Source organism: Sarcophilus harrisii, chromosome 1 (genome assembly GCF_902635505.1).
Source record: "Sarcophilus harrisii chromosome 1, mSarHar1.11, whole genome shotgun sequence".
NCBI classification, from domain to species: Eukaryota; Metazoa; Chordata; class Mammalia; order Dasyuromorphia; family Dasyuridae; genus Sarcophilus; species Sarcophilus harrisii.
This window is the reverse complement of record NC_045426.1, coordinates 3811470-3879877: the sequence shown is the minus strand read 5'-3', so window position 1 is coordinate 3879877 and position 68408 is coordinate 3811470. Positions and strand designations below refer to the sequence as shown.

Genomic DNA, 68408 nt, shown 5'->3' with positions numbered 1-68408 from the left:
CTCCTGGTTTCAGGCCACGAAATCAGAAGAAAATAAAAGAACTGAGAATTGTAGAAAGAGAGGCTTGATGGAGAGAATTTAATGGAGAAGCCAGATGCATCCCTGTAGGAAGGACCCACTAGGATGGGGGATTCCACCAGCCAGAGATTCCGAGGGATCACTCGAGTTGTCGGGATCAGGCAGTTCCTCAATCTGTCTTTCTCTCCTGCTTATCAGCTTGTCCAGAAACCAACTGTCGGATCACCCAGCCATCGTCGTCTACACCATGCTCGGGAACGACGTGTGCAACGGGTGAGTGGCTGACGAGGGTCCGGCCATCCTGGTTGGTCTCTCTTGCACCTGACCCTGCGCCAGGCTTTCTAGCCAATGCCTGGGAAACAACGTTCACTTTTAAGCTCAGAGCCACCGTGGAGATGGATCTTGGCGCCCGGCCCTGTGTTTTACAGATGAGGGAACGCAGCTTGCCCTTGATTCCAGGCTAATGATGGCCAAGCCAAGATGGCCATAAGGTGGGGAAAACCTCAGGGGTTCCGGCCTCGCCCGGCACCAACACTGTGCCGGAAATAACCTCAAGGCCTTTCCTGGGCCCGGGTCCTCTCCGGAGCTGGCCCGGACACCTTGTTCTCACGATGGGGGATGTTCAGCCCCAGGTGATTCACGGAGTCGGGGACTGGCCCCCAACGTGCTCTCAGAGCCCGGGTGTCTCTCACCATCAGGAAGAGCAACACGGAGTCCAAGATGAGCACCCCGGAGGCCCTGCGAGCTCACGTCCTGGACACGCTGGCCTTCCTGAATTCCCGCCTCCCCCAGGGCAGCCACGTGGTCCTCTATGGCCTGGTGGACGGGCGCTTCCTCTGGGACACCCTGCACGCCCGCCTCCATCCTCTGGGTATGTCCAGGACTGGGCCAGACTCTGTGGCCTGGAGCCCACGCTTTCCACGGGCATGGGGACGGCCACCGCCTTGTTGTCTGTGCAAACCGAGTGCTAAGCGGGCTGGGGGACGGGACCGCCAATGGGGGGAGCCGCAGCAGTGCAAGATCTCCAGGACCTTGGCCCAGAGCCCAAGGGCTTAGGCAGGGCCCACTGAGGCGGGCTTGGGGGAGGGGGGGGGGAGAGGGGCTGGATTTCTCGGTCCTGGTTTAAGATGAGGGCCCCCCTGCAGTCCCGTGCCGGTCCTGGGCTCCTACTGCCTCCTCCAGTTTGAGGGATTCTGGAGGCCCCGAGGCAGCTCCCAGAAGCCTCCAGCCAGTTCTGAGGCTGTTAAGAGTCCTTGTACCCCCCGGGCTAGCCCGGTGCTGACCCACTGTGGTGCCTCATTAATGTCTGCGGACTAAGTCCACAAGGAACTGCAAGGGCAGCTCCCCAGGGGGCCTCAGCTGCTTTTCCTCCTGGAAGTTTGCCCCCGGGGCTGAGTGGTCTTCCCTTGACCCTTCAGCCCCTTCTTTCCCTTGGCCAAATTCCCAGCAGCGCTCAGGAGTCCCCTCTGCTTCTTTAGGCAGTTGGGAAAAAAAGTGCCTACTGTGTACCAGGAACCCAACTGAGCTCTGGGTATACAGAAAGAGGGGGAGGGGACAGGAGAGAGTCCTGCCTTCAAGGAGCTCCCGGTTTCTGTGGGTGGGGAGGGGGAGGGCCAAACAGTGACGGACAAACAGCTGGACTTTGCCCTTTGATCTGAGGCTCTCTGAGGCCTCCTGGCTCTGAGGCCAGGATAACTTGGCCAGTGGACAGCGCCCCTCCCCCAGGAGGGGCACCAGCCCGTGGGGCTTGGAGCAGGGAGGCTGGGCCACAGCAGAGACCCGACCCTCCCACCTCGGCCGCTTCCCCGCTGTCTGGAAGCAAGAACTGCCCTTCTCAGCTCCTGCTCCAGGCTGGGAGCTCCCCAGGCCAAGAGCCACTGCAAGCCCTGCCTGCTCTAGCCATCGGGCCGCCCGGCCCAGGGGGAGGGAAGTCAGAAGGAAGGCCGGCCGGGCGGCCATCAGACCCACGCCCTGGGCCTCTGGGCAGAGGGAGAGACCCGCTCATGCAGGAGGGGTCGGGCCGGGGCCCAGGAGCCGAGCTTTGCCCCAAGGGAAGAGCAGCCGCTGGGCCCCTGCGCTTTGGCTCCCTGCCCCTGCTCAGCCTTTGTCCCGAGGACCCGACTCCCCCTGAAGCGGACGGTCTCTGTCTTCCAGGCCAGCTGAACAGAGACGTCACCTACCGGCAGCTCTACGCCTTCCTCAGCTGCCTCCAGGTGAGCACCCGGTGGGCTCCACACCGGGAGTTCCCAGGCCGGCCTCTTCCCATCTGACCAGTGTCCAACGTTGTCCATCCGCAGGTGAACCCCTGCCGGGGCTGGATGACCGCCAACAAGACTCTGCGAACTCTGACCTCTCAAGTAGGAGGCCGGCCTCCCAGGGTCCTGGGGGAACCTTCTCCAAGGGGGCGGGAGCCGGGCTCAAACTTAGGGTAGAAGCCGAGCAGTGGGATGGAGGAAGGAGTGTGTCTGTGTACACACACGTATTGGGAGGAAGGGAGGGAGGGAGGGAGGGAATAAGGGAGGAAGGGAGGGAGGGAGGGAGGGAGGAGGGGAGGGAGAAAGGGAAGGAGGGAGGGAGGAAGGAGGGGAGGGAGAGGGGAGGGAGGGAGGGAGGGAGGGAGGGAGGGAAGGAGAGAGGGAGGGGGGAGGGTAAACTCAGCTTGGCTTTGTAGACTTGGTCTCTGCCAAGTGCAGGGATGGGGGGGAAGGGAAGCGGGGGGCACTTTGGAAATCCCAAATTAAAATCGGGAGCTTGCCCGAGCTCCTTCGGTCCCCTCCCTTGCAGAGAGCCGCGCAACTTTCCAGTGTTCTGGAAGAAATCGCAGCCAGTGCGAAATTCACCAACCTGAGCCTCCTGTACCTGGATTACCCTTTAAGAGAAAGTGAGTGCCCTTGTTCGGGGGTGGGGGGGGGGGATGAGGTGGGCAGCCGCTGGTCTGGGCCCCGGGCTCCCGGTCTGCTTGTGGGGCCCATTTAAAAACCTGGCCACCCAGACTCTGTGCTTGAGGGGAAGCGCTCCTGCAGGGGAGCTGGGCCCGAGTCCTGCCTCTGGGCCCTCAGTTTGCTCATCTGCAGAAGGGAGGGCCTGCAGGGAGCCCCCCGGACCTCTCCCTTGGGCCCGGTCAGACCAGGAGGAGCGCCCGGCACACAGATCCCCAGGAGCAGAGGCGAGGGAGGGGAGAGGATTTGAACTCAAAGCTTTACCAAATGAGTGCTGAAAATGGATTTTACTTGTAATTGGAAGGAAGTAAAATATGATTTAAGAAAAGGAGAGAGTGACAGGGAGGAAGGGAGGCCGCAGTGCCGGTGACTTTCCCAGGGGTCAGCAACAAAGGGCAGAAGGGAACAGTAGAGAATGGGACGGAAGGGCCAGGAGAGGGTTTGGGGCCGGAGAGACGCGGCACGTTTGTAGGAGGCAAGGAAGAAGCATCGGACTTCAGGGAGAGGAGGGGGGCTGAGGGGTCTGCGGGGGAGGCAGGATGGGGAGGGGAGGCCGCCTCCTCCAGCACAGTGATGTCATTTTGGGTCCTGTTCAAGAACAAAGGACAACAACCAAGACTGGCAGATGGATAGAGGTGTGTGTGTGTGTGGGGGGGGAGAGAGAGAGAGAGAGAGAGAGAGAGAGAGAGAAAGAGACAGAGAGACAGAGACAGAGACAGAGAGAGAGAAAGACAGGAAGGAAGGAAGGAAGGAAGGAAGGAAGGAAGGAAGGAAGGAAGGAAGGAAGGAAGGAAGGAAGGAAGGAAGGAAGGAAGGAAGGAAGGAAGGAAGGAAGGAAGAAGGAAGAAAAGAAAGAAAGAAAGAAAGAAAGAAAGAAAGAAAGAAAGAAAGAAAGAAAGAAAGAAAGAAAGAAAGAAAGAAAGAAAGAAAGAGAAAGAAAAGAAGCAGGAGGAAGGAAGGGAGGAAGAGAGGGAGGAAGTCAATCGAGTGCTCACAAACGGCAGAGAGGCAAAAATAATCTCAAAACAGGAAGTGCTTTGGAAAGCACAAAATCACTAAGCAGCAGATTCACCTCTAACTTTTAGATGCTTTTTCTAAGGACCAGACTTTGCTATAAGCATATTCATTATCATCCCACAATTGTGAAGGGCAGAGGGAGGCCCGGGCACTCTCTATCCCTGAGGCAGCGGGAGTCAGGCCAGGAGCAGGAACAGTTCTCGGGGCCACAGGCCGGGGAGCCGAGAGCTCGGCCTGGGGAACCGGCCCGGGGAACCGGCCCAGAGGGAAGAGCCCGGGACCAGCCTGGGAAGTCCTCAGAAACCCCCTCACAACCTAGGGTTTGGCAAAAAGCTCAGTTCCAGTGCATAATCACCTGGTCGTGTGCCCGCAGTATCTGAGGAATGGCAGAGGAGAGGGGAGAGCCCTGGCAGCTGATCGAGCCTTCGGACGGCTTCCACCCCAGCCAGGTGAGGGCTGGGCAGGCCCGGGGGCGGGGGGCGGGGCGTGTCACATGGAGGCCTTGAAGGACACTCCAAGGTCGGGGGGTCACATGGAGGCCTTGAAGGACACCCCAAGGAGCTGAGGGAGCCACTGCAGCCAGAGGGGCTTGTGCTGCCCACCCACAGGAGGCTCTCCTGAGAGGTGCCAGGGTGGGGCAGGGATGGAGGTCCTCCACCTGTCCCCCACCCTCCATCCTGACAGCAAAGGGCCTCTGGGAACACAGCCAACAAAAGGCTCAGAGAAGGCTCCTCCCTCGGCCCAGAGCCCGGCTCCTCCCTCCCTGACCCCAAGCTGGGCTCTCAGGGCACAGACACTGCCCATTGTTCCTGGCACCATCCAGACTCCAGCCCCAGCACAGAGAGGGATTAATGTATTGGTTAAGCTGGTCCTCCCTGTGTGTGCTTTTTTCCCATGACCACCCGGGCCTTGCCCCCAGCTAGGAAGGATCCGTAACTTGGATATCTCAGTGTTTTAGCGCTTCCAGGTCAGGGAGAGCACCGATGGTGCCTTGCTTTATCCTTGCCCCAAGTTTGTGTGGGAGGAAACTGAGACCGGTCGGGGGGAATGACCCCCAGCCGCTGAGGGCAGACTTGGGCTCCTGGGTGTGGGCCCGGCCGCTCTCCCCCAGCGGTCCCTGTTCTGGGTGATCAGTGTCTGGGAGAGGAGACTTCGCCTGTGTCCCAGGGGCCCCAACTGCCCCCGGGGAGAACCTCGCCCGCAGACAATGGCTCAGGGAGACCCCGGAGACAGAGCCTGCTCACAGTCGGCTGGGGCACTGAGCTCAGCCCTGAAGGAATCTCCCCAGGGTGAAGGAACCAGGGCAGACAAGGGCGAGGGAGGTTTATGGTGAATGCACAAAAGGCAGGGCAGGGGAGACCAGGGGCCTGTGGGGGAGGGGGACTGGTAGAGCCTCCCTCCTCAACTGCAGGGGTGGGGGAGGGACCAGGTGATGAGTGGGGGGGCAGAGGGACCCAGAAGTCGAGAGGTCCCAAAGGCAGCTGGGAGCAGGTGCCTGGGAGCTGACTTTAGCTCTGGGAGGCTGAGGGGGGCAAGCTGATCATGGGGAGGTTGAATCATTGGGGAGGGGGCAGCACAGTGAGTGCAGGCAGGCGGATGGATGGACAGAGATGGACAGGTCACAGACACAGAGACATGCGATGATAAGGGATATGGATGAGAGATGACAGAGACATAGATAATAGGCATCAACAAGCAGCTAGATGAGAGCCAGAGCCCCAGTAGGCAGGCCCGGCCCGCGGCCCGGTGTCGTCGGCAGGGCCCCGCCACTTACCAAAGAGACAGGCCAGCGCCCGGGCTGGGAGAGACCAAAATCCCTTTTTATGGAGTCCGAGGCTCGTGTCAGGGTTGCAAGGAAAGCCAAAGTCCCGGGGCTGGAGGTTCATCGGTGCCCAGCCCAGTGGCCCATCGGTGTCCGGCCTAGATACCTGTCGGTGCCCGGCCTGGATGCCCAGTGGTGCCCGGCCCAGAGGCCCGTCGGTGCCCGGCCCAGGTCTCCGGTTGGAGCTTGAGGGTCTGACATCCCCGGGAGATGAGTGGGCACTTTTGGACCGAGGTTTCTAATTGAGTGACAACCCTTAACTTGTCTGGGGAGAAGCGCTTTCCCAAGAGGGCCTGAGACCCCAAGATCCAAAGGGGGTTTTGTGGACAATTTAAAGGGAACCCGGTTTGTCCCCCCTTCGGAAAGCGGGAGCAGCGGGGCTGGGGAAAGGGGCTCTCCGGGAAGCTCGGCCGAGGTCCTAGGGAAAGGGAGCCCCCTCTCCTGGTGCAGGTGGGCGCTCTCGGGGTCCCTCGGGCCCTTGGAGAGCAAGCCCCCGGTGCAGGGTCCCTCAGCCAGGCCGTGCCCAAGGGCTGAGGATGGGGACCAGTGAAAGGCCGAGGATTCGGGCTCGGAGGTTATTTTAGTCGGAGCCACATTTGCATGCAGAGTCATGCTCAGCTTCAGTGCGTCAGGCCTGCGGCTCTCAGCCGCTCCTCCCCGGGGAGCACCTGTCTGAAGGTTTTACATCAGGAGCGGGAGCCCCGCCTGGGCCCGCGGCAGCCGCCAGAGCTGGGTGAGGGAGGCGGGGAGCACTGGGGGCCCAGAGCCCAAGGTCCCTGAGAAGAGCCAGCTAGAATCCTGGCGGCCAGGGGTGGGCAGGCCGGTGTGGGAGGCCCCTTGGCTGACAGAGTGAGAAGCCCGCAGGGAGCGGGGGGCTGGCCCCATCAGGGACATCTAAGGTCAAAAGTCAGCGTCAGGAGGGTCAAAGACTTCTAAAAAGGGGCCACTGGGGCAGCTGGTGGTGCAGTGGGTAGAACCCACCCCAATCAGGGGACCACTCAAACCACCCCCAGACACTTCACACTAACTGGCCCTTGGACCCCTGGGCAAGTACAAACGTGCCCGGGAAAAAAAATAATAAAAGGGAGTCAGTCAGCAGAGCCTGTCAGCACAAAGCAGAGACAGCCCAGGCAGGAAATGCTGCTTCTGTCATTCTGGGGAAAGGGTTTAGACAGTGAGGGTCCAGATCTCAGAAGGTGACCAACGGCAGAGCATCGGGCCTGACACCGGCAGATGAGAACCCGGGGGCCTCCCCGGCCTCTGCCTGCCGGCCCCCCTCGCCCAAGGCCCAAGGAAGGAGCTCTCGCCCTCACCGGCTGGTCCTGGGGCTGAGGGAAATCGCCGGAACCTCCACCCCTCATGTCCTTCCAGAGCAGCCCAGCGCCAGCCCCTCGGCAGGAAGCAGCGGACTCCTGAGACACCCTGGGCTTCTTGTAAAAGTGCCCGGCGCTTCCAGGAGCCCCTACGTTGATGACGTAAAACATGGCGGCCACACACACTCACACACACAGTCACACTCACACACAGTCACACACACAACACACACTCACTCACACAGTCACACTCACACACAGTCACACACACACACACTCACAGTCACACTCTCACACAGTCACACACTCACACACACAGTCACACTCACAATCACACACACTCACTCAGTCACACACAGTCACACTCACAGTCACACACAGTCACACACAGTCACAGTCACACTCACAGTCACACTCACAGTCACACAGTCACAGTCACACTCAGTCACACTCACAGTCACACACACACACAGTCACACTCACACACAGTCACACAGTCACACTCACACACACAGTCACACAGTCACACACACAGTCACAGTCACAGTCTCACACAGTCACACACTCACACACACAGTCACACTCAGTCACACACACACACCACCCCCTCCCACATCCACACACACAGTCCACACCCACATGCACACACTCCCACAGTCACACAGTCACACTCACAGTCACACACAGTCACACTCAGTCACACACACAGTCACACACAGTCACAGTCACACTCACAGTCACACTCACACAGTCACACTCACAGTCACAGTCACACTCACAGTCACACTCACAGTCACACAGTCACAGTCACACTCAGTCACATTCAGTCACACTCACAGTCAGTCACACCTTACCAGTCACAAACCCCACCGTCACACACACACACACACCCCACACACACAGTCACACTCACACACACACACCACACACACACTCATTAGGGGCCGCCTCCCGGGCCCGGAAAGGGAGGGGGTTCCTTGCACTTGTCCCCGGGGGCACAACTCGGGGCTTCAGAGCCAAGTTTCAGGGACAAATGGGGGCAGAAGGGGAGACTCCCCCTTTCCGGGGTCCTCAGGCCCGGTGTGGGGGGTCACGGCGGCGACTCCAGGAAATGTTCGGGGCATTGGGACCCGAGGAGGGCGGCCCACCCCCCGCACCACGCGGGGCCCGCCCTCCCAAGGGGCCGCCCCGCAGCTCCGTTCTTCTGGGCGTGCCCAGGGGCGCCCCGGGCCCGGGAAGGGGAGAAACCCCCGCCGGACAGCAGCTGTTCGGGGATGGGGAGGCCTGAGGCCGGGCCTGGCGCCGCCCCCCGCCCCCGGGCCCCCCCACGTTTTTGGGGCCCCGGCCCCGGCCCACGGGGAGCGCCCCAGGGCCCGGGAAGCCCCGCCCTCCCCCCTCCGCCAGGTGCCCCGTGAGCCTCTGCGCGGCCGGCAGTGATGGCCCCTTCCGGGCTTCGGCTTCTTCTCCCTCAGGAGTCCCGGGCAGGGATTCGCTTCTGTCTGTCCCCGTCCCCGGCCCAGCCCAAGGCGCCGGAGCCGGAGCCGGGAGAACCGAGCTCAGACGGGGTCCCCCGAGGCCTGTTCGCCTCAGCTTCCTCCGCTGCAAAGCGGGGGCAGCAACAGCGCGCCCCGGGCTGTGGGGACCAGTGAGGGCCCGGAGGGCCGCCCCGGGCAGGAGGGCGGGGACCTTTGGCCCTCCCGAGGGCCTCGGGGAATGTAAGCGAAGCGAATTAACCCCCCCCCCCACCCCCACCCCCCCACCCCCCGCGTCATTTTCCTTTGGAAAACAAGAGAAAAACCCCCTGCAGACTAAGGGGAGCGGGGCCCATGCGCCCGCCGGGTCGCCCCCGACGGACCCACAGCCGGGCCCGGCCGGGCTTCGGAAACGGGCGCTGGCCTTGGCGGGGCGGGGGAAGGACCCCGCGAGGGCCCCAGGGCCGGGCCAGCCCCTGAGGGGCCCCCTCCCGGCCTCGCCCAGAACTCCCGCGGCGCGCTCCCCTCCTCAGCACAGTGAGCGAGCCCGGGCTTCCTCTGCCCCCCGGAGCGCGGCGTGGGAGAAAGCCCGGGGGCGGCTTCGGCGGGGTCCGCCCCGCCGGGAGGGCCGGGTGGGGCTGGGACAGATCCGGGGCAGTCTGGCCCCTCCCGCTGGGCGGTCCTCCCCCAGGGGCCGCCTCGTGCCCGGAGCGCGGCCCCGCCCCCTCAGCCGCCCTTGTTCCTCCCACCGAGCCCTAGAGCCCGCCCCCGACCCTCAGGGTTCTCTCCTCCCGGAAATAGCTCGGCCTCGGGCTTGGAGGTTTCAGGCTCAGGCTCCCTGTGGTCTCATTCATTGAGGGAGTGAGGACCGAGGCTTTACATCCCAGGGTTCCCGCCACACACCAGCCCGGGCCGGAGCCCGGGAATACCCGACACCCATTGTCCAAACAGCCGAAAATCAGAGAAAGGAGAGGAGGGAACGTGGGATAGTGCAGAGTCCCCAAAGGGGGCTCCAAGAGAGGACAGGACAGGGCAGGGAGGAAGAAAAAGGACGAAAAAGAGAGGAGAGAGAGAGAGACCGAGAGAAAAAAAGAGACGGAGAGAAGAAAGAAGAGAGAGATGAGACAGAAAAAAAAAGACGAGAATGAGACAGAGAGAAAAAGAGATGGAGAGAGAGACAGAGAAAAAGAGACGGAGAGAGAGACAGAGAGAAAGAGATGGAGAGAGAGACAGAGACAGAGAGAGAAAAAGAGATGGAGAGAGACAGAGAGAAAAGACGGAAAGAGACAGAAAGAAAAAGAGATGGAGAGAAAGAGATGGAGAGAGAGACGGAGAGAAAGAGATGGAGAGAGAGACAGAGAGAAAAATAGATGGAGAGAGAGACAGAGAGAAAGAGAGGAGAGAGAGACAGAGAAAAAGAGACGGAGAGAGAGATAGAGAGAAAGAGACGGAGAGAGAGACAGAGACAGAGAGAAAAAGAGATGGAGAGAGACAGAGAGAAAAGACGAGAAAGAGACAGAAAGAAAAAGAGATGGAGAGAAAGAGATGGAGAGAGAGACAGAGAGAAAGAGATGGAGAGAGAGACAGAGAGAAAGAGACGGAGAGAGAGATAGAAAGAGACGGAGAGAGAGACAGAGACAGAGAGAGAAAAAGAAATGGAGAGAGACAGAGAGAAAAGAGACGGAGAGAGAGAAGAGAAAAGTGGAGAGACAGAGACAGAGAGAGAAAAAGAGATGGAGAGAGACAGAGAGAAAAGACGAGAAAGAGACAGAAAGAAAAAGAGATGGAGAGAAAGAGAAAAGAAAGACGAGAAAGAGACAGAGAGAAAGAGATGGAGAGAGACAGAGAGAAAAGAAAGACGAGAAAGAGACAGAGAGAGACAAAGAGACAGAGACAGAGAGAGAAAAAGAGATGGAGAGAGAGACAGAGAAAAAGAGATGGAGAGAGAGAGAGAAAAGAAAGAAGAGAGAGACTCAGAGAGAGAAAGAGACAAAGGAAGAGAGGAAAGAGAGGAGGGAAGGAAGGGAGGGGGAGAGAGAAAGTATTTTCGGTATTGGTATCCATATGTGTGTTCTAGATCTCATCCAAAGCTAGGTTTCCCTAGGTCTCTAGTGCAGAAATCTGGGGGTGAGGCTATGTTGGAGACTGCTGGCTCCTCTCCTGGCTTTTCCTGAGACAGCCCATAAGGGGCCAACTTCCCTCAAAGCTGGAAGCCGGGAGCACCCAGAGCATCCTCAGAGAACAGAGGCTCCGAGCTAAATCAGAGATTCTCGAGCTCTAAGTTTTGAAGACCTGAAGATTTCTGAGCTTCCCTGCTCTCTTCAACTGCCCCCCGAGCTTCTTGCAGGTGCCCCGGCACAACCTGCCCCAAGGAGAACGGTTCCATGTCATTAAGCTCTGGGACTTTACTGTCCGTGCCGTGCACACCATAAATTTCTGACTGTAACCGACTGCTAGCATCGTATCTCACTCCGTTTGTCTTACTGATATTATCTTGAAATAAGACTTAAGGTTCTTAACCACATTGTTGCTGAGAACATTATTGAGCATCTGTTGTTATTATTAAATTGATAGTAAATTTATCGTCTGCAACAATGATTTCGGAGTAATTCGGGTCTTGTATTTTCGACTTGTATTTTAACTAACATAAAGTGAGAAATCTAAGAACACGTCAAAGACCCGATGAAATGTCAAGAGGACGTTAGACACATACTGGATCCCTTGCTGTCTTGGGGAGGTATGAGAAGAAGGGGAGAAATTTGGAATTTAAAATCTCATAAAAAATTAATATGTTTTACTTTACATTGATTGGGGAAAAAATACTTGTTTGGGGTTTTTTTAAAGGAAGCTACTCTCTGAAGATATTGGGTGAATATGGGACATTTTCCAGCATGGGGAGTGTTGTATAAACTGTTGCAGTAAAGCGAGGAACAATAGGGTAAAGACAAATAACTGAAAGATTTAAAACACTAACCCGTGCAGTTATCGGTCATCCTTCTGGGGGGCTCCTGAGGAAATATGCTGCTCACTCCCTTACAAAGAGGACATGGACCCCGAGGGCAGAGACAGAAATCGCACAGGGTGTGGTGAAAGCAGAGTCCCCCATTGCCTAAGGTGAGGGAGAGTGGGGACATCTAGGCTGTGAGCTTGGGGGATAAAAAGAAGGGCCCCCTCGACAGTGATAGGGAAGTTGGGTTACAGGAGAGTTGTTCTGGAGTCCATCAGGCATCCAGCTCGAGGACCCCAAAGGCTGGGGAAGATACAAGATGGGAGCTCCACAGGGATGTTGGGGGTACGTGACCAGAGCAGGGGAGCCGGTGAGATCATCGGGGGCAGAACGTGCTGTGACCCAGGCCCGGCCAAGAAGTGTCAGACAGGACTGTCGGAGCAGAGCCACGGGGCCTAGGGAGAGCAGGGGGGCAGTGGGGACAAGAACCCAGAAAAGGCCATTCGGTTCAACAAGCAAGAGACTTGCTTTGGGGAGCGCTCCGGTTGAAGGAGGAAGTTGAAGACATTGTTAATAGAAAGAAGCGGAAGCCCCCGTGGTGGGCACCTTTCTCATTTCTCCCTCTGTCCCCCCCCAAAAGATGGTCCCTGGAGGACAGCTCAAAGGGATGGATGCCAGCTTTTGAGGATGGCAGTTGGGGAGCAGGAGTAAAGAGGAAGAAAACAAAATCTGGGATGACAGATGGCAGCCAGGGGCACCACAGTGCACAGAGTCAGGGAGACTCGTTTTCATGAGTTCAAATCCAGCCTCAGACACTTACTGTGGGACCCCCGGCAAGTCACTTCACCCTGTGTGCCTCAGTTTCCTCACCTGCAAAATGACCTGGAGAAGGAAACGGCCAACCGCTCTGGGATCTTTGCCCCCAAACCCCAAATAAGGTCCCCAAAATGAAGGTCAGACACTTGAAAACGAGATCGTCTGTACAAGGAGAAGGGCCACCTGTGCAGGTGAAGATCGTGGCCGAAGGCTCTCGCAGACCTGAGAAAATGGCTGTCGCAGTGACACAAGCCAAGTTCTGACTGACGGGGTGGAGGAAGGGGGGAAGGAGAGGGAGGGACAAGGTTAGGAAGGCCGCCAGGGACAGCGAGTCCATTCTGTTGTCATTGTTCCATGTGTCTGATTCCTCGGGGTCCCATTTGGGATTTCTGGCGAAGATCCTGGAGCGCTTGCCATTTCCTTCCCAGTCATTGGGGGTGGGGGTGAGGGGGGGGTGAGGCGGCCTTGCCCGGCTATAGTCTACTTGATTCAGCCGAACTTGCATCAGCTGGGGAGCATTTCTTTTCTTGCAGCCCCCTCTGGAGGTCGTAATCAGAGCAAAGACAGAGGATGGTGGGAGGGATCAGGGATGAGGTTTGGCAGAGCAAGACCTTCCGAGGGTTGTTGCTCACGGTCCCACTCTGGCTCCTCCTGTAGCTGCAGCAGGCTTCAGCCTGAGCCCTTTGGGACATGACCTTTCTTGTGTCCTCCCCTCTGCCTTGTGACCCCTCACCCTGTTCTTCACCTTGACCGCTCACTTTCCAAGCCCCTCCTTCTCCTTCCTCATCGTGACCCTTTGCTCTCCTCAGCTCATCGGTCCTTCCCCCACTTAATCTATTGAAGATCTTGCCCTGCCAAAGGCTGAGCCTTCCTGGCTTCTGGGTGAGAGCCGGCCCGGCCCGGGCCCACTGCAGGAACCTTCGCCCTGCTGCTGTCCGGGACTGGCCTCTGTAAGCAAACTCCCCATGTAGCCTGATAGAACCCATCGATAGCCAAGCCGGGGGAGCCCCTTTCTTTGGTGTCTCAGCGTGCCGTGGAGGGTCCCCACAATCGGCACAAGGAAGGCAGGACGATTCGGCCCCCTCCCACCACCCCCGCCAGCCCAGATTGGAGCAGATTCATTTGGAAGTGGCCCAAGTGGGAATTTGGTTCATGCAAGTTTTTCCTGCTTTCTCCATTAGTAGTGAGGTTTGCTTTTTCCTTGGGGGTGGGGGTTAAGGGGGGACTGGAGAGGAGAGCGCCGATCTGTAAATAAAACAACTTTTTTTTTAGTTGAAAAGTTACGATCCAATAAAGGAATTTCATAGTTCATGACCCCCTAGTGGAACCCTTGGGCTAATGGCAAGACCCAGAGGAAAGCCGGGAAGAAATGGGAACTGAGGGAATGTCCGTCAGCTGGGGAAGGGCTGGAGAAGTTAGGGGAGCGGAATGTAACGGGAACAGCAGCACTCCGGGAGAAACGACGATTCCAGAAACGCCTGGACTGGCATAACTGACGCCGAGCGAAGTGAGCAGAGCAGAATTGCCCACAGCAACAGCAAGGTCACGCACCGACTGACCCCGAGGGCCACGGCTCTCGACTACGGGCCCATTCAGGACACTTCCCACAGGCTCCCGCCAGCACTCGCCCTCCACATCCAGAGACAACTACAGAGAATGAAGGAGGGTCAGAACGCCCTTTCACCTTTTTTGGCTTTTCCTTCCTTGTACTTGTTCCCGTGGGATCTGATTTTTTCCCACACAACTAAAATGGAGATGTCTAAAATGATTGTACACGTACAGCTTGTCTCAGATTGTGCAGATTGGGGGAGGGGAGAGCCACGTCCGCCTGTGTTACCACAGGCACTCTTCCAGGGGGTCCAGGTCAATGATGCTCCAGGATCACACAGGAAGGACTTGACCATGAGCCTTCTAAGATCTGCTGCCCCCAAATGCCCACTGGCTGAGGGGTGTCCACGGATCTGTCCCCACAGGCGATGTAAGCAGGGAAGGGCACCAGCCTTGGTTCTGTGCCCATGGGCCACAATGGCGTGTCCAGTACGCTCAGGCTCACGAAGCACATGACCACGAGGACGGACTGTCAGGAGGACTTTTGTTCAGGCTGAGGCCCCAGGCTCAGAGAGGGCCTGCAGGTAAAGGGAGAGCAGTGCTGGCTCCCCACCCGGCCACACAGCCCCACTCGCTATGCATTATGGGTGCCATGAAGAATAACCAATTCAACCAGATTATTTACAAGCATTTATTTGGGTAAATACATAAAATATATTTTAAGATATATATATATTTGAGAAAAAAGATTTCCAAAGAAATACTATCATAGAACAAGAAAACAATGGCGGCAATTAGTGTTTTTAAGTGGGAACCAACAGCTTTAAGATTCAGAAGAGATCCCAAGTCTACCCAAGATGGCGCCCAGCAGAACGCCCGCTTCCCAGCATCTCCAGGATCTTTTCCGGCCCCAGACAAACGGTTCTGAGCGGGCAGACGCCGCCATTGGAGGCTGGGAGGAGGTAAACCTTTGGCAAGGCAAGCATTAGTCCAGAGCAGCTTCATCAAAGTGACTTACTTTACACCACTCCCTGCCCGGAGTGTCACCCAGGGCAGTGGGGGCTGGAGCCGTGCAGAGCCCAGGCCGAGAGGCCCCGTGCAGCCGGCCCCGCAGGGTGTGAGGGACGGAAAGCCCACACTCGGCCCCTGCAGCCTCCCAGTGCTTCCACACTGTCCCTGTGGGAGGGTAGCTGCACAGAGCCGCAGGAGGAGTCCGGAAAAAGCTCTGAATCCCTTAAAATCTTGGCGTGACCCTGAGCACAAGCTTCCACTGCAGGAGGAGGCTGAGCAGGGGCCTCCGGAAGCCTCCGTGCTCATCTGCCCTCCCCCCACTCGGAAAAGGGGACAATCAAACACGGAGACTTTAAAACAAGACTTGGGACTGACCAGAAGAGGGAGGCTGGGAAGGGGGCAGCGTGCCCCGTGCCAGGCCCGCCCCGCTGCTGGGGCGGCCAGAAGAGGGTTAGTAGTGAAGGGGCTGCATGCACAGAGCTCCAGCCCATGCCGGGCCCACCCCCTGCAGGGCTCAGGCCTTGCCCACGGGCTTGTAGCAGGCGTCGGGCTGCCAGAGGCGGATGTCCACAAGGACCTGGTTCAGCTTCCGCATCCACAGGTCTCGTTCCTCTTTGTGTCAGCTGACAGCCAGTTCCTGAGGGGAGAACCCAGAGCCTGTCAGTAGGCCTTTGCCCCCTGACCCGGGACAGGGTGTCCTTCCACACTCACCATTCTGCTTCCCCGACTCCCCCCAACCCGGGCCCCACAAGGCTGCTCCCATTACACCAACCTGAGCAAGGCCCACAGTAAGTGCCCCACAGCAGACACCCCGCAGCAGGTGCACAGTAGGTGCCTCCACAGCAGGTGCCCCTGCAGCAGGCGCACAGAAGTTGCTCCCACTGGCCAGGGCTGTCTGGGCGCCACTTACTTGGTGACACAGAGCGTGTCTCTGCACTGGCTGACCAGAGTCTCCTTGTCATCTTCTGGCGGGTCGCACGGGTGATTAATCTAATGTGGCGCTGGCACAGAACTCCCGTTGGCCGGCTCTATCTGGCGGCTGGTACAATTGGCCAAGTTTATCCTCCCTAGAGGGGTCTTAAAAACAAAAACCCGTTTTAAATCCCCCAGAATGCCGCTGGGCACATTTATTTCCTTAAACCACTGATGATGAAGTTCTAAAAAACCGAGAACTGGCGCCATCTCGTGACCGTTCTCTGGCCAGAGAGTGCCCATGAGGGCCTAACACAGGCCTGTGCCCCTCCTGAGCTCCAAGTGGAGCAGTGGGCGCCCGCTGCTGCCCAGGGAGAGGGGGGGCCACTCTGAGAATGCAGAGGCCCAAGCCAGAATGTGATGGGGGGTGGGGGTGGGGCGTCGGGCTCGGCCCCTCAGTGACGCCCCCACGGGGCTCCCAAGCTGGGTCCCCTGAGCCACCCTGTGCGAGAGCCAGGAGGGGGAGGGGCGGCCTCGGCCCAAGACGCCAGGCTCCCTGAGGAGTTTCGAGCATCTCCAGAAGGGGGCGCTGCGCGCTGAAGCAGGTTGGGGCCCCTGTGTGTGAGGAAGCTCCGGGTCCCCCACCCCACGCCTGCCCCTCCCCCCCCCCCAGCCTCCGTTACCTTTCGTTTCTCGTCGTCCGGGTAGGTCCAGTAGGAGATGCAGTTTCCGGCAAGAACGCACCAGCGTCGGTGCCAGGCTCCGAAGCCGCTCACGTCCTCAAAGATGGTCTGGGAAAATGGGGCGGCTCAGGGAGCGGGCGCAAAGGAGCATGGGAGCAGGGAGCGGGGAGACCCGACCGAGTCTGCGCTTGGGCCGGGCAGGGGCCGTCCCCGGGTCTGGGGGGCGTCCCCGGGTCTGGGGGTTGGGGCCTGTCCCCGGGTCTGGGGGGGCTGTCCCCGGGTCTGGGAGGCGTCCCCGGGTCTGGGGCTGTCCCCGGGTCTGGGGGTCTGGGAGGCGTCCCGGGTCGGGGGGGTCCCCGGGTCTGGGGCGTCCCCGGGTCTGAGGGGCCGTCCCCGGGCGGGGAGGCCGTCCCCGGTCCGGGGCCGCCCCGGGTCGGGGGGTCCCCGGGTCTGGGGCCGTCCCCGGGGTCTGAGGGGCGTCCCCGGGGCGGGGGAGGCGTCCCCGGGTCTGGGGCCGTCCCCGGGTCGGGCCGTCCCCGGGCCTGGGGTCCCCGGGTCTGAGGGGCGTCCCCGGGCCGGGGGGAGGTCCCGGGTCTGGGGCCGTCCCGGGTCGGGGGCTGTCCCGGGGTCTGGGGGGCCGCCCCGGGAAGCAGTACCTAGGTGCAGCCCGGGATGTCCAGGACACACGCCCGGGCACACCCGGGACACCCACGTGCACACATGGACACGCACACGTGGGACGCACATGTGTATAGGGGGCGGGGCCGGCCTGGGAGGCTCCCCTTTAAAAGGACTCCGCACATTGAAGGTCAGGAGGGAGGTGACTCTAAAGCGTGGGCGGGGCCGCCAAGCCACGCCCCCTTGCTAACGGTGCAGATCTCTCCCCCCAAACCAACTGGAAACCGGCTTTAAATGCTTAACTGGGGCCCAGTCTGAAAATGGGATTTCAAAGCACGTCTGGCGCCACCTGCTGGACCCCCGAGTAACCACAAATAGAGGAGAGCTTTCTGGGAGCCCGGGTCCCTCCCCCCCAGGGGCGCCCCGCCCCCTGCTCCCTCCCGAAGTCCCTCAGGGCCAGCCTGGCTTCCTATTTGGGGAGCCCCCGTGGGGCGGGAGGATGACCCCGGGGCCCCGCCCACCCCGCCTCCGGCCGCTTTCCTTAACAGCCGCATCCGAGCCCTTCCCACTTTCTAGAAGGTCCCACTCACCAGAAAGCCCTTCTCCTCCACGAAAGAGTTCACCTGGCACTTGATGTTTAAGTAAATGTGACCCTCCAGAGGGCACAAGAAGGGCACCTGTGGGAAGAAAGGCCGCTCTAGGAAGCCGCCCGCCGGGCCGAGAGCGCGGGGGGCGGGCGGCCTCGGGGGACCCCCAACTTCCCGGTGGGGTCAGTGCGGCCGAGACGGCACAAGGGGCGTCTGGAGGAGAGGGGCCGGCGGCAAGCTCTGCCCAGGTACCCGGTAACAAGCGATCGCCGATCTCCCTGAAGAAAAGCACCGACGCCCGACGGGGAACGCCGGCTCCCGATGGGAACGCGGCCCGAGAGCCAGGCCGCGGGGGCCGCCAGACAGAAGGGAGTCCCCAGGGTGCCCCTCCAGGCAGGGCGGCCGCCCGAGGACCCGGCCCCAACCGCCGGCTGCGCTCTGCCCGGGGAGCGCCTCCCCTCCAGGACGGCCGCTCTCGGGCCCCCAGAAACAAGCGGGCAACGGCCGCGTCCCAGACCTCAGAGGCGGCGCCTCCAGGCCCCATCAACCATCATCGCAGCCGCGCCCCCCCAGGATCAAACCGACCCCCCCGATACAGACCCGGCAAAACCGCAGGGGCCCCGCCTGTGGGAGGCTCCCCACCCCTGGCTGGCCCCCCAGGGCCAGCGCCCTGTGCGCCCCCCCCACCCTCCCTTCCTCTGTGCCGACCTTGGCCGTTTCTCCCTCTCCTGCAGCCCGTCTCCGCCAGGGAGAGCCACTGCCCACCCCCCCCCCCCCCCCCCCCCCCCCCCCCCTTCCTGGAGGCGGGTCCCCTGCCCCCCATGGACAGGTACTGGGGCCACACAGAGTGCAGGAAAGGATCCCAGAACAGACTGAGACATCTGGACTGCCCCACTAACACATCCCGGCACCACTGCTTTTATCCTGCCTGGGGGCCAGGAATGGGCCCCCATCACTGCCGGCAGGACTGGGGTCCCTCTCCTCAGCAGGAGCCCCGAGGGGGGCCCTGGGCCTCCCCCCCCATCTGTAACAACATTCGGTCAGGGGGGTCTCACTAGGAAACGCAAAAGGCCACGCGTGCCAGCTGCCGGCCACCGCGCCGCTCCTGCTTTTTGAGGTCTGACTCTGCGACCCTCGGGGGCCTTCTTGGCAAACAGCCAGGCACTGAGCCGTTAACAGCCCCTGCGAGTCTGGCAGCTAGGGGGCGCTGCCCTGGACCGTGAGACAGCCTGGCGGCCCAGATGCAAATCCAGCCTCAGGCTCACTTACTTTGGGACCCTGGGCAAGTCACTGCCCGAGTTTCCTCCTCCATAAAATGAGGAAACGGCAAAGGCCGCCACTAATGTCAGAAAGACCCCAAAGCGGGTCAGAGTCAGACACGGCTGAAACAGCCGAACAACTGCGAGTCAGGGAGCCGGACGCCGGCCATCTCCACGCCCTCCACCGAGCGGCCCCAAATGCCCACCGCGCCCGCGCCCACGGCGCCTTCCCCGGGCCCACACACCCAGGGGCCCAATCGGCGCGTGCACGCGAGAGGGTGTCCGTGGGTGTCCCAAAGACGTCACGGCAGGCCCTCGTAAGAGACCAAACTCTGGAAAAGTCAATTCTTCTCTCGCTCGGGAACTTTCAATGACTGCAGATTTGGGGGTTTGCCAGAAGGAGACAGAGGCCGCCCGGCAGGAGGACAGAAAGCCCGACGCCCAAGCATGCAGGAGGAAAAGCTGACAGCTGGAAGGAACCTCTTCCCCAAGTCCAGAGAGAGGGATGGTCAGAAGGTTAGGAATCAGCTTCTTAATTTTTAAGAGTAACAGGTTAGTACCATGTGCATGCAGCCGAGAGTTAGGTTGGGGCCCTTTCTTTGCGCTTATTAGTTTTAAGCAAATTAAATATAGCAACCTTGTGCTGGAACATATAACCCAGGAGCTCGCGCTCTTTTACATCATAATTTATCTAAAATGTGAAAATAAAAGAAAAGAAATACCAGGATCACTGCTATTTGTTAAAGTAACTGAGTTAACTGCATTGTTAAAAGGCTTCATCTCTGAGGTCTTCAACATTAGGGAAAGCCTTTATTAAAAATTGTGAAAGGAAAATTTTCTATTTTAATGTCAACCTGCCAAGGCCGCAACCGGCAGAAGGCTCCCTCGCCCGCCCCGTCCCCGGGGAGACTCGATATTACGATGCGCTTGGCGTAGCTCCGTCACGGCTGGAGCCGCGGGAGCTCGGGCCTCGATAACTCGGCGAGCGACCCCAAGCGCAGCTAAGAGCTCGGACACAGCGGTCCCTCCAGTCAGAAAACACGACGTTAAAACTCCGACGACTTCATCCCCAACATGAGCTCCGTGAGCGAGTGGCCTGAATTACCCCTCGGGATGCCCTCGCCCAGTGACAGATGGGAAGGCGGAACCCGAGGAGCTCGCTCAGGAGACTCGAGGGCTTCATTCGCACACTCTTCTGTCAGACATTTCAAAGGATCAAACTCAAACCCGACTCACAGGCTGACACAGAGCCCAGCTAAGACGTGACACTTTTCCACCGCAGACGGTTAAGGCGGCCTTGTTTGGAAGCGGTGAAAAATCCCTAAAACTCCTTTGGATTGGCCTTTAGGAGCAGCAGAAGTGACCTCAGCCCAACTTTTCCCACCCAGCATCAGATTACCTTGTCCAGGGCAAATTTGGTGTTCCCTACGGAGGCCAGGGAAAGGGTGTGAGAGCCCACGAGGACGAAGTTGCTGGTGCGCACGGCATGGAGGCCCCCCGGACTCGCCATCACTATGGAGAGGAGACACCAGTCGGCGTGGGAAGCGAGCACGGGAGGAGCCGGGAGGGACCCCCAACCTCCCCCTCCCCTGGCCCCTCGCTTGCTGCATTCTCAAGGTCCATCCTTTCTTAGCCCCACCCGGCCAACTCACCCGAAGAGTGGAGACTGCTTTTCTAGAAAAGAAACAAGGAAACATTGATGATTTCCTTTCTTTGGCAAATCAAAAGGAGTGTGTCAAGAGGCCGGGTGACGAGACCTGTGGAGGCTGCTCCAGGCACGAGCACCACAGGAAACCTCCTTTTCATTCCAGGTTTGAGACCCCCCAGGCTAAGCCCGTCATGCCCAGAGCCTCTGCCCCCATTCCCAAAGAGGACGAAATTGGGGCTACTTACGGTGGTGATGGATGTCAGGAGCCGCTTCGGAGTGATGGCCTAGGAGGGAAGCAAGCTGCAGCTCAGGCGCATGGAGGCGCCTCTGGGCATGGGGGAGGGCACGTGCCTTAAGGGTTCAAGCCCCCAATCCTCCTCCCCCGAGAGCTCCCGCACAAGGCCCCGACCTCACCCCACTGCCAGGAGCAGAGGTCACAGGGTCCCTTGTCCATGCAGAGCCTGGACTTGGGTCTCCACCTTTGACCTTTGGCTTCCTTGTCACACTGACCCAAGCAACCCAGTGGGGTCCCAACCCGGAACATGACATCCCAGACAAGCAGGTTCTCTGGGGGATCTGGCTCGCCACCCCCTCCTCTCCCCCCTTCCCCCCCGTTCCAGCCCAGCGTGAGGGGTGTGTTTGCGTCTGTCCGTGCACATGTGTGTGAGTCAGGGGGTGAGGGAATGGGTATGTACGCTGGGGTCCGTATATGCTGGGAGATGTGAGGAGCTGGCTGGGTGTGAATGGGGGTCTCCATGGAGGTGACCTGGCTTTGAAAAGGGCACCCTAGACCTACACCTCTGCCGATCCTTTCTCACCATGGGTTCCTTACCTTGGCCTTCGATGCCTTTCTCTTCTTCTCAGACCCCAGGAAAGCTTTCCTTTGCACCTGTACAAAAACACTACCATGAATGTAGGCCCTGGGGGAGCCCCGGGGCGAGCGAGAGGGAGGCCGAGGCCGGCACCAGGGGACCCCCCACTGACCCCAGGCCCGGCAGGAGCGGCCTCTCGGCTTCCAGCATGGGGGAGCAGGGAGGTCCAGGAGGCGGAACCCGACAACACTCACCAAACTGTAAACTTCGATGTTGATCTCAAAGTCGTTGGACACGTCCTGCCTGGAAGAAGGCGAGTGTCAGCGCCCGGTTCCTTCAGCCGGCCGGGAAAGCCGAGGGCAAGGAAGCCGGCGCCCCCACCCACCCCCTGTGCCGCTCCTGCGGGCCCCCAAGGGCTTGCCGGTGTGTGCAGGCCCGGGAGCCCCAGATCTCTGGGAGGAGGCACCTGGCCAAAGAACGGCCTGGCTCGTGCTGCCCGCCCCCTGGGCCGGGAGCCAGAGGGATCAGAAAAAGTGACCCCCCCACCACCTTCACAGGAGGGTGCTGTGACCTGAAGGAAAGAGGGAGTGGCAGAACTCCATGGCTGGAGCCAGAGGGCTGACCCTGGAGATCACAAAGGGACCTCATGTGGTGAGAGCCAGAGAAAGGCTGTAAGGAGCAGGGTGGGGGGCTGCAGGGGAGGGGCTGCAGGGGCCTCCCGCCGCTCCTCCTGCTTTCAGGGAGGACCAATGACATTGGGGCAATGTCCTGACTCACAAGCGACCGGGATGGAGGCATGGCTGGACTCTGGGCTCTCCCCCAGGGCCAGGACAAAGGTGGGACAGCAGGGGGTGGCCCAGCACCTTCCAGGGCCCAAGCGCCGCACGGCACCTTTGTGGCCATCAGACCAAGAAGGTCCTGCCCAGGGCGGCCCCCACTCCCGGCAGGTTTGGGGGCCTCCTCCTGCTGGGGCTGACTGGGTAGGGGAGGGTCGTGGACAGAGCCAGACTAGAGCTTGAGGAGGACAGACACAGGAGAATTCTCTGCTTTTGGGCTAGGGCCTCAGCCCCGCCAGGAGTCCCTGCCCCCCTCCCCTTCCCCGGGGGCCAGAACCAGGCCCTGGCACTTACAGAGTGAATGTGGTGGTGAAGGTCAGTGCGTCCCCCGTGAGGGAGTCTGCAGTGCTCGCCAGAGGCGTCGCGACCATGTTCTCGGCTCCAGCCTTCAGCATAATTAAGTAGTAATTCGTAGCTTCTGTGGGAAGCCAGAAATGAGAGCCCGGCTCCCAAGGCCCCGGGCGGCCCCCGGGCACCCTCCCTTCGGCCCCTCGGCCTCCAGCTGCCAAGCGGGTCCAGTGAAGGCCGGGGGACACACAGGGTTAAACGCTAGTTTTCCACAAAGAGGGCGACGCCTCCCCAGCAAATGACCTGCTTCAGTCATTGACCAAAGGGTAGTGAGCCCCCCGAGGCAAAGGGCCAGCCTCACAAGGATCTTCCCAACTCGCTGAGAACCACACTGAGCTGTGGGCCCAAACGGGACCCAACGGCCAATGGCCCCCTGGCCCCAGCTCGGAGGAGGCCTGGCCCCTCAGGCCCCCTGGGGACCCGGACTCAAGTCCAGGGAGAGGTGAGCCGGGCCGCCCGTTACCCCCAATGGGCAGCTTTGGGGCGAGCCCTTCACCTGCCCAGGTACTTCCCGCAGCCCAGACCCTCCGGGAGGACAGCCATTGAAACCTCCCCCTGAGCTGGGTCACACACAAAGTGCCAGAGGCGGCCGGGCCGGAACTGGAGCCTCTGGCGGCGACTCACCCGGATTGGGCGGCCCTGGGCCTGGCCCCTCCCCATTTATTCAACTTTGCCAGGGGGCCCCCTCTTCTCCTGTGAGACCAGGTTATGTCCCCAACTGTCCGTTTCTTGCCCCCGGGGCAGCTCCTCCCTCGGCGGCATTGGGCCTGGCACCCCGGCTCAGGAGCACCAGGCAGGCTTGGCCCCAGCACTACCCTTGAAAGGCCCAACTTACCCATCCTCCAGATGGGAACAATTCAGAGTGGCCAGAGAGAAGAGACGCTTCTGCTTCTGGTGGCATCTTGGGGCCTGCCTGTGCTTGCTGCACCTGCCCGCCTGTGCCCACCGTGCCTGAGAGCCCACTTGTGCCCACCTGTGTCCCCCCCATGCCCGCCACCCCCCTCCGCCCATGCCCACCCCAACCACGCTCCTGCCTACTTGCGATCAGGAGCAGTCTCTCGCTTCCCGCCTTTCCAGACCCCCCTGCCCCCATCCAGCTTCAGACCCTGGCCTGATAATCACCTCCTCTGCAATTGATCCGTTGTTCACTCCCAAATCAATCAGGGAGGGACTCCCTTACACCAACTTTCCCCTAACAAAACTTCCACCCCCCCTCCCCAAACATGGGTCCCATGCAACACACCAAACACCTCCCTCCCCCCTCCCCTCTCCTCAACTACCCCCAAGGCAAACCCCCCCTCCCGCGTACCCCAAAAATCCCTCCTACAGGGCTACTCCCCTCCCTCTCTAGGACATGACCCGTCCCCGGGGCATTCCTCCCACCCCCCCCCCTAAATTCCCCCTCCTCCTCCTCCCCAGAAAAAACCGCCTAAAACTTCTGCTTATTTCACCGGGACGGGGTTTCTTCTCTCTTCCAACAGGGACCCCTCTGCAACCCACCTCTTTATCAGGGTTCATCTCTTAACCTCTAAACGTAGGGTTCCGCTTTGGGAAAAACAAAATCACACCCCCCTCTCAACAAGGTGGGAATCCCACCCGGGCCCAAACCCCCTCTTGGCCCCAGACCCGGGGCAGGGACAAGGGCCAAATGGGCGGGCAGGCCGGGGGAAGGAAGGGCCGGGGAAAAAGGGGGAAACCGGAAACAAAAAATGGGGAAAAAAGGGGACCAAACACGGGCCAAAGGGGGAATGGCGGGACCAAAACCCAAACGGGAAGGAAAAGGGACCGGGCCCCCGGAAAGGGCCGAAAACCCCAAGCAAAACCCCAACTACACCCCTTCCCACCCCCCCCCCCAGGGCCCCCCCCCCCCATTAGCCCCCACTTCCCCGGGGAATCTCGCCCTCCCTTGGGAGCATCTCCAAGCCTTTCTGCCTCAAACTCCCCGCAAGGGTCCTCTAAACTTCCCCCTGGTTTCCCCCCTCCCCCGCCTTTTCACCCCAAACGGGCGGAACAAATACCGAAAAAGCGGGGACACAAGAACCCCCCTGACTGGACCCCCGGGTACTCAACCCCTACCCCCAACCCCATGCAGGGGCCATGGGAAAAAGGAAAACCCGCTCCCAATTCCCCCTCCCCCTCTCCCCCTTTCAAACCCTCAGGGTATGCTTTGAGAAAGGGAGCTGACCCCCCTCCCCCTCCCTCACCCACTCCCCCATTGCCCGCCACGCGAGGGACATGGGAAATTTCAGGGCGCCGGGCTCCGGCTTCCTGCCCTCCCGCCAGGCCCATTCTCCCTCCCAGGGGCCCGCTAAATTTTAAATACCTGGGGCTGTTGAGAATCTCCTCATCGTCCCCATTCCCGGGGCCGGCGCCTCCCGGCCTCCCAAAAGAAAGCACGGCTGGCGGGGCCGGGCAGGGGCGGGTGGGGAGCCAGGCAGGGGTGGGGGCTCCTTCTTCCAGGGGACCCAGCTTCTGGACATGCCCCGGGCCGGGACCCCCTCTTCTCCTTTGGGCAGCTGCTGGGCTGGGCTGCGGTGGGGGGGGGGCGGGCCCCAGTGGGACATTCCCAGCAGCCCTCGGCACTGACCACGAGTACTCCCCACCCTCCCCCCAAGAGATGCTGGCACAGTCCAGGAGCCCGCCGTCACCTGCCCAAGGGGGGATGGGGCAGCCCACCTGTCTGCTGCTCCACCTTGGGGTCCAGCGCAACTTTTGGAGATTTTTCCTCCAAGAACAGAGTAATTCTCAAGGGGCTCGATGTGGTCATGTTGCTCTCAGTATGGCCTAGAAAGGGCGGAGAGCTGTCAGCCTCACCCCCACGGGCACACTGGCTCCAGGATGGAAGAGAACCCAGAAAGGTTCAGCCCGGGAACAACCGGGCGCCGTGACAGGGTCAGAAGCCCAAGACCACCCCAGGGACAGTCAGAACAGCCTCTGGACCTTGGCAAGGAGCAGAGCGTGGGGGGCCTGGGGGCAGGGACTGTCCTGACCTAGGTGATAAAGGGGGGGAGGAGGAGGAATGGAGCCTCCCCATGGAGGCCTTGTCCTCATTACGCTGCTTCTGAGGGCGGGCAGAGAATGCCCAGGCAGCAGACCCTGAGAGGGCGGGTGCTTGAGTGCAGCTTCAGTGGGGGAGGGGAACTGGCGGGAGCTGCCGAGGAACAACAACGTCGATGGAGCCCCCCCGGTGAGGGCCTGGCAGTGCTCACCGGCGCCCGGGCCTTCCTTGTTCCCGCCACCTTCAGGGCTTGGCCCATGCTGGCTTCCAGACCCCTCTTGGCACATTTCCCATTCTAGCCTGCCTGGGCATCTTTTCTGCTGCCTATCTTGGTGCCCTGCTGGCCATGGCAGCCCTGGCTCCATGTATCCCGGAGCCGGGCAGGCACAGACGATGCCCCGAGCACAGTGGAAAGGCCGGCAGCTTTCCTGCTCTGCCCCTGAGAAGCTCCCTCAGGAGCCGTGGCACATTTTGGGGGCCCCTCAGGCCGGCCCGGTGCCTCTGTCTCTTAGGCCCCACTCACCCGGGATGCCTCCATCGCATACAGTGCCCGCGGGCACCTGCGCCCACAAAGCAGCTTGGGCCGGTCTCGCAGCCCCTGCCCATCCCCCACAGCTGAGGCAGGGGGCCTTTGGGGTCACCTCTCCACCTGCTTCTGGGGGGCTCCAAGGCAGCTTCCCGCTCAGCTGCACCCCTCCTGCAGACTCTGGGCCCATTCGAGGACATCACGACGGATGCAACTTGGGGTCCTCGCCCAGCAGTAGCAGCAGATTAAATGTGGGCAGATGGTCCCAAACCCCGCAACTCCTAGCTCGGCCGGCCCCCCTCCCCCCACACTGCCCGGAGCCACCCCCTCCAGGGCCCTTCCGGACGCCCCCGGGCCCGTTCCCAAAACAAGCTCACCCGCGGGCTGGGCGCTGGGAGGCTTCACGGGCGTCGGAGAGCCTGGGGCCTGGTCCTTATCACAATCCGCCTGAGGCTTTCCCGGCAAATCATCCTGACAGGGGCCGTCCTGCGGAATGAGGTGGAACAGTGAGTGAGCCCAAGGGCCCCGGCCCGGCCTCTGTGGGCCGTCCCGCCGATGTGAATGTGGAGAGCAGCTCGCCACCGCTGGACGCCGCGGGCGGAAGTTGGGCGCGTGCAGGGCCACGGTCCACCCACCACCGAGTCAGGGTAAGGCTCGACGCCCTGAATTTCCTCTCACCTCTCTGGCTTCTGGCTGCTTATTCCTGGAGACTTCCCCTCGCTCCGACGTCCACAGGTTGCCCTTGTCCAGACGGCCCCGAAGACAGGCGAGCTCCCTCTGGCGCTCCTAGATGCCCAGTGGACAGAGTGAGCCCCACAGCCTTGGGGTGACCGCTCCCCTCCTCTCCCCCCCGGGCCCCCACAGGCCCACCTGCTTGAGCTGCTGGCTGAGGGTGCTGGAGGACGAGGCCGCGTTCTGCCTCAGGAGCCGCTCCTGGAGGGCCTTGGTGTTGGGGGTGACGAGGGGAGCGCGAGGCGGGGTCGGCGCCGCGGGGCTCGCTCTGCCACGCTCCTGGCAACGCTCGCCAAAGCGCTCCAGGAAAGGCTTGATGCCGGATCCCCCTAGAGATGCACAGCAGGACACCGGGGTCAGCACCCCAGCCCTGCTCCCCACCTGCGAAGGCCGAGGATCCCAAGCCCCACAAACGGGGGAGAAAACTTCTCACAACCCCCTCTCCGAGCTCCCTCCGACAACATCCCAGCTGGCCCCCAAACCACAGGGCTCCTGGTCACATGACACGAGGTGGCCCGGCGGACACCAATGGGGCGTCTCCCCTCGACCCAAGCCCTTCCCGGCCTCAGTGAAGGGCCTAAAGCAGCATCGACTGGTCAGACAGCGGCCGTGCAAGCAGAACTGGGCCCGCCTGCTGGCCCCATCTCTGCTCCTGCGATGTGGGGAACCCATCTACACACACACACACACACACACACACACACACACACGAGCTCACTGCCCACCCCGAAGGCCGGTCCGAGAACTACTGGACAGGAGGGCCCTGCTGCAGACTGGCTCCCCTTGGGGAGCGGGCCCCACACCTCCGGTGCGGAAGCTGATCCTCTCCCCAGAGCAGCCCAACCCCCCGTGGGGGTCTCAGCCAGGGTTAACAGGGACTTCTGACCCTCCTTTGCAAACCACTCACTAAGGCCCCCAACAATCCCTCAAGTGTGACCAGACATGCCCCCACAACCCCGTCCCGGCCCAAAGCATCACCTGGAGTCACCGGCTGATCCTTCGGGGGAGGCCCCCGGGCCCCTGGGCCCTGCCTGGGCTGGGCGAGGGTGGAGCTGAGGCCGGACTTCCCGGGCTCTCTCTGTGGCGCGAGGCTGTCCGGCTTTTGAGGGAGCGGCTCTGACTTCTGCCCCTTCCCTCCTGAAGGGCTCCTCGGGGGACTCGTGTGGGATTTCGCCGGGGGAGGAGCAGCTTTCTGAAAGAGCAGGCCCAGCTGAGGCTTGGCCCGGGCCCTGTGGGAGCCGAGGCCCCCCCTGTGTCCTTCAGCGAGGGGCTGCCACCCACGGGCCCCAGAGGGAATGGTGCCCCCTTGACACTCCTGGGATGCTGCCTTGGGAAGCGGCCTTCCCGGGACCCTGCTTGGTCCAGCCGAGTCATCACTCAGGGGGCTCGGGGTCCCACCAAGCGCCCCCTCCATCTCAGAGCTTCCCACGCTCCCCCCGTCTGGCGCCCCCCTTACCAACCTCCCAATGGGCGCCCTGGGCCCCCCACCCACCTAGGCGTGCTCACCTGAGGGCTGCCACGAGCCGCCGGCGCCCGGCCCTGAGAGGCCTCCCGCGAGCCGGCCCCGGAGCCGGCCGTCGTCGCCGCGGAGCCCAGGCGGGAGCAGCCGGGGGCTCTCTGGCCGACAGAGCCGCTATTGATGTGAGCAGATGCTCCCGTGGAGGAGGAAACTGGGGACAAACAAGTTGTACCAGGCTGCTCTTGGCCACGGCCGGCCTTGGCAGATGGGCGGCTGAGGTCATCTTCCCAGGAACAAATGGTGGCAGCCAGGTCAGCCAAGCGGCCCCTCCTCCCGATGGGGGTAGCGGCAGGGGCGGTGGTGGGGGGCGCCTGAGGAGCCGGGGGGGCGGGGGCCGGGCCAGGGGGCTCGAGGGTGGCGTCTGAAGGGGAGAGAGAGCACGGGAGGTGAAGGCCCCCGCCAGGAGCCATTGCCTGTCCTGGAACTGTTCTGTCACACACGTGTGCGCACATGTAGCGGCTCTGGCACACACACTGCACACATTAGCTGTTCTGCCGCGCCCGTGTGCGCACACATGTCCCACAAGGAGGCGTGGAGCTTCGCTTTGCTAACACTGGCCCCATAAGTCACTTCCTGCGGACCCTGCCGGCTGTCCGGCCCCCTCTGCCCCTGAAGCACCTTCCCTGCCGGCATCCTCTCGTGCCCCCCTTCTCCCCCCTCCGGCCCAACCCGCACAGGAGCCCTGCAGGGAGGCGGGACTGGAAGCCGCTGGCTGACCTGAAGCCCGATGCCCGCCTGGCTTCTGCCCAGCAACCTCCAAGCCCCAGGGAAGCCAGCTGGCGTCCCCTCCCCCGGGCAGGAGGTGGCAGGGAGGGTGCTCAGCCCTCCAGGGGTCACGGCGGCCCCGCGGGGTCAGGCCGCTAGCCCTCCCTTCTCCCAGCTCTGACATTCGGGGGCTGGACAAGACGCCCTCAGGTTCTGGGCATGCCCACGGTGACCTCTGAAGTCCCCCGCAGCCCAGGGCACGGGCAGGGGGAAGCCGGCCCCTGGAGCACAGAGCACTTCCGCCGCCTCCTGGCCCGGCCCCCTCCCCACCTGCGGCTGGACAGCGGCACAGGCAGCACAGCAGGAAGAGCAGCCCCTGGGGGCACACGTACCGTCTCCCTCCCAGCCGCGACGCTGCTGCGCCAGTCTCTGCATGCGCGCTTTCACAGAGGAGGCCGCGGGCACGTCCGTCGGGGCGGCGGCCATTCCCTCCTCCCGCCCCGGGGGCCCAGGCTCGGCCTGGGGGGCAGCCCCTGAGGGAGGCTGGGCCGCTGAGGGAGGCTGGGCCGCTGAGGGAGGCTGGGCTGCCGCCTGGGGGCGAGTCAGAGAAAGGGAGGCTGCAGAAGGGGGACCCTCCGGCTGCTTGTTCTCCAGGTTCGAAGCCGGTACTTCGGGGTGGTCTGAACAGGGTCGTTTCGAGGGCGACGGCTTGGTACAAGTTCTTTCTAGACGTTAGAAGGGGTACAATCTGTCAGGGCATTTTCCTGCGCACTCTGGCCTGTAACTACCCAGCCTTCAGTGCCTGGGAGCCGACAGAATGACCTTCCTCCCCTCGGGTCCATCCTCCCGAAGCCCCGAAGTGGGGCCTGGTCATCTCCCCATTTCACAGGTGGGGAAACCAGGGCTGAGGGGCTCGGTGACTTGCCCAAAGTCACAGCCGTGAAATCCTAACTCGGCTCTCCCTGGAAAGGGCCCAAATAAATAATGCTAATCGGTGTCCGTGTTCGAAAACAATGCCAACCGGGAGCCACCAACCCCCCCAAGTCTTGGGGGGCTCGGGGCCTGGGGGCGCCCACTGGGCTTGGACACCTGAGGGAGCAACACCCCGGGCTCCCCGCCCTCCCCGGCCCCGCCCCACTTCCCCCCTCTCCCTTCCAGTTTTTGTCTCCAGGGGCCGGGGAAATCCAACCAAAAACAAAGCCCTCCCTGGCAGCTTATCTTCGGAGAAAAAAATTCCGGGACTTCAAGCCCCGGCTTCCAGCAGCCATGGAACCATGGGCCCTGACGAAAACCACCAGTGGCCCCGACCCCACAAAGGGCCGGCTTGCCATTTTCCTGTTCCCCTGCTGAGGCTCCTTGTCGGCCATGCTGACAAAATGCGACCGTCAGGGACCCTGAGGGGCTTCTCTGGCCAGAAACACACGCCCTACCTCAAGAAACCAGGGGCTCAAGTCCTTTCCCCTGGCATTTTCTGGGGCAGAATTTGAACCCCAATCCTGTGGGCAGCAGGGCGCCCCCACCTCTGTTCAGCTCCCCAAACCCCCCCCCCCCCACCCGGTTTTCCCCCCCCCCCCCTTTTTCCCCCCCCCCCCCCTTTCCCTCCCCCCCCCCCCCCCCCCCCCCCCCCCCCTCCTGCCCCCCCCCCCCCCCTTCCCCCAAGGGGGAAAAATTTGGCCAGGGCCAAACCCGGGGGCTCCAAATTTCCCCCGGGAAAACCCCCCCCTCCCCAAAAAATTTCCCTTTTCCCCCCCCTTTGGGGAAAACCCAAAAACCCCCCCCCCCCCCTTCCCCCCCAACCCCCCTTTTTCCCCCCCCCCCTTTTTTCCCCCCCCCCCAAAAAATTTCCCCCAAAACCCCCCCCCCCCCACCCCCCCCCCCCCCCCCCAAAAAAACCCCCCAAAAAACCCCCGGGAAGGGGAAAAATTCCCAACCCCCCCAAAAGGCCCAAACCTTCCCCCCCAAAAAAAAGGGGGAGCCCCCCCCTTCCCCCTTTCCCCTTTTTTTTGCAACTTTTGGGGGCCCCGGGGGCCCCCCTTTTTCCCCCCCCCCCCCCTTTTTTTTTTTCCCCTTTTTCCTTAAAAGTTTTTCCCTTGGGGAAATTCCAAAAAAAGGGGGAAACCCCCGGGCCCAAAAGAAACAACCTTAAAAAAGGAACCCAAAACCCCAAGAAAAAAAACCCCCCTTTTTAAAAAAAAAAAAAAACCCCCCTCCCCCCCAAAAAAAAACCCACCCCCCCCCAAACCCCCCAAATCAAAAAAATTTCCCCCCCCCCTTTCCCCCCAAAACCCCCAAATTAAAACCCCCTTTCCCCAAAAGGGCCCAAAAGGCCCAAAATTCCCCCCCCAAAAAAAAAAAAAAAAAAAAACCCAAAAAAAAATTAAAAAAAAAAAACCCCAAAAATTTGGCCCCCAAAAACCCAAAGGAGGAAAAAGGGAAAAAAAAAAACCCCCAAAAAAAACTTATTTCCCCAAAAAAAAAACCCCAAAAAGGGAAAAAGGGGGGGGCCCCTTGGGGGAAAAAAAAAATTGGGGAAAAAAAAAAGAAAGGGGGGAAAGGCCTCCAAAAGGGGCAAACCCCCCGGAAAAATTGGAAATTAAGGGCCCCCCCCGGGGGGGGGAAAAAAAATTTGGGGTTTAAAAAAAAAAAAACCCCCCCCCTTCCCCCCCCCCAAAACCCCCCGGGGGGGGGGCCCAAAAACCCCCCACCCCAAGGGGGCCCCCCAACCCTCTTCCCAAAAAAGGGGGCCCCCGGGCAAAAAGGGGTTTTGGGGGCCCCCCCCCCCAACCCCCACCCCAAAGGGGTTTTTTCCCCCCCCCAAAAACAAAAAAACCCCTTCCCAAGGGGTTTTTAAAAAAAATTTTTCCCCCCAAAAAATTTTTAAAATTTCCCCCCCCAAAAAAACCAATTCCACCCCTTTTTCCCCCTCATTAAAAACCCAAAAGGGAAAATTACCCCTTTCGGGGGGAACCCAAAAAAAAAAATTTTTTTTTTTCTAAAAACCCAAAAAACCTTAAAAAACCGGAAAACCCCAAAAATTTTGGGAAAAAAGGGGGCCAAAAAAAAATTTTTTTTCCCCAACCATTTAAAACCTTTTAAAATGTTTAAAAAGGGGAAAAAAAATTTTTAAAAAAAAAACCAAAAAAACCCCGGAAAAACTTTTTAAAAAAAAAAAAACCCAAAATTTTTTCCCAACCAAATTTATTTTCCCCCCTTTTGAAACCCTTTTTTAAAAAAGGGCCAAAAAAAAAAACCAAAAAAATTTAACCCAAAATTTTTAAAAAATTTTTCCCAAAAACCCAAAAAAAAAAAGGAAAAAAATTTTTTAAAAAAACCCAAAAAAACCCAATTCCCAAAAAAAAAAAAAAAAAAAAAAAAAAAAAAAAAAAAAAAAAAAAATTTAAAAATCCCAAAAAAAGGGAAAAAAAAGGGAACCCAAAAAATTTCCCTTAAAAATTTCCCAAAAAAACCCAAAAAAAAAAAAAAAAAAAAAAAAAAAAAAAAAAATTTTCAAAAAAAAAAACCCCCCCAAGGGGAGAAAAACAAAAATTTTCCCAAAATTTGAAACCAAAACCCCAAAACCCAAAAACCCCCCCCCAAAGGGGAAAAATTTCCCCTTTTTAAAACCCAAAATTTTAAGAAAAAAACCAAAACCCTTTCCAAAAGAAAAATTTAAAAAAAAAAAAAAAAAAATTTGGAAAAAAAAGAAAACCCCAAAAACAAGGGAAAACCAAAACCCCCAAAAAAAAAAAAAAAAAAAATTTTTCCCCCTTTTTGGGAAAAAAAAAAAAAAAAATTTTTTTAAAAAGAAAAATTTTCCCAAAAAAAAAGAAAATTTTTTTTTTAAAATTTTTAAAGGGTTTTTGGGGCCCCCCCAAAAAGGGGGCCCAAAAATTTTTTTTAAAAAAAAAAAAGATAAAGGGGGGGGAAGGGGGGGGGAAAAAAAAAAAAAAAGGGGGTTTTTAAAAAGGGGGCCCCCAAAAAAAAAAAATTTTAAAAAAAAGTTTTTTTTTTTTTTTCCCCCCTTTTCCCCTTTCCCAAAAAGGGCCCTTTCCCACCTTTAATTTTTTAAAAAAACCCCCCTAAAAGGGGTTTTTTTAAAAGGGAGGGGGGGGGAAAAAAAAGGGTTTTGGGGGGGGGGAAAAAAAATTTTTTCTGCTTTTAAAAAAAAAAAAAGGGAAAAAAATTGCCCCTTTCAACCCCCCCAAAAACCCCAGTTGGGAAAAAAAGGGGGGGGAAAAGGGGGGGGTTTGGGGGTTCCCTTTTTCCCCCCCCCTTTTTGGGAAAAAATTTCAACCCAAAAGGGGGGAAAGGGGGGGTTTTTTGGGTTTTTCCCCGAAAACCCGGGGGGGGGGAACCAAATTGCCCCCTCCCGCCCCCAACCCGGCCCCCCCCCTTTTTGGGGAGGAAAGGAAGGGGAAGGGGCCTTGGGAGGCCCCGGGTGGCCCCCTTTAAGGGTTTTAAACCCCCCCCTTTGACAAAGAGAAGACCTAACTCAGTTCCGATTGATCAATGAGGGACAGAAGCAGCTACACCCAGAGAAGGAACACTGGGAAATGAATGGAAACTGTTTGCAGTTTTGTTTTTCTTCCCGGGTGATTTTTACCTTCTGAATCCAATTCTTCCTGTGCAACAAGAGGACTGTTCTGCACACATAGATTGTATCTAGGATATACTGCGACATAGTTAACATGTATAGGACTGCTTGCCATCTAGGGGAGGGGGTGGAAGGAGAGAGGGGAAAAGCCAAAACAGAAGTGAGTACAAGGGATAATGTTGTAAAAAATTACCCTGGCATGGGTTCTGTCTATAAAAAGTTATAATTATTTAAAAAAAGAAAAGTTTTTAAATGATCTTTACTTTCAAGCGCCCACCCAATGCTGGTCCAGATGCGAGAAACAGCTGCATCCACTGCCTCGCACACAGTCAGCTCCTAATGGATGCTTCCCTTCCTCTGACATCCCCGTCTTTTCAGTTGGAACAGTTACTGTGCAATGTGTCATCCCCAAAGAATGTGGCTTTGCCCATGGGTGGCTGTGGAAGGAGCCTTGGCTCTCTGGCTTCTGACTCAGCTTCTCAAAAGGAGAACTAAGAAGGGAGAACCAAGGACTTGCCCAACCTTGCCCAGCCCCACCCCTGCCCCAGCCAAACAGCAGTTGGATTTCAGGCAGAGAAGAGGCAAGGGGTGGGGAGAAGGGCTGGGAGGTCTCAAGGGCGTGAAGTCACCAGGATTTGAATGGAGCCGTTAACAGCCTCAGAGCTGGACCTGGCCTTGGCCCAGAGTCCTCGGATCATTCCTTCCCTAGTAAGGAGAATTCCTGGGCCCGAGAATACGCCCGGGGCCAGGTAGGCAGTAGGAACTTAACCAGTGCCCGGGGGCCTCTGACCTCGGCCCGGCGGACAAGACTTCCTCCGTCAGGGCCAAGCACAGCCTCAAGGCTGCCTCTGGGGCCCATCCCTTGAATCCGGCCGGCTCCTCGCTAAGACTTTCATTATCGGAACCCCCCTCCCCCCAGTAACTGCCGGAAGACTCAAACATCCCTTTTTCTCCCCTTTCCCCGGTTCTACAAGCGCTTGTTCCGGGGTGTGGGCGGGCGGCCAAGCGCGCACGGCCGGCGGGGAGGGGGGGGGGAGGAAGGACGGCGGGAGGGGACCCACCAGGCACCCGGAGAGCTTCCCCCCGCCCACTCCAAGGGAGATTCTCCCCGAGGCTTCCTGCCTGCGGGCCCAGCTCCAGCCACTGAGCCGCTGGCCGCGTCAAGGCCAGTCCGGAAGGATGGAAGCCATCGGGGAGCGCCGCCGACAGCCTCCTTTTCTGGAACAAGGCGGCTCGGGTTTTGGGAAACACAAAGAGCCCAAGGCCCGGCTCGGGCTGGGGGAGCGGGTCGGTTTCCCCTCCTCAGTTGCCCAGCCCGGACCCGCCCACCGGGAACTCCCCAGGGCCGGCTCCTTTGAACTTGGAGGGGTGGGCTGACGGCCGGAGGGAGGGGCCTTCGCAAAGAGCTTCCGAGGTCACGTGGCCTGTAAATGACAGCCTGCCCCCCACCCGGCGGCGCCCCCGAGGTTCCACCGCCCCCGGAGCCTGGCGGGGGTCCTCGCCTGGCGGCCCGCGGGCCGGATGCGGCAGCTGAGGCCCATTCTCCCCCTCCCCGGGGCTGTGCGGTTTCTTTATTTAAAGGCCCACAGAACAAAGTTTGTTTTTACTCTAGTCCGGCCTCCGGCCGTCTGAGGGGCAGTGAGCCGTTCCCTGCCAGGGAGAACCCGTCCCGAAGGGCAGACCCAGGCCCAGCGAGGAGCCCAGGGACCCCGGCGCGGGCTAGAGCCTCCTGCGGGGAGGGGCGAGCTGAGCCAGAGAGACCGCGCGGGGCGCGGCTGCTCTGCGGGGAGGGAGAGCTGAGCCAGAGACCGCGCGGGCGCGGGGCTCCCCGCGGGGGAGGAGAGCTGAGCCAGAGACCACGCGCGGGCGCGCTGGAGACAGAGGGGCGGGGGCGGGCGGACCCGCGTCGCGTGCGCCAGCAGCCTCCCCCAAGGGCCCCCAACGCCCGTGAGCGGCCCTGACTTCGGGGGGGAGGGGAGGCGCAGAAGGGAGGACGCGGCGCGAGCAGCGACCTTGGCTTACCTCGGTGAACGGGTCCATCGCGTCCCGCGGTCCGCACTCAGCCGCTCCGGCGCCACCAACGAAACGGGCAATCGCGGGCCGAGGACTCTGGGGAGGCTGGCCTGTGGTCGGGTCGGGAGGACGAGCGCCGCGGTCCGAGCTCAACGCGCTGCGCTCCGGTCTGGGCAGAGCCTCCTGTGCCCCAGTCCCAGCTACTGTTCAAATTTGAATTTCAGCGCCCCGGAACTGCGCGTGCGCATCGGGCGGGGGTGTGTCCCGGCGCCCCTAAGGGAAGCCGCCGTCACGTGACTCGTTGAGGCTAGGGCTGAGCGCTGCGGCTGCGCCTGTGACCCGGCTCTGCGCGTGCGCGCGAACGCTGGGCGTTGCTTCCTCCCCTCGCTGCCAGCCTGCTGTTTTTTCCATGAAATTCTCCGGCCTTAATCCTTGCGGCCCGAAGGCCCGGGCTTCCCGCCGGCCCGGAGCTGTGGCCGGTCCCCGGGGAAAGGGGCCCCTCCCTGGGCTGCGGCCGCTGCGCCGCGGGGGGCGCTTCCTCGTTCCAGCCCCTGGCTGATACTTTGTATCTCCTTGTGTCCGCCCGCGGCGGGGACCGAGCGGACGCTCCCTGGGACCCCCAGCTCCGCGTCCTCGAGATCGCTCCGGCTCCGCTCCCAAAACCGTGATCCCGGGGGGGCCTCCCCGGTGCCCGCCTCTAAACCACGGCTGCTTCCCTGGGCCTCGTCGGGGCTCCCCGGCTCGGGAGGGATTAGCGCGAATAAACGTTGTAAGCCGTACAGAGCAGTGCGGACCTGGTGCCGAGCCCCGGGAATGGCGGAGGGGGCGGGGGCTCCCCTGAAGAAGTGAAAGCTGCCAGGCCGGGCTAGTGCTTAACTAGGGCTACAGAGAGCTGGCCGGGCCGCCCCGGGCCGGAGCAAGCGAGGTGGCTTAGGGGCCCACCCGGGGTCGGGAAGATCCGAATCCAAGCCCGCCTGGGACGGACTGGCTGGGTGAGCCCCGGCAATACACTTAACCTCTGCCTGTAACAGCGCCGGGTACTTGGTTTTCTACCAAACAGATTCCAGCGTCTCCTATTCTAGGATTAACTCCCTGTCCCTAAAGGCCCAGCTCCATGTTAGCATTGCAGCCACTGCAGAGGGGGGAGCCTGCCCGCCGGGGGGCAGAGGGGGTCCTCCTGTCTGTCTGTCTGGGTGTCTTTTCCCTCTCGGTCTCCGTGTTTCTCTCCTTCTCCTTCCCCGAGCTGAGCTCTGGCTCTCTCCGCCCCCCCCCCCCCCCCCCCCCCAAAGCTGGTGTCCCTGGCAGCTCCTCACGCACTGCCCGACCTTTGCCACATCCACTGGCTGAGGGAACTCCCCCCTCTCCCGTTTCTTGAAATCCTTAGTCTCCTTAAGGTTCTGCCTCTGTTCTAGGAGGCTTTTCCCACCCCCACCTCCAGGTGACTCATCCCCTAGTAACTGATTTTTTGTTTTTGTTTTGTTTTGTTTTTTTAATCCCGTTTGCTGTACATTTAGAATATCATCCCTCCCCGGAGGAGACAAGCTTCTCAAAAGCAAGGACTATTTTATTTTCCCTCTTGTTTTTGCAGCCCCGATTCTGAGCTTCGGGCTTGGCACACAGTAAGCGCTTAATACTTGTTGATTGATGGACAAACATAAAATAACTAAACAGTGTAAGTTATCTTATTACCCTTCGTCTGGCGTTAAAATGGGCTCCGATAATTTGCCGAGAGCTCGGGAGCAAGCTTTCCACAGAGCCCCACTTTCATTTGTAGGGAGGTCCTCAGAACTGGCCCACATAGGTCAGTCCTTCCGGAGGCTGCTTCGGGGCTGACCCCTGGACTGAATGGTCGCAGCTAGAGGGGCAACCCGAACGTTCACGCTCTGAGCTGACGCTGCGTCACTGGTCCCCGCGGGACCCTCGGAGCCTGCCCGGGAGTTAGCATCACCTTACGGCTCTTTAGCCTTTTCCATGATGTGCCTTAGACGGAGAACCACACGCTCCGACTTTCTCATTTCATTTCAGTTACCATGATTGTGATCTCAAAAGGAAGAATCAAATTTTTTTTTTCCCTTCAAGCACAATGTCTACTGCTGCTAATGTTCCTCTCTTATCTCCCCGTTGTATTTTTTAAAATTAGAATTAGATTTTACAAATTAATTCACACCGGTAATAAGTTGTTTATTCATGTCTGACTCTCCGTGACCCCATTTAGGGTTTTCTTGGTAAAGATGCTCCAGTGATTTTCCCTCCCTTTTCCAGCTCGTTTTACAAATGAGGAAACTGAGTGTCTGAGGCCAGATTTTAATTCAGGTCCAGCACCTTCTTCACTGCAGCCACCTACCTACCTCCAAATATGCCAAAATTTGTAGCCTTTATTATTGGTATTATTATTACTATTAAACAGTAGAATATTTTGTTACTATCCCATAACAAAAGAGGCATCATGATGTGCTGGATAGAGACCAGTTTGGAATCAGGAAGCCCTGAGCTCTGATATATCCTGGGCCCTTGTGGCACCTCACCTGGCAGTGCCCCCGACATCTCTGAGATCCCAGCTGCAGAGTAGGTGCCAAGCAGTACTGGCAGAAGGAGTTTCCTCATGGGGAGATGCTGTACCAATTAAATGACAGACTCATTAGCAAAAGCAATGAACCAAAAATGTAAACTAGAGCCAGTCAGACCATTTGGTAGGGAACCATGGTGGTTTAATAAATTATGAAAGAGGAAAAGCAGCCCTGTCCCTATCAGCCTACACCACCAGGAGGTGTCTGCCAACCTATTGAATAACCTATGAGCTCTGGAGGCACTGAAGAGCTGAAATCTGTATTGGCAAAAAGAATGCCCCAGTGGATGAGACAACAAACCCAGCTGAGAATGCAGTACCCCCAGGAGGGCAGACACTCCTTGAGCTTCAGATTCCCCTTGAAGTGCTCCATCTTTGTTCGTTGGACAGAACCGTGATGCTCTCCAATATTTTTTTCCCCCTGGGCAGGGAACCAGGAAGGTTCACTCAGAAGAAAAGATTTGATGTGGGGAAGGGACTATAGGAAGGGGGAGCCTGAGAAGGAGAGACTGAGAAGGAGAGATCTAGCTTCCTTCATTTAACCCGAGTGTGCCTCACCGGGGAATTTAAATTTAAACCAGCAGCCACAAAGCAAAGCTTGGCACCAGTACAAGGTTCCTGACAATTAGCAGATAGGGAACTTTGAGGGACACTGGGTTTCCTCTCCCCTGAGACTTCAGCCAGACCCTGAATGACCAGTGATCAGGATTTGAAACAATCACTTAAGAATTTAAATTCCCACAAGACTAGGGAACTTCCCACTTATGATTTGTGTGTAAAATCTCTCTCTTTTAACATCTCCTTCCTTAAAAGAGCTTCCAGTTTGTGAATCGAATTCTTCACCCTGAGTGATTAATTAAACCACTACTTGATTTTAAAAAACCTGTCTCTAGACCTGCTTTGTGTGGCTCCAGCTATTGACAGTTTGCAGCTATATAATTCTGTTATACAGAATTCTATTAAACAGTCATATTGTCATTTTTATAAAATTGACTTAGCCTAACTATGAGCAATGAACATTTCTCCAGGTAATTAGATCTTTATTTGGATGAAAAGTATTTTGTAATTGTGATCATATAGTTTCTATAGGTATCTTTTTTTTTTTTAGGTTTCTTATTTAAATTTTTTTTTCAAATTTAATAGCCTTTTATTTACAGGATATATGCATGGGTAACTTTACAGCATTAACAATTGCCAAACCTCTTGTTCCAATCTGCAACTCTGCCAATGTTGCAAATTGTTTTGACTGATTTTTTTAGTTGATTCTTTAGGGTTTTCTAAGTAAACAATCATATCATCTGCAAAAAGTGATCATTTTGTTTCTTTGTTACTTGTTCTTATTTATATTCCTTTTTCTTGTCTTACTGCCTTAACTAGCACTGCTGGCACAATATTGAATAATAGTGATGAAATGGGCTTTCTCGCTTCACCCCTGATCTTATTCTTTTTTATTGGGAACACTTGCTCTTTGTTTTGGATGGATACTAATCGTTTAAGAAAATTCCATTTATTCCAAAGGCTCCTTTTATTCCTATGCCTTCCAGATGTTTTCCATTGGAATGGGTGTTGTGTTTTGTCAGAGGCTTCCTCTGCCTATATTATTATAATCAAATTGTTTTTGTTGTTAGGTTCAATTATGCTTATAGTTTTTCTAATATCCTGATAATTTTAAGGGGCAGACACAAGCATATAGGGTAAACATATAGGAAGGTTCTCATGTGGAAGATGATGCAAGCTGAGCTTTCAGGGAAGCTAGGGGTTCTAAAAGACAAGTGAGGGATGTAGGCCTTCCAGGTATGGGGCACAGCCTAGTAAAAGGCATAATAGCCAGGAAAGAAGCCAGAAGGCCACGTCTACCTCAGCATAACCCCACAAAGTGGAACATCATCCAATCACACTGCAAAGGGAGCTTGGAGCCAAATGTGAGGGCCTTCAATGAAAAAAGAGAAGAGGGCATCACTGGGGTGTAGTAAGTAGTGGGATGATACAATTAGGTCTGAGCTGTAGGAAAATGTTTCTGACAACTCTGGAGATAGGTGGAATGGAAGAAAAGATTATTCAGTCTAAAAACAGTGTTAAGGACACAAACAAGGAAAACAATCCCTGCTCCTCAGGAGTTTCCATTCAATCAAGGGGAAAGTACACAAAGACATCCATATATCTGTGAGGAAATACAAACCACTGGAGTTAAGTACCAGGTAGGAAGGCGGGGATGCATCCAGATCATGCCAAAAGGCAATCCTGGAACTGCCTCTTGGAGGAGGCTGAGGGAAGGAAGGCCTGCATTGGAGACCCTCGGTGCTAGCTGTGTGGGAGCATCAGAGAGGCAGCCCTTGCGGCTGGACTGTAGCGTGCAGGAAGTGTTGCAATGTGCATGGTAAGCATGACGACTCCCAGGGCTGAGGGGTGAAGAGCTTATACTGCATTCCGTGCAGGAACTCTTACCGGCGAGTCTGTGAATTTGTTAATTCTTTAAGAGGGGTATGTACCCATGTGCGCATGTGTATACATGTGCACGCACGTGTGTGTGTGTGTGTGTGTGTGTGTGAGAGAGAGAAAGAGAGAGAGATTAGAGCACAGCACCTGGATTCATGAAGACCTGAGACCAAATCCAGTCTCGTACACTTACTAGCTAAGTCAATTACCTCTTCTTGCCTCAGTTTACCTCAATTGTAAAATGAGCATGATATAGCACCTCCCTCCCAGGATTGTGAGGAGCATGTCCTTCATAAATTCTTGTTTTCTAATTGTTGCCTTTGTAATCCTATGATATTTAAATTCATGGGAAATTGAGGGAATGAGAGGGAAAAATTTGGGGCAGTGATAGTTTGTAGGCTGTTGCAATCATCCTGGCCAGCAATGGCAAGGACATGGAGGAGTAGAGAACGGCAGCTGGACGCAGGAGATGTTCTAAGGGCAGAAATAACAGGATTCACGTATTGCTTGGATATGTGAGGTGAGTAAAAATGAAGGTGAGGATGGCGATGGAGTTGGTAAACTTGACCAAGAGGAAGATGCTGCCCTCCCCTGAAACTGGGAGATGTTAAAGGGGTTGTATTTGGGAGGAAAAGAGCATTCTCTTCTGGAAATGTTGAGTTTGAGATGCCATGGGAACATCCAGTTTAAAATGTCTTGGAAGGCATTTGCTGAAGCAGGGTTAGTGTTTCAGAGAGAGAAAATGGGGCTGATGTAAAGACACCCACAGAGACATAAATGCAGGTATGAAAATTTAAAAAAATAAATGCATGGATGGATGGACATGAATATTGTCAAGTGGACCAGACCAGCTTCCAACCTGTGGCTGGCTAGAGGCGGAATCAGACAGAAGTTTCATTTCAGAGTGAGGGTAAGGGCTCGCCGACGAGGGATGTAGACCCGTGTGGACACTGCCGAGGGGAGATCTCCATACTTCTACCAATGACTGCGCAATGGGCCACAGCCCTGACAAAGAGGGGGGACAGCAAGAGTGAGGCAAATATGAACCACAGCTGGGCTTCGTGACGGGACCATGGGAATTGTCTGATGCTTGTGTGAACTCAGGGAACACCTGGTGCTTGTCAAAGCAATGTAATGTGATTTTGCCAGAGGGTGAGATCCGGCTGTTAGAAACAAAATTCTGAACCCCATAAGGGGTGCAGTAAATGAACCATCTCGGGATCAGTGAAGCAGTTTAAACTTTTAATATACTCCTGCAGAATTGAGTGGGAAAATTCCATATAAGTTAACACACACATACAAAAGGGAAAACAAATTTATAAAGTTTAGTCCAAGTCCCCCGTTCAGAGTGCTGGTTGGCCGGAGCCTTTCTGAGTTACAATCTTCTTTTGCTGCCCTTTATATATTGTCCTAGACATGTTCCTCCCACCCCCATGTTGAAAGATGGCAACTAATCCCACTCTCAGGGTGTGTCGGTTAATATGTATGAAGTTCATTAAGCATGAATAGTTGCTAAAAGTCTGTGCTCTGTTCTTGATTCTAGCATATTTAGAAGCTTTAGACCTGGGTCCCCTTATCAGAAACTGTGGTTGAGCTAATTTGACTCCCAAGATGATTGCTTGGAGTTATCTTAACAAACGGATTTCACCCTTCTTTCCTTGTCCTTTGCAATGTTTGTGAAAACCTAACAATATTTCTTTTCTTTTTTTTTATTTCATTTCATTTATTTATTTTATTATAACTTTTTATTGCCAGAGCCCATGCCTGGGTAATTTTTTACAACATTATCCCTTGCACTCACTTCTGTCCCGACTTTTCCCCTCCCTCCCTTCACCCCCTCCCTGTCCCGCCGGCTCCTCTGTCCCGAACTCCCGGCGGCGGCGGGCCAAGCGCACGCTCGTGGCTCCCGGGACGCCATCTAGCCCCCTCATCCTCTGTGGGGGATTAAATATATCACAGTCTAACAATATTTCTTACAAATCAGAGGGTGAGGGCGAAGGATTGTTGTCACGCCAAGCTTAGGACACAGCCTGCTTGCCCAACCTTAGCTCTGGAAAACGAGGTCCTCGGCCTTCACCCTCTCCATCATCTCACCCTCCCGGCAAAGTCATTCTGGGATTTAGCTCCCCTCATTGCCCAGAGCCGGCCATCACACGTTCAGGGTCTCCGTTCCTTGTCAGTGGCAGCTACTGCCCTCTGGTTCGGTGCCCCTCGGGGGCACATGAGACCCCGGAATACGGGCATTGTCCCAAGAAGTGCTAACCAGGAAAGCCATCTCAAGGTGGAAGAACGATTGACAGGCCGGTCAGAGGCCCCGGCGCCAGCCTCCTTAAGTCCACCACTCCTGAGGAGGAGGCGGGGTCCGTTTGCAAGTGCCATTTTCCTCACTGGAACTAAATGAAGGCGAGTTTGTGTGCTGAGCCTCCGGCCCGCAGCCTGCTTTGGGTGGTTCCGGCCACCCGGAGGTTGCAGTCCCATGGATCCTCTCACTAGGATAAACCGCTGAAGCTGAAGCTTACCTCGGTCACGTGAGAAGACAGGCAAAAGGAAACGGGGATGGGAGAGGATGAGGGGGCTACATGGCGTGCCGGGAGCCGGGAGCCACGAGCGTGCGCTTGGCCCGCCGCCGCCGGGAGAGCGGGACAGAGGAGCCGGCGGGGTCCGATCCGTGGGGGGCACCCCGAGCCGGAACCCCGGCTCGACCCCAGCACACACATCCTCCCGTGTGCCTGTACAGAGACCGTTAAGCAGCCTGCACGAATCACGTAGGAGCTAGAGGAAAATAGCATCTATATAAAGCTTTAGGGTTTGCAAACTACTCCACACATTCACCTGCTCCTCAGGACAACCCTGTGGTGAGGTGCTATGGGGATCCCTGCTTGGGGATGAGAAACTGAGGCAGGCGGAGCGCTCCCAGGTAGTATCTGCCGCGGGCTTTCCTGCCTCGGACTCGGAACCCTCAAGGTGAGTAGGTGCCGGGGGCGTCCGAGCCGCAGGGCCCGGTTTCCGAAATCCCCGCGCGCGGGGAGGAGACTCCGTGCCTAAGCGAGGGCCTCTGGCGCTCAGAATCTTGATTGGCCGCGGAGTGGGTGACGTTTCCCCGGCATCCACGTGAGCTCGCTGGGCCTGCCGGGACTCGTAGTTCCTCCGTTCCTTCCCAACGTGTCTGCCCACCTGTCTGGGAGGGGACGGGGCGGGGGCAGCGGCATGGGGGGTGGGGCTCCGGGCGCGGTGTCTTAGCAACCGCGGGAGCGGCGCACGTCACTGCCGCCCGCTGGGAGCTGGCCGCAGGGACTAAAGGAGACCGCGGGCCGCCCTCCACCTGCGCGCCTTGAGGTCGCCCCGCCGCGCCCCCGTAGTCGTCACTGCCACCACCCCGCCCCGGCCGACCGCCGCGGCCTGAGATCCGGGCTGCGGGAGCACCCATGCACACGGCGGCGCTGACCGCCGCCCTCCGCGCCCCGCTCCCGCCGCCGCCCCCCGTGCTCCTCGCCCCCGGCCCCAGGCCACCCCGCCGCCAGGGCTCCGCCTTCTCGCGCCGCCCGCGCGCCCATCCCCCGTCGCGCCCGCCGCCGGAGAGCTGAGGCCCAGCCGAGGTCCCAGGCTGCAGGCGGCCCTGAGAGGCCGGCGAGGCCCGCGCCCGCAGCCTCCGCCGCCTCCGCCGCCATCCACCGGCGAGCTCAGGCCGTAGCCGCCGCCTCCGCCCGTCGCGCCGCCTCCGCGGCCGCCGCAGCCGCCGCCGCCTCCCAGGCCCGGGCCGCGCCCGCTCGCCGGCCGGCACCAGCAGGAGGCCTCGGCCCAGGATGCTGGAGGGATCCGGGTCACGGTGAGCGGCCTCGTTGGGGGGCGGGGAGAGTGCCCGGCGAGGAGGGGTTTGCTAAAGGGGTCCTTCTGGGCCCAGGATCTGAGCTGGGAGCCCCCAGCTTCCGCTCTGCTCTCCTCTCCCTCCTTTGCTCTCTGTCTCTCTCCCGCCCCCTAGGGCAGAGCCACGGTCCCCGGGCTGCTCTGCACCCACTGGCCCTGAGTGCCCACCCAAAACCCCTCGTGTCAGTCTCCAACCCCGGGCTCCTCACCTAGACCGGGGAAGTGGAGGTCTCGCCTCCTCTGGCTAAACACTAAGACTGGAACATCCGGCAGTGCGGCTTGAAACTTTTTATCTTGGGCACCTGTAACGTTGTTTCTCTGAGGCTCCCTTTGGTCCTCCTGGGCCCGGAGCCCCTGTAACATTGTTTCTCTGAGGCTCCCTGTGGTTCTCTGGGTGCCCACCCGCTGCCTGTAACATTGTTTCTCTGAGGCTCCCTTTGGTGCGCCTGGGCAGCCAAGCTGCTGCCTGAAAGATGCTCCCCTTCTGCACCCCGGCAAGGCAGCTGTGAAGGAGCCGCCATATCCGTACACAGCTGGCGCTTAACAAAAGCTCCTCCCCTTCCCCACCATCCTTGAGGCAGTGAGTGTCCCACCAGAGCCCGGGGTTCTTGCTCCGAGACCCTAAAGTGTTCCCCTTGGTTTGATGTGATTCCTTGCTGTGAGTTCTAGTGTTGTCAAGCCCCATGGCTGGGGTGGGGGAAGGAAAGTGACTTCATGCTATGGCTTCTGTGCCCAGACACGGGCTGGTGACCACAGGCCATTGGCTTGACATCTCTGGACTGGGACACAGCCTTCCTTGCAGTCCCTGCTTTAGTAAGCCCCCCCTCCCAGGTCCCATGGGGTGAACCACACAAGTCCCAGATGGCATCATTTGTGAATTAAATAAGTTAAATCTTACCCCTCCAACTATGACTCCCATGTTGGGAATAGTGTGAATTTTTCATGGCAAATGGGCGGTGAATATTCCTCCTTAGCAAGACCGAGGGATGTCCCCAGACTCCACTGAGCCTTTAGTGAGTCAGAGTGGCCTCCCTGCCCCCCACCCCATTCTAACCTCCCATAACTGCATGGGAAATAGACAGCTGGCTATTATTGGAAGAACCTGAGCCGCACTCATGGGGTAGCACCTTTTAAATGTCTGCACCTCAAACTGCAGCCTTTGGGGTCACTTTGTGAACTCCAGGAAGTGTTGGAGGCAGGATTGGAACTCGGCTCTCCTAACCCTGTGCCCTGAGCCATCTAAGCATGGAGGCCCAGGTTCGGTTCGCCTAAGCCGGTCCTCATTGATATAGCCCCTCCTCTCTGGAGGGCCCAAGCAGAAGCAGGATGAATGTCCAGGAAGCTGGGGGCAGGGCGGGGAGTGTGGCGCCAGAGTTGTGATGCTGCTGTCCTGCCAGCAGATGTTCTGTTGGTGCGCGTGCTGAGTTTTAGCCGTCCCTATGTATGTGTGTCCATCTAAGACTCTGGAGTTGGGTTTTTCCGCGTGGCCACAGCATGGGACATTTTGTCTGTTTCTGACTGTATCTTAAGCTAAATTCAGAGCTCATCTTTCTCCCTGACCTTCCCCATCCCACTGCCCCTGGTCCACCCAGGAGCCCCTCAGGATTCCTCGTTCTCCCTCACCCCCCAGAGCTAACTGGCCCTAAGACCTGAACTCCTGACCTTTCTCAGCACCCCATGCCTCGATTGCCATGGTAGCTGCTGGGGTGAGGGGGCCCTGCCCGCTGTGGTCCAGCCTCCACTCAGCCACCAAAGTGATCTTCCCAAGGGCGTCCCAGTTACCTCCAGCAGCCCCTAAGATCTCCAGGATCAAATACAAAATCCCCTCTTTGGCATTCAGAGCCCTTTGCAGCCTTCTTCCTGGAAGGAAGCTCCTCACTTTCGGACTTAGTCCCTCCCACAATCTTCTGCCCCTTGTTCCCCACCTTGGATAGTGACAAGGCCTTGTGGCCATTCTGTGGATGTCACCCCTTTTCTCTGCCCATCCTCTCTACCTCCCTGGCTTCCTACGGGAAGCCTCCCCCACCTCCTCATCATTTATCTCCTATCTAGTCCTAAAGCTTTGTATGAATTTGTTTGTTGTTCCTCCCACTCCGGCAGTTATGAGCTCTTTGAGATCAGGAACTGTATTTTGCTCCTTTCTGTATCCTTGGCCCTTGGCACAGGGCCTGGCACAAGGTGGTAGGTGATTGCTAAGCTCTCTGTGCTATCTAATCCTAAAGCTCTGTATGTATTTGAATGCTGTTTCTCCCCCCCCCCCAGTTATGAGCTCCTTGAGATCAGGAACTGTATTTTGCCCCTTTCTGTACCCTCGGCACAGGGCCTGGCACACGGCGGTAGGCGATTGCTAAGCTCTCTGTGCTATTTAGTGCTAAAGCTTTATATGTTATTTGCTTTTTGTTCTCCCCTCCCCCCAATTATGAGCTCCTTGAGATCAGGAGCTGTATTTTTCCTCTTTCTGTGCCCTCGGCCCTTGGCACAGGGCCTGGCACACAGTGGTAGGTGACTGCTAAGCTCTCTCTATGTGTTAAGTACTTGGGAAGTTCTGGAGGAGAAGACAGAAGTTAAAGTCTAGCCCTCAGTGGTTCCTGAGCAGCAGCTACCAGATGGAGGCAAGAAATAGGGAATGGGCACAGTTCCTGGGAGCAAGGCTATATTAAATTGACAAAAAGAAGTTTCCGTAACACATTTGACCATAGTCTCAACTCAATAACATTTTCCAAAAGCCAAGCCCGAGAATGACTTCTCACTCAAATCGATGAGCATTTATTGAGCACCTACTCTGTGCCAGGCACTGTGCCAAATACTGGGGAAACAGAAAAAGGCAAAAAGACAGTCCCCTGGCTTCCCGAAGCCCGGTGTCTAAGTGGGGGAGGGGAATAGCGTGCAAACAGCCATGTTGGAATTAGCTGTTGACAGGCCCATATCGTATTAAGGGGACTCAAGAGAGTGCCACGTCGGGGGGATTTTAGCTGGCCTGGCAGGGAGTCGGGGGACGTGAGGCACGTGGGGGAGGAAAGATGGAAGAACAGGCAGGAGATGGGAGATGGTGTCACAGGACCGTAGAGCACAGGGAGGGGAGGCTGCAGGGCCGCAGGCAAGGGCCGGAGGGCCGGGGCCGCCGTCTTTGACACACCTCGCCGGGCAGTGCCCAGTGACTGAGCGTTGCCTCCCCTACTTTGGTTTGCCATTTCTGTGACTGTTGCACGGTGCCAGCCTTGCTGCTCCCTTCCTCCCCAACAAAAAGGGTTGGGTACGAGGAAAATTATTTTTAATGAATATTCATAGTTAAGAACCGGACAGTCACGGTCACATGTGACCATTTCCATGTGTGACAAGCAGAAAAAGGAGGTGCTGCTCAAACCACCTCTGCCCGGGTAACTGGGGTACCCTGCTTTGTGCTGGTGGGGGGGGGGTCCAGCTCTGGCCTTCCTGTCTCTCATTCTCTGCAGTTCCCTCTGCTCTTTTCTGTTTTAAACATGTTCCGTTGATCCTTTTTTATTGTGTTTTCATTTGTGTCATTCTCACTACCTCCCCCCCAAAAGAAAAGTTCTCGTACCCATAAGCAGCAGCAGATTGTAATGAATGGTGTATGAAACAGGTGACTTGAGCAGAATTTGCTGACTTGGAATTAGCCGGGGGAGAGTTACACAGATTTATCCGCCTCCCTTCGGTTATAGCCCTTTCGAGGGAGTGCTCATTTGTCTGCAGACATGGCTTGGGGTCCCAGGCCCTGGTCTCCCAGCTCGGAAGCATCATGTTCCGCATGGGTACTTACAGGGCACTGCCCGGCTCAGCGGGGCCCCTCGGACACCCACCTGCTGCCTGCCTGGATGTCTGTTCTCCAGGCAGAGGTTGGGGGGGCTCCGGGCGGCAGCTTGTGAACTCCTTGGGAGCGGCCTTCCATTTTTGTGTCCATCTTCACATCTAGGAGAGAGTGGTGGCTTGGGAGGCTGTGGTCGGTGCTGGGGTCCCCGGGGCCCTGGGCCAGCTCCTCCCCGGTCACCGTCTTTGCCCCCTGCTTCCCAGGAGCATCTTTAACGGGGGTGTCTTCACACTGAGACCCCTTCCTCGGCCTTCCAAAGGAGCCTCTGGCTCACGGCTTGATTTTCGCCAGATAAAGGAAGTTGGGCAGTGTAATAGGAGTTGTCCCTGTTGCTGAAATGCTGAGCTTTCAGCCTCAGGGCAGTGGGTGCTTCTCCCCTCCGGCATAATTTGAGAAGAATCTTTTGTATTTATTCCTCATTTAAGGTTACACTGAGATGAGAGGCACGAATAGTGTGAAAAATGAATAATAGGATATGGTAAAAGAAAAAATTATAGCCATTGCCCAGTCATGTCTGGCTCGTCATGAGCCTGTTTGAAGTTTTCTTGGCAAAGATATTGGAGTGCTTGACCATTTTCTACTCCAGCCCATTTTACAGATGAGAAAACCCAGGCAAATAGGGTGAAGTGACTTACCCAAGGTCACACAGCCGGTAGCCATCGGAGGCTAGATGTGGATTCACAAAGGTTAGCTTTCCTGACACCAACCTAGCTCTCTGTCCACTTGAGTTATCTTGCTGCAGAAAAGGAAAAAAAAAAGCTGATTGACTGATGTGATTGACTGCTTTGAGTTTTAAGTAAAAAACTCTTGATAGAATGAAGGCTTTTGTTTAGTTTGTAGTGTTCTGGGATCTTCTTTCAAACAACCTTATTCTTTGAGGTCGAGAACAGTTTCCAGGCCCTCCGGTTTCAAAGCGCTCACTGTCTCCCGTCCTTTTGGGCTGTGGATGGCAGGGTGAGCGAAACTTAACGCTCCTTTGTGAAAGGCTCTTCTGAGAGTGTGCGGCTGAGTGGCCTCGTCCTTCTGGCTGAGAAAGCGAGAGGGCCTGTGGTCTCAGAGAGCGGGCGGATGTTGCACGGAAGGTCACTGATGGCCCTGGCCCGGGCCCAGAATCCTGGCAGCCCTTTCCGGGGCTCCAGATGCCATTTTTTTAATTCGTCCCCGAGTTGTGACAAGAACAGCGGCTCATGTGTTTCATCTGGGGCAGGAAAAAGCTTCCCAAGATCTCACGCTGTCATAAACTGGGTGAAGGAGGTTTGGGTGTCATTCAGAGCCTTTGCCCAGCTTGGGGCCTTGAGTGGACAAGATGCGCCAAACCTGCGCCTTCTTCCCAAAAGGCCGTGGCCCACGGGGGCCAGAAGTGGGAGAAGGCAACAGCGGCAGAGGCTTCAGGTCTGGGGAAGAGGAAGCCAAGGGTCGGGCACCTTGTTGGCCCCCTTGTCGGCCCCGCACAACTGAGGGCTCCTTCTGGCCTGTCCGGATGCGCCTCTGGGAGTTTGCTTTGGGGGCCTCTCGGTTCTCACTTTGAAGTCACAGACCTTGAGGCTCGCTGGTGCTTTCCAGCTCGGGGAATCTATGTAGGGATAGGAGCGTGTGAGTGCGTGTGCATGTGCATGTGTGTGAGTGTGAGTGCACGTGTGTAAGCATGTGCACGTGTGTGTGAGTGTGTGTAGGGCTTGAGGGATTCTGCCCTTTGGGACTTGGTGGAGCTTTGGTAGGGGGGATGTGGCGGCCCCTCTTGTGCCTTTGGTGGCTCTCCATCCAGTTGCTCTTGGGGGACATGTGGACCTCGTTTCATCATCACCAAAAAGTGGGGCCTTTCCCGAGAGCTCCCTCTTCTCCCCTCTTCATCGTCAGGGCGACCTCTCCCCGTGGGGGGGCAGTGTCTCTGATCCAGCCCCTGAGCCTTCCTTGCCAGGAGCCTCCCTGCCGCCCTTCCTGACCTTCCCTCCCCATCGTCCCCAGGCAGGCTCCGGTCTCATGGATCTCTCCTCCCTCCTGTGGCCAGACCCCTGAGAAGGCTGGCCACACTTTGACCCTGTGGTGTCCTGGCCGGCTTTCTGGGGGTCTCCCGACGGCCTTGGTCTCAGCAGGAGAGCCACCAGGAGGATGGACATGAATAGAGTTCAGAGTCTTTATCGCCTCTTCACAGTCTGTGTTGGTCTCAGTCTGAGCCCGTCTCTCCAGCAGTCTCTCGGTCTCCCCCAGTCTCCCTCAGAGTCTGACTGTCCCCGGTTCTCCTTAAATCCCCTATTACAATTACACCATCACAGCACACTGAGTATAAGCCACTCTAGGGTGATTATATCATGATATCAAACTAGACGTATGGGAACTAGAGAACCATGATCTCATCAATCAAGGAGATTGTCCAGAGTCCGCCCTCTATGTGACCCATCACTCACCTGACTGGATTCCCCAGAGTTAAACATGACCCTGTAATGACCCAATCCAAGGCTTTTTCTCCATCCTCCCTCTTGACCTCTGGGGCCCTTCATGCTGTTGAGTGCCTTTCCTCCTGGATCCTCCCCCTCCTTCTCCTCTCCTCCATCCATCCTGACCCCCTTTTCTCGCTAGATCCTCCTCCGGGTCATGGCCACTCACCCCGGGCCTCCTCTTCCTCTCCCTCCACGCTGCTCGGTTCAGTGTCCCGTTAGCCCCGTGGCCGCAGGCGGTTCCCATTCCTGGGCACATGTCCCTTCTATGTGGAGACTTTCCCCATTGGGCTTTCAGTGTGTCTCGGGTCAGTGTAAGAATTAAAAAAGGATGGGGGGGGGGGCCTGGCAGAAGCCGCGGATGCCCTGAGAAGGCCAGTAATGAAGCAGAGTGCCCAGAAACTTGGGAGACGGGAGAGCGGGCATGGCAGTGACCCTTCAAACTGCTCCGGTGTGAGGGTCAAAACATTGTACAGGGATTCCCCGGATCAGGGGGGCACCTTGCCCCTCACCCTCTGTCTCTATCTCCCTCCTCTGTCTCTGTCTGTCTCTCCCTTCCTCCCTCCCTCTCCTCTCCCTTCCCTCACTTACCTTTCAGACATCTTTGTCCCCCGCCCCCCATCCTCCCTTACCCCCACCTTTCCTATTAGTCATTAAGGGCCTCCCCTCACTCCCAGTTCCATTTGGCCGACCCCATGGCCATTTGGCGTTCCCACACCTCCAGCCCGTTGCCCCCCACAATCCCCCACGGCCCCCCTCACGCAGCCCCCTGTGGTTCCTTCTTGCGCTATGGCACAGCCTTGGCTTCCATCCATCCTCCACTGTGACGTCATTCCCCGGTCACGGGCACCCCCTCGGTTTCCGGCTCTCTTCTCCCATTCCTCCTACTCTGTGACCCCCTGGGGACAGAGGCCACTGCTGGGAGCACAAGGCCTCCCTAGGAAAACGAATGGTGCCCTGTGTCTTCTCTGATTCCTTGCCATCTTGGGGGGAGGGGAGGGAGAGCGGGAGAAAACAATTGTAACTCAAAATTGAATAAGAAACGATTGTTGACCCATTTTCCAGTTGTGTTACCCTAATTGGAGAAAAGTTTTACCAAGTCCCTCCAAGATGGCTGGCGCAGACCCATTTCCCGGACTGGCCTCTGCCTGGAGGTGGGCAGTGTTTTTGGCCGGTTCTCCTGGTTCTCTCCCCAGAGTTCTCCCCAGGTTTCTCTGCCCCTTCATTTCTTTTTCCTTTTCTTTCTTTTTTTTTTTTATTTTTTTTTTTTTTCTTTCTTCGGAGAGGAATCCCCCCCCCCGCCCCACCTCATTTCTCTCACGTCAGGTGTGGTCGGTGCTCCCCGCCACGCAGGCGCTCCCTCAGTTTCCAATTCTTTGCCACCACAAAAGAGCTCTCAGATATGTTCTTTGCTGTCCTTGGAATACAGACTTCGGAGAGGAATAGCATGGCCCTCCCCGTGGCCGTCGCTGTGGCCCTCCCCGTGGCCCTCGCCCTTTGGCCGCAGTCGCCCTCACCGAGCACCCATGGCCCTGGTTTTCCCCACCCCTCCAGGGACTCAGCCCCACTCGCTTTCCCTCGCGCTTCTTTCCTGCCCCCAGACCTTCAGTGGCCCCCCAGCACTGATGGGTCCAGTGAAACATGGCTCCCCGCCGGCTTTTGCTGACGTTCTTCCCCTCCCCCAGAGGCCTTTGCCGGGCTCCTCCACCTTTCCCACTCCTCCCAGACACAAAGATCGGCCCCAGCTTCTGGGCCGCCCTGCCCGCTGCCAGCCTGCCCGGCTCGCCCAACAACACTCCCTTTGTGCCGCTTCTTCGGGCTCTTAGTCACCGCCTTGTGTCCCAGCTGAAATACAGACTGCTGATAATGGGCAGTGGAGAGAACCGGGGCAGGCGTGTTGGGACGGTGCCGGTTTTCTCTGCCAGGGAACTCGCCCTTCACCCTGGAGAGGAGGGAACAAAACCAGGTGGATATCGGAGCTGGGAAGAGAGCCGGCTGGCTGCCTCTGGCGGGCTCAGGTCTCCAGGCCCGGATGAGCTCGCGCGGACTCCTGGGCCCCGCCAGCCATAGCGGGAGGCTCCTGCGCCCCCCGAGAGCTCGCCACAGCCTGGGAAGGCAAACGTTGCCCCAGTTTTCTGAAGGGGAAGACATGGGAAGATTGTAACCCGGTCGCTTAACTTGGGCTCCTGGGGGCATTCCGGGAGCCGGCCGCGGGAAGATGGGCAAATAGGGGGCTCCGGGAGCCCGGGGGTCCGTGGCAAGCCTTCCTCCTGCCAGCCTCACCCTTTCGGTCAGAATTCAGGAGTTGGTGCATGCAGGCTCCCTGTGTGCTTGTCACTTGCGAGGTCTGACAGAAGAGGGAGGAATAGGGGCCGGGTGGGAGCCGCCAGCTGGTCGGGGGGGCCGGACCCAAGGGGGGCCCACGGCAGGGAGGCTCCGTTTTGGTTGGGGAGATGTCCCTCCAGTTTTCCCATGACTCGCCACACTGGGAGCCGACCCTTTAGCCTCGTTCCAGTCAGATCGAGTTCCCTGAAGTCTTGTGCTTGGGGACCAAGAGCAGCCTCACTGAAGTCGGGGTGTCCCTCAGTCTGCGGTGCGGGCCAGGAAAAGGAGCCGGGGCGCCTAGTGGGCTCTAACTCCCTGGGAGTCGGCAGTGGGAGCTCATTAGACTTTGGGCTTCCTGGAGAGAGGCTCCGCCCTGCACAGACTGCTCTGGGAGGCTTGGACCCGGCTCCGGCCCGCTCTGATAAGCTGGAGAGCGGCCATCCAGGCAAAGGGCTTCGGGGTCACGTCACAGGAGGAGAGAAGGCGCCGCGGAAGTGCCCTTGGCACGGGGAACCGGGATAGGATGGCGGCCTCGGGCTATTAGAAGGGCCGGGCCCAGAGCGAGGGGCAGAAGCCGCAGAGCCCTCGGTCCTGGCTCAGGAGAATGCGGGACAGCTGCAGCTTTCCCAGCGCCGGGGGCTGTGGCGAGCCCTGGGCCCTCCCAGCGCTTTCGAGCAGAGGCTGGGAGCCACTCGCTGGGTATGTTCGAGTGGGTGTCCCTGGGAGCCTGGTGCTCTCGGGCCCCAATGTCTGCCTGATCTGCAGCTCCCCCGATTCTCTGATTCTCTAAGAGGTTTTGGGTCCCCAGGGGCCGGTTCCTTCCTCTCTCTGCCCCCCGCTCCTGGTGCCTTCCTCTCTCTGCCCCCCGCTCCTGGTGCCTTCCTCTCTGCCCCCCCAGATATTGGAGTCTTCCTCTCTCTGGGGTGTCTGACTGGCCAGGGTGCCCTCATGTGGCAGCGTGGGGGGCGTGGGAGCACTATCTGGGGAATCGCTGTGGGAAGCCCCAGCTTCCCAAAGTGTGTTCACTCAAGACCTCCGCCGGGGGGTGGGGAGTCCCCGGAGCCATGTTATCTGAAATGTTCGGGGGCGGCTCTTAATTTTCACTGAACCATGTCCTCCATAGAATTCTGGACTGAGCTCTTTGCATCTTGGATCTTGTGGAACTAGAGCGTGGTGAGAGAAGGGACTCAGAGGCGGAGGACGTTGCTTCCTGGGCCTCCTTTGTGCCCGGGCTCAGTCATGCTTTCACCGGTTTGGACGGGGGTTGGTGTAGGAAGAGAGAAGCAGTTAAGGCCCCCATAGCGTCCTGGCCATTCTCTCCGCTCCTGCCGAGGCACCTCGCTGAGGGCCGGGGCAGCTGAGTAACTGAGAACCGGGGGCAGCCGAGTGACCAAGGGCTGGAGCAACCAAGGGCTGGGAGCAACCATAGCCGGGGGGGTGGGGGGGGGGCAAGCAGCCAAGGAACAGAGGGCCAGGGGCAACCAAGGGCTGGGGGCAACCATAGCCGAGAGCCAAGGGCAGCAGAGCAGCTGAAGCCCGGGGGCAGCCATAGCCGAGGGCGGGGGGGGGGGGGGGGGCGGGACGGGCAGCCGAGGGCCGGGGCTGCCGATGTCCAGGGCCGCCCGGTCACCTTTGGCCCCCGTGTCTCTTGCAGAAAAGCTTCACTGGCCTGAGCAAGAGTTTGCCACCAAGTCCCTGCTGAGCCCCGGGGAGAAGCTGATCATTGACTGTGAGAACAACCTTTCCCACTTGACTTCGGGAATCCTGAAAGACATTTTCACGACTGGAACCAGCAGCTACAATGTCCTGCTCCAATCCAAGGAGGAGAAGAAGAACCAGCTGCCGAAGCCGCCGTCCCCGGCCCACCACCGGCGGCACCGGAAGCCCAGCCGCTCGCCGGGGTCCCCGCGGGGCAAGGAGCAGCACCATCGCAAGATCAAGGTGCCCATGCCCCTGAGCAACAACAGCTGGTGCTACCTGAACAAGCAGCCGTCCATCTTCGTCAACAACCCGCTGTCCAGCGGCATCAAGTTCTCTAGCAGCTTCGGGGTGAGCGGCAGCGGCCTGGCCCCCAGGCCCAAGACCAAGGCCAAGAGGCACTTCTCCACACTGGCCAAGCCCAAGCAGCCCCCGACGGTGCCCAAGAACTTCGAGAAGGGCGACGACCCCGCCAAGAGACTCTGCATCCTCACGGCCATCAAGCCCACCAACCTGGAGAGGGAGAAGGCCAAGTTCTTCAAGGCCGAGTTCGCCTACGACCCCCAGTTTGAGTATGCCAACCCGACCGTGCCCGCCGTGCTGGCGAAGCACGGCCAAGCGTCTGACCGCTTCCTGAAGCAGGTAGGGCGCGGGCGCCCCCGGAGGGGCCGTTCTCCCCGCTCGGCGGGTGCCGAGACTCGCCGGCTCCCGGTCTCTGCCCCTGCCTGTGGCCTCCGGGGCCCAGGGGGGGCCCGGCTCTGCCTCTGCGATCATGCAGGGAGGGGATGCATCCGGGCTGGATCCAAGGGCCTGACCCGTCGGGGGGTTTGTCCTGCCACGGGGCCCGGGGGCGAGGGGACTAGTCTGGGGCTCCTTTGTGGGCATGCGGGCAGGGGCTCGGGCTTGCAGTGAAATGCAGGGTGAGGTACCCCATAGCCGTGGGTGTGAATCAGGGGCCGGTCGCCTTCACGAGGTCCTGGGTGGGGCTGGGCGGGAGAAGAGGCAGCTTGGGGGCCCAAGGGCGGCCCCTTTCAGTACCCCCCCTTCGTCCCCCCCACTTTCCCATTTGGGCAGAGGGAGCTTCACAAGGAGACAGCTGGGGAGGGGGAGTCAAAGCCAAAGCCCCTGCCCTGCCAGCCTGTGGCAGCCCAGCAGGTGGCACCATTTCCTAACTATTTAAAAAGGACCCTGGCCCAGGCCCGGCTGCCCCAGGACCCTCACCCTGCTCGGGGCCTTGCCTCTCAGGCCCCTTGGGAACATCAGCCCCGGGCAGTGACATCCTGCGGCCTTCACTCCTCTCTGACGCCGGGCGGCGTCCCCCAATAGCACGATGTTAGCTGTTAGCCAGGTGTTCTCCCATGGCCGCCCACCATCACCGGCCCTCCAAAGGCCCGCCCAGACCCCCGCCCACAGGGCCGATCCCCTCCCGCAGCCCCCTTGGGGACCCGTCCTTCGGACCTACTCTTGTCCCTTCTGGGCGGGCGGCCCCAGGGGCCCAGTGAGCGCCGGGTGGCCGCCTCCAAATCCGAAATAACGGGTGTGTCGGGGCCTCTTGCAGTCTGTCAATATTATGGAGAGAACGTTACAGAGATACGGAAGTTACGAGAATTTTGAACAGTCCACCGGGGGCTGCTTATTGTCCAAAACGCGCATCTGGAGCCACGTCAGGAAGTACATGACCAAGGAAGGCTGCCTCGGGGAGGTGAGTCTCACGGGAGGCACGTGTCCCCGAGCCATCCCCGGCCCCCAGGGACCACAAGGCCCCCCCGGGGACCACAGAGACCACACGTCCCCCCCCAAGGACCACAAAGGCCCCCAGGGACCACAGGGACCACATGGGCCCTGTCCAAATGGCCACACAATGCATTCAGTGAAAGCCGGTGTCTCACCAAAATCACCAGCGGCTTGAGGGGTGGGGTGGGCTGCAGCTGTTCCTCCCACTGGACCTCAGATTAGAAATCCCTTGGGAGCCAGGGATCCCTCTGGCCCAGGCCCGTGTTTGTGGGGAGGGCCCTGGGCTCTCACAGAAAAGGGGTCTCCCTCTTCATCTTCGGGGGCCCCTGGGGGAGGGCCTCCCTCTCAGTAACCCCGTCTTTTCTCTGCTCCTTAGATTGTGGTTCATCTCACTGAAGATCTGCTGTCCCGAGCGTCCATGACAGTGGTCAACGGCTGTCCGACGCTGACCATCAACGTCTCCACCGCCCGTGAGCACTGGCTGGAGGGGATGCTGAGGCATGAAATCGGTAAGTTCGGCCCTCGACTTCCAGCTGTCCCGGGGAGGGGCTTCTCTGGGCCCACGCCTCCTGTGTCCTGTCCCGTGGCATCCCACAGCGGAGACCCTCGAACATGTGGCTCCCCTTGGGGAGAAGCCCCCGGCTCGGTGAAAGTGCCCTGAGGGGCGGGGTGGGGGGGCCGGCTCCCAGAGGGGGCTTCCCGGCCTGAGGCCCCCCGGCTTTGGCAGGAACGCACTACTTTCGTGGGATAAACAATCTCCAGCAGCCCTGGAGCAACTGGACGGGCCGGAAGAAGTACGGCCTGCGGCCCAACAACCCCACGGAGGAGGGGCTGGCCAGCATCCACAGCGTGCTCTTCCGCAAGGACCCCCTGCTGTGGCGTGCCGCCCTGCTCTACTACACCGTCTACCAGGCCAGCCAGATGTCCTTCAGCGAACTCTTCCAGGACGTGGGGAAGTTTGTGAAGGACCCCAACACGCGGTGGGACTACTGTGTGCGCGCCAAGCGAGGCTGGACTGACACTTCCCAGCCAGGTAGGTGCGCACTTCCCCCGGGGCCCAAGTTCCTGGGGTCTGGGAGGGGGCCCCCCTGCATTTGCCCAATCTCGGGGGAGCCCCCGGCGCTCAGTCCCAGTCTGTCCCAGGAGGGTCCCCTGCAGCCCGCCTTCCTTTGGGGTAAGTGGGGAGGAAGTCAAAAAGCCCCGGAGGGCAGGGGGCAGGGGGCGGGAGGTGGCGGTGGCGGTGGCGCAGCCCCCCTCCAGGAGCCCCCCATCAGCTCGGGCTGGCAGAGGAGTGGGGGAGAGGGTGGGCCCGGGGGGGGCCAATGTTGTGACAGGGCCCACCTGGCTCCTGCGCAAAGTCCTGGGGGGGTGTTCCAAGATCCTTCCCGGTCCCTATAAGCCTTTTATTCAGGACCTGGGATGCTCCCGACCTCTGCTCCCCAGTTTCCCTCAGACCCACATCCCACAGGACCCCTGGTCCTCAGGGGGCAGTTCCAGTGCCTCCCGTCTAGAGCTTGCTTTTGTGTCAGCCCCCCATGGGGGTGAGCTCCTCATGGCCAGACTGTCCTCTGTATCCCCAGCACTTGGCACGGTGCCTGGCACATAGTAGGTGCTTAATAATTGCTTATCGCCTGCTTGGCTCAAAGGGAGGGACGTATTTTCTTACCTAACCACGGGACACAAATGGAGACCTGAGCAGACAGGGAAGGAGGGGAGGAGTGGGCGTCGACCCAGGAGCATGTGCAGGACAGGGTCAAGGTCAGCCACGGTCCCAGAGGGCCTAGAAATGGTGCTGACCTCCTGGCAGATGCATTAAGTGGGAGGGAGAGAAGATTAAGGTCTGTTTTCTGGGGGAAAAAATTAATTTGAGAAAGGGTATCCCCTGTAATCCCCCTGAAGTGGTCTCAGGGGTAGAATTTCCCACAGTGCGAGGGGCACCCCTGGGATGAAGCAGGCCGGGCTCCTGGGGGCATCTCCTCGTGGCTCAGCTTCCCCGTTTCCCCCATGCCCCAGCCCAGGGCCGTAGTGGGGGTGGAGCCACGGCAGGGCAGCCTCTCGGTGTAAGGCATTGGCAGTCTGGCCAGGGCCGAGCAGGGGCCGGTCCAGACGGGTCCAAGGTGGCTTCGGGACCCACACTGCACATGGTGCCGGTGCTCCCCAAAGGGCGGCCGCACTGCGCAGGGAAAGGCGCCCTCCGTCCCAACTTGGCCACGTGTCCCTCTGGTCCCACCAGGTTGTTTCAACAAAGACCAAGTCTACCTGGATGGCATTCTCCAGATCCTGAGGTACAGAGAGTCCATCGACTTCCACTTGCTGACCACCCTGGGCAAGGTAAGGCCCCCGGTGGGCAACCACAAACACTGGGGAAGGCCTGGGCCCAGCCCCCGGCTCCGGTGCGCTGGGGCCCCATGAGCCAAGGGAAAAGGGGCTTCTTTGTGAAACCCAGACTGAGGCTTGGGAAATAAGGAGAAGAAGGAGGCCGAAGAAGGAAAAGGTCGTTTTCCTCAGAAAAATACAATAAAGTGTCGTTTTGCAAAAAGAGTCACTTCTCCTGAATTTGATTCCCAGCAAGGTGACGCTGCAGTCGGCTTCAGGCCTCCCTGAGGGGAGCTCCCTGAGGGCTCCCGCAGGACCTCAGGAGGGCAGCGCCTGGGCCCCAAGGGCCCTGCCCACCGGATGGGGAGGGGGTGTCACACCGCAGGGAGGGGGGCAGATAGGTCAGCAAGAGCCGCATCCCTCCCCAGCGGCCCAGAACCGGATCCGAGAGCAGCATCTCCCAGATTTCTGTGGTCACAGGATGGGTCGGTCTCTTACGCTGCTGGGCGACCTACCTGGCAAATAGTCCCTCCCCTGGGAGGACGACCTGGACCTCAGGGAGGTGACACCAGGACGTGCAAGGGATCCAGGAGACGGGACTGGGCCCCAGGCCAGAGGGACCAGGACAAGTGGGAGGCCCGGGCCGGGCCCAGTCAGAGATTAAGGCCAGGCCAGGAGCTGAGAACCAGCCCCAGTGGTTTCCCCAGTGACTGGGCTGAACTTCTCAGACCAAGGGGCTCTTTGGCCAACCCTGGGGTCTCTGACCTTGGGTCTCCTCTTCCTGCCCCGGGGCCTGAGGACCGGTGAGAGGCTGGTGCAGCGCCTGGCTGCCGGCTCCTCATGTGGTTTGTGGTTCCCGGGCCTCATCCCCAAGAAGAAGGAGCGCCTTAGGGCCTGATCTGTCATGTGGGTCTGTGTGGGTCTGTGTGGTCCGTGTGCCCGGCGCCCAGCCCAGGACTGGCAGCCCAGCTCATGCAGCCCCACCGAGGAGACAGGCCCGAGGAAAACCACAGAAGCCGGTCCCCAGACGGACCAGAGATCGACAGGAAGGTTGGCGGCAATCTCAGAGGGAGAGAAGTGGCACAGGCTCCCTGGGGAAGGTGGGACCTCAGGAGCCTGGAGCAAATAAGGGGACTCACAGCCAGTGGGACACAGAGAGTGGGACGGAGGAGGCCGTCCACGGGATGAAGGAGAGGGCCGGCGCCACGGCACCATCCACTGTGGGAGATGGGGACATGGAGGAGGCCATTGCCACGGCCCCAGCTGCCATGGAAGAAAGGGACACAGAGGACCATCCATGGGATGAAGGAACACAAGAGTGGGCCAGTGTCATGGCACCATCTACAGTGGAAGAAGGGAACATGGAGGAAGCCATGGACATGGCCCCAGCTGCCATGGAAGAAAGGGACACGGGACCATCCATTGTGGAAGAAGGGGACACGGAGGAGGTCATCCATGATGCGAGAAAGGGACACAGAGGAGACCATCCACGGGATGAAGAGACACGGAGAGGGCTGGAGCCACGGCACCATCTGTCATGAAAGGAGACAAAGAAAGGTCTGACACCACGGCACCATCCATTGTGGACAAAGGGGACATGGAGGAGGTCGTCCACTGTGGGAGAAGGGGACACGGAGGGGGCCGGCTCCGTGGCCCCAACTCTCATGGAACCAGAGGCACGGAGCGGACCATGCACTGTGGGAACCGTGAGGGTGGGCCTTAAAGCCGATCCCAGGAGTGGGGGAGCTGCCACGATGGAGCGGCAGTGCCGTGGTTAGACCGGGGCTTTAGGAAGATTGGGCGGCTGAGCCGGGGAGCCAGGGAAGGTGAGGGCTGTGGTCAAGGGAAGGGGAAGAGGGCCGTGCCGGGGGAGGGGCCACATCAGAAGAGATGGGTTTCAGAAAGGAGACTGCGGCAGCTTCTTGGCTGCGGCCCCGGCTGTGCAGCCACTAAGGGTGGGGAGCCCCAAGAGGGAAGAAGGGAACAGACGAGCAGGACCCGTGGAGAAAGGAGCGGTCAGAGGTGCGCTGGCCCAGGGAGGAGTTTGTGGGGGAGGGCCAGCACGAGGGGACCGGGGCTGTGGGCTCCGAGCGGGACACAGGGCTGCTGGAGCAGGGGCTGGCAGAAGGAGCCCCCAAGGGTGCTGGAGCTCACAGAAGGAAGCGCAGCACTAGGGGTCAGGCCCCTGTGGGAGAGGGCTTTGGTGGTGCCGCTGCGGCAGCAGTCGAGGGGGGAGGGCCGGAACGGGGGCCCGAGGAGGGCCCCGGGAGCCCATAGGGCTGAGAGGCACAGGGCAGGTCTGGGCGACTGGCTGAGTGTGGTGCCCAAGGAGCCTTTCCCTAAGAGGAGAGAAGACTCAGGGGATACGGAAGCAGGATCAGGGCTGTCCTCCTTGGGCCCGGTGATGGAGCGGGAGGGCCTCTCACTGGAGGCCTTCTGGGAGAGGCCGGGGCCCCCGATGCCCCCCAAGCCCTCGTCCCCTCCAGTCCAGTTAACATCCAACATGAGGCCTCTTTCAGCATGAGCCAAGGATGGGCCGGGGCTCAGTTCCCTTGGAATAGGAGGCTTGGAGAGCATCAGCAACCTACAAACATTCTGTGCCCACAAGAACCTGGGTGTTGGGGCAGATCTTGCCACCATGAAGGTCCGGTCTGGCAGGTGGCTCCCTGCAGTGTCTGAGTCTGTGCAGAAAGGACCAGGGCTCTGCCCAGGATCCGCTCCGGAGGATGGGAGGAAGGGAGAGAAGCCGGGGGAACCAGAAGCTGACCCCTGGGCGTTGTCTGCGCGGGACCCCCTGCAGCTGGCTCGGGGCTTCCCCACGGGGGGCAGAGTCACCACTTTCAGGAGCCACGTGTTGGCGCAGAGACGGTTAAACATCTGCCAGAGGCTGGGACCCGAGCTCACCGGGACAGCCCTTGTACCGACATTGTCGCCCGTGCCCGAGGGTTTGTGAAAGTGACAGGTTTACCCTCCGCCATCCACGAGTAGCTACATCCTGCAAGGCCGGGCAAGCCTGGGAACAAGGGACCCACGTCCTGCAAGGCCGGGCCAGCCCCACAACCGCCGAAACTCACTCTCCCAGACCAGGCCAATGTCCGGCTGTCACTGAGGCCCCCCCTCCGGGGTGGGACCCTTGTGATGTAAAGAGAAAGGCCTTAAACTGACCTGGGAAAAACCCAAGGCCCCGAAGGAAGAATGGCAAATGGCAGCCAGGAGCTCAGGGCAGGTCCCAGCTCTGGCTTTGGGAGCTCAGGGAGCTCGGGCACAGCCCTGCCTGCATCTGCCCCCCCCCACCCCGCCCCCGGCTCTGGGCCCATCATTCCCTGTGCAACTTCTGAACAAGGTTACAAAGAAACCCAGCCTTATCCAGAGACACAGAGAAAAGGGGGGAGGAGGAGGGAGAGAGAGAGAGACAGAGAAGGAGGGAAAGAGGGGGTGGGGGAGCGAGCTCGGCTAGATCTAGAGCAGGGACCCCAGCACCACAAACTGATCAGTGCTTCATGGACGAGGCTGCTAGAACCCAGGGGCCTCCAGTGTCTGTTAACGGAAGGACCCCTTGAGAGCCAGAGCAGACTCCTAGAAAGTCCATCTGAAAAGGGCCCGGGCCCGGCCCTCACCTTCTCCTCTTCCTTCCCCAGGTGTCCTTTGAGGACGTGGATCGCTTGAAAACGCTGGCCGTCACGGAGAACCTGAGGGTCCCCCATTTCCTGCAGGACAGTGATCGGTACATGGAACAGTTACAGAAAATCATGGAGGTGAATGAGCTGACGGACAAGGAGCTCCAAGACCTCATATTCTAACGGCTGACCCGCCCTGGAGAGCTACGGACCCACACCTGGACTGTGCTGGCGTCAGAAATTTTATGAAAGCAAAGCAGTGATTTATCCAAGTTTTCAGTGAGGAAGATCTGCAGTATTCAGCAATGTTTATTAAGTGCGTTAAAATACAAACCTGAAACAATTTCCCAGAAATGTTTCTTTAAGGGGGGATGTTCACTTTTTTGGGTGCCTTCCCCATGGAATAGTCGCCTTCCCCATCGCGACGCCCCTCCCGATACCCGGGCCCTGCCGAGGACCCAGGGCCGGCCACGGCCGGAGAGCTGGGTTTCTTGTCTGGCGAGAGTTTGTGGAGGGAACGTGCTCCAGCTGTGCGGCTCCAGATGTGGTGGGGGTGTCCCGAGGCAGCTCGGAGGTTGGTCCCCCACGACGAGGTGAAAGGAAGTTTGTCTCTTAACAAGGCGAGTGCTCGCCTTCACAGCACCTTCAGCCAGTGGGTCGAGGACCTTTACTGCTCCTCAGGGTTGGGGGGAGGGATTACTTTTCATATAGAGTGTTCAGGAGAGTTTTGTGTGGCCGTGTGACCTGGAGATTGAGCAGCAGTGATGGAGCCAGACATTGTCCCATGTGACTATGTGACCTGGAGATTAACCAGCAGTGATGGAGCCAGACATCGTCCCCCATGGCCATGTAACCTGGAGATTGAGCAGCAATGATGGAGTCGGACATTGTCCCATGTGACCATGTAACCTGGAGATTAACCAGCAGTGATGGAGCGGGACATTGTCTTGTGCAGCCCTGTAAGCTGGAGATTGGACAGCTCCCAGTCCTGACTGCTCTCCCAGGCGGGATGACGGGACAAGTGCCTATTTTCCTGGGACAGGCCCTCAAGGTGATTCCCACTTGGCTGCCGGCCTTGGTTTAAAAAGTCTCCTTTCCCCAACCGGAGGTCTCTCTGACCCAGTCCTTTCTCTACCACAGGTTGGAAGGACAATCCAAGTGTCCTTTTCTTCTCGCCCCAAGACTCAAACCGCCCTCTCCTCCCTTTGCAAAGCCCCCATTGCTGCAGCGTAAGCAGGCAGGCCTTCTTTCCCAGCAGCAAAAAGCAAAGGTCAATTTGTCCCCGGGTTAGGTGGGCATTAGGAGGGCTGCCGCCCGTCTGCTGGTACCACTGTTTCCACAACACTCTGCACCCAGGGGAGAAGTCCGGGGGGCTGCCCCGGCAGACGAAGACGCCCTTTGGACAACAAAAAGCTTTTATTTTTTGGCCAATACGGTCGGCCTACACCAGACTGCTATTGTGGCGGGCACTCACAAACCCGGTTCGCCGGAGGTCCATCTCCATCGCCCGCAATGGGCTTTGCTACCAAATCACCGGGGCTTGTTATTACTCCAAGCCGTTGGGTGAACTCAGAAAGAAAATCATCTCTAACTGCCGGGAGAAAGCCGGGGGGGCACGAGGAACTTAGCTTTGGGCAAACCCTTCATCTTGTTGGGTGCAGCTGGAGATGGGGGGAGGACCTTAATGGTGTGTACTTGCCCCAGTGATGGAGGTCGTGGAGCCCTTGTCCTTGGCCCCGTGCCATTCTCCGACCCAGAAGACACTTGACTCCGGGAAACCTGCGTGGAGCTCCCCCGGCTCCTGCTTTGGCCTGGGTTTAAGGAGGATGATCGGCTCCCTGAGAGGTGATGGGACCAGCAAGGACGGGGTTGGGAAAAGACACCGAGAGTGTAAAGGAGGGCAGGGCTTAGCCAACGGGACACAGGATGCGGGACGCCTTCGGGGGTGTATGAGAGGACGTAGGTCATTGTAAGGAAGTGTGTGTAATTGAGCTCCCCAGAGGGAGGTGGTGCGAGATAGAAACACTTGGCGCATTACTTGGGGCTTAAGGAGCCCCTCTGTCCTCCACGCACATATACAGATGCACCCGGACAGACTCCCCAAGCACGTCAAGGTGGCGGGAGCACCTCACAAAGGCTCCATCGTTCACAGACTCCCCAAGGCGGTGGGAGCACTTCACAAAGGCTTCGTCGTTTGGGCCCCCTTGGGTCGCCCCGCTGCCCCTCTTTCTAGAAGTCAGACAGTGCTCCCAAGTACCCTCGGACCCCATTCCTAACCTAAACGGGGCGCTTCCCGCTTTAAAGAACGGCTTGCAATCCTGCAGAAGTGCGGATGCTGATGATCTGGGGTCACTGGAAACGCCCGGCTGTCCCACGCTCCCCAGCAATAACATCGCTAGTCTCCGAGTTTTACCGAGTACAGAAGAAAAACCACAGCAGCCTTAATTTTCTAGCCCTGACACGAAATGGCCTGAAGCCCGTCACTCCGCAGTTTTCAGCAGCCTTTCCTCCTTCTGCCTTAATGGTTTTCAAAGTTAAATCAGGATTCCTGAGGAGGAGAAACTGACGTCTGGATTTCTCTCCCCGCAGGAAAACCCATGCAGACAGTTTGGAAGCAGACGTGTTCTCACATTGGGGGGCAATCGAGTCAGTATTCTCAGATGCTTTCCAAAGTGGGAATCTCGAGCTGCCCCTCAGATCCTTAGACTGTGAACCCCTCGCCTTGTGCGCTTTTGAGTCGTGTTCCTTGCGTGGCCCCCCGCGTCTCCCCCTGCGAGTCACGCTTCTGGCTCTGCCGAGGGCCCGGATGCTAGCGGCTGCCTGGTGGAGGACAAAGAGCGGTCTTTGTCTGAGAACGGCCCGGGCCCCCGGCGCACCGACAATCTGGGCCAATTCACCTGCTTCGTTTCATTACGCGGCAGCGCCCACCTTCCCTCTCGCCCCTGCCAGTGTTTCTTCAAGTTTCCTTGTGCTTTGATGCTTGTGCTCGGCCATCGAAGCCAACTTCTAGAATGTGAAGTGCCCAGTCTGGTCCCTGGCCCGAACTCCGAGACCTCGGGAAGTCCATCGAGTCTCAGTAAGCTTTGATTTAGCACCTACTATGTGCCAGGTTGCACGTAATTGTTGTTTCCTTCTACACCTTTGTTAAAATGTTTAAAATGTGTGATGTTTGTTTTGTAAACTGGAGATTTAAATTGTAACCAGCTGTTATTAGATGTGAGCTTGACCTTCTGAAATAAAGTTCCTGGAAGCTACTCCCTCTGAGCATGTTCTGAATTCGACTCCCTCGAACCCCCAGAACAGTGGCTAAGGCTCTCCCTGAAGAAGAACGACTTCCAGGCAGAGAACACAAAATAGGGTACTGGGCAGTGATGGGGGGTGGGCCCCAGGTGAGCATGGGAGGTCTCAGGGAGAGCCTTCCAGGAGTGAAAGGCCCCAGGCATGGAGGCCACAGATGGAGTGTGGAATCAGGGAACAGACCCCAGGGAGAGCCAGAGGGCGAGCCGGGGCAGGGGAGGGGAGGAGATGGAACAGTTTGAGTGGATGGGTCCCTTTGGCCACAGGAGGCATTGGAGGGGGCGGAGAATGGAGGCCGAGAGACTAATTTGGAGGCTGTTTCAACCCTTCTAAGCAGCAGCAATGAGGAAGGGGGGGACAGAACGACTTCTTTGGGTATGTCAAGTCCCCAAGTTCAGGATAAATAGATGAGGCAATTGTCTGCTTAGAGATCACGATTCCATGGGAACCCAAGAGATGGGGGTGGGGGGGGTGGGAAGGGAAGGACAGCAAAGGAAACAGGAGGGGGCCAACAAGTAGGGAGCCGGAGGGGGCTTGGGAGGAGGGGGCCAACAAGTAGGGAGCCGGAGGGGGCTTGGGAGGAGGGCGCCAACAAGTAGGGAGCCGAAGGGGCCTTGGGAGAGGGGTAATTCAGGCAGGAAGGTCTGTGGATGTAGCAGTTGAGGCTGTGAGCAGAGAGACAGGGTGCTTGAATGTAAGGTGAGTCCGACTTCCTTGGGGGACCGGGAGATGGGCACAGAAGCCGCAGGCAGAGGGCAAAGGGGCAGTGCCAGGGGAGGATCGAGGGAGGCGGCTGCCCCCGCTTAGCCTTTGGTGTGTCAGGTGAGATCTGTGGGCCCCTCCCCAGAATAATGTGTCTGCTCGCTCTGCTTTTCCTTCTTAACTGGAGGAAGTAATGGTCAGCGCAGTGCTTCCTGTGTGCCCGGCCCCACGCAGAGCGTGTCACAAGTCTTAGCTCCTTTGATCCTCATTGTGGGGAGGACGGTGGGGGTCTGAAAGGCTCTGAGGGTGGAGGGCCAGCTCAGGCAGGAGCACCAGGACCAGCTTCCACGGTGGACAAGGCCAGAATATACTGTGGGTACCCAGAGCGTGGTACCGGGGCCCCTGGCGTGGGCAAGGGATGGCCAAGTCGGCTCCCCAAAGACTGATGGGAGCAGGCAGACAGAGGACTTCCTGGTGTCCCCTCAGAGATCCTGCAGGAGTCAAAGTGAGGGAAAGAGCACCCTGCTCGTCTTGATCAGAACGATTGGACTTTTCCCTCCCTTCTGCAGTCAAGCAGCCATGTCTGTGTGTGGGGTGAACAAAAAAGCTCTGACTCTTCCCCTCTGAACAGGCCTTCAGGGTCTCCAGGGAGGTGGCAGTGGGCCATAGAAGGGGTTAGGTGTCCAGGTTGGGCTCACCCTCAGCGCATGCTGAGGAGCTCACTCCCACTGTGTGCTGAGAGGATCACATGGGCCCAGGGCTCACCCCCACTGTGTGCTGAGAGGGTCACACAGGCCCAGGGCTCACCCCCACTGTGTGCTGAGGGGTTCGTATGGGTCCAGGGCTCACCCCCACTGTGTGCTGAAGTTTTCCCTTCTGGGAGAGACCAAATGGAAAAGGGGCAGCCTTGGCTTCTGGGCAGCCCCTGCCTGAGTGGGAATGAGCCTCCTGAGAGGCTGGTTTCTGTCCAGCAGCTGATCGTGAGCCAGCCAGCCCAGCTTGCAGCCTTTTTGAGCCCCGGGGCTCTGTCTGCCCATACCAGGGAGGCTTTCCCTTTTCTACCCATTGCTGCTTCTTTCCCTTTCTACTTTCTCTGCCTCTTTCCAAGACAGCCCAGGGCTTGAGCCTCTTCCAGTCCTCTGGGTCTCCCCTTCAAGGAATCCCAGGAAAGCCTCCTTCTTCTCCTCCTCCTCCTTCCATCCCTCCAGAATCTCTTCCAGGGCCCCCAAATTCTTCACTGACTAGGCTAGATTCCTTTTCCACAACGCTAATAAAACTCGATGGCGGCTTTGAGGGATGGAAAACAGCTGGAATGAGTTCTTGGTTGGAGTTTTTAAACATCAATCTTCCCTTTATATTTGAGAACTGAGATCTTGATCAGAGAAGCTTGCCATAATTTCTTTTTGCTTCATTGTCAATGGCACCTTTTAGAAAAATGTAACTTTCCTGATTATCCCTTTTAAGTGGGTCTAATTTTGCCTTTGCTTTGTCTGAGATTATGGTCACCATGCCAGGCCTCTTCATGTCAACTGAAGCATGATGGACTTTATTCTAGGCCTTTATTCTGACTCTGTCCCAAGGGTGTTTCACATATACAACAGATTAGTGGATTCTGGTTTCCAATCCATTGTGCTCTCTGCTTCCATTTTATGGGTGAATTCATCCCATTCACATTTAGTTATGGTCCCTAACTGTTATGGGTGAGCTCATCCCATTCACACGTAGCTGTGGTCCCCAACTGTTATGGGTGAGCTTGTCCCATTCACACGTAGCTGTGGTTTTCGCTCCATCCTCTTTTTCTCTGAGAAGTCAGTCTTGCTTCTGACCACCTCCGCTCTCAGTGTGGCCTCCCCTTGTCACCCCCTTTCCCATGTCTCTTCTCCCATCCCCTTCCTATCT

At 58.5% G+C, this 68408-nt stretch overlaps 3 protein-coding genes across 3 annotated transcripts in view; 2 read left to right on the top strand and 1 right to left on the bottom strand.

Moving 5' to 3' along the window:
• The window catches only part of AOAH (acyloxyacyl hydrolase), a 133113-nt gene extending 127889 nt beyond the window's left edge, over positions 1 to 5224 (top strand). Inside the window, 7 exon segments of the mRNA XM_031951714.1 lie at positions 217 to 291; positions 717 to 889; positions 2173 to 2231; positions 2316 to 2375; positions 2803 to 2899; positions 4348 to 4368; positions 4371 to 5224. Of these exon segments, the coding sequence (XP_031807574.1) occupies positions 217 to 291; positions 717 to 889; positions 2173 to 2231; positions 2316 to 2375; positions 2803 to 2899; positions 4348 to 4368; positions 4371 to 4480 (595 nt within the window). The 3' untranslated portion in view covers positions 4481 to 5224.
• A 10047-nt stretch (positions 5225 to 15271) lies between these two features.
• On the bottom strand, positions 15272 to 29818 carry ANLN (anillin actin binding protein; the record flags this gene model as incomplete). The annotated part of the gene is given in 18 exon segments (XM_031936740.1): positions 15272 to 15521; positions 15524 to 15540; positions 15814 to 15980; positions 16499 to 16606; positions 17707 to 17793; positions 20362 to 20474; positions 20615 to 20636; positions 20856 to 20894; positions 21443 to 21499; positions 21677 to 21725; positions 22553 to 22760; positions 25283 to 25390; positions 26508 to 26616; positions 26809 to 26916; positions 27001 to 27191; positions 27841 to 28054; positions 28369 to 28742; positions 29479 to 29818. Coding segments are annotated over 18 exon segments (2415 nt in total), but the record flags the coding sequence as incomplete, so codon positions are not given.
• Positions 29819 to 44120: 14302 nt separating this feature from the next.
• KIAA0895 (KIAA0895 ortholog) lies at positions 44121 to 65765 on the top strand. Its single transcript, XM_031968618.1, has 8 exons — positions 44121 to 44243; positions 44387 to 44521; positions 54799 to 55485; positions 56402 to 56545; positions 56954 to 57086; positions 57305 to 57610; positions 58811 to 58908; positions 62532 to 65765. The coding sequence occupies exons 1-8, from the start codon at positions 44121 to 44123 to the stop codon at positions 62691 to 62693; spliced, it is 1788 nt and encodes a 595-aa protein (XP_031824478.1). The 3' UTR covers positions 62694 to 65765.
• Positions 65766 to 68408: the final 2643 nt, after the last annotated feature.

What these genes read in the sequence shown, in the direction of transcription:
- KIAA0895 (XM_031968618.1), top strand. Translation starts at nt 44,121, where the DNA reads ATGCACACGGCGGCGCTGACCGCCGCCCTCCGCGCCCCGCTCCCGCCG. An exon ending in CTGGAGGGATCCGGGTCACG is followed by an intron (nt 44,522 to 54,798) that starts GTGAGCGGCCTC and finishes GTGTCTCTTGCA; the next exon opens with GAAAAGCTTCACTGGCCTGA. An exon ending in GATGCTGAGGCATGAAATCG is followed by an intron (nt 57,087 to 57,304) that starts GTAAGTTCGGCC and finishes CGGCTTTGGCAG; the next exon opens with GAACGCACTACTTTCGTGGG.